At 37.1% G+C, this 61,547-nt stretch overlaps 5 protein-coding genes and 1 long non-coding RNA gene across 7 annotated transcripts; 2 read left to right on the top strand and 4 right to left on the bottom strand.

Annotated features, from left to right (window-relative positions):
- Positions 1 to 2,618: 2,618 nt before the first annotated feature.
- On the bottom strand, positions 2,619 to 11,508 carry LOC113748813 (AT-rich interactive domain-containing protein 5-like). Of its 2 annotated transcripts, none has more exons than XM_027292378.1 (14): positions 10,885 to 11,508; positions 9,214 to 10,251; positions 8,949 to 9,079; positions 8,820 to 8,859; positions 7,853 to 7,905; positions 7,561 to 7,606; positions 7,016 to 7,108; positions 6,068 to 6,190; positions 5,900 to 5,951; positions 5,509 to 5,581; positions 4,580 to 4,646; positions 4,431 to 4,481; positions 4,010 to 4,102; positions 2,619 to 3,127 (listed from the first exon to the last, which is right to left on the bottom strand). In XM_027292378.1, the coding sequence occupies exons 2-14, from the start codon at positions 10,237 to 10,239 to the stop codon at positions 3,023 to 3,025; spliced, it is 1,953 nt and encodes a 650-aa protein (XP_027148179.1). In that variant the 5' UTR covers positions 10,240 to 10,251; positions 10,885 to 11,508; the 3' UTR covers positions 2,619 to 3,022. The 2 variants fall into 2 exon arrangements, with proteins under 2 accessions (XP_027148179.1, XP_027148180.1); XM_027292379.1 differs by having other exon boundaries at positions 9,214 to 10,248.
- An 875-nt stretch (positions 11,509 to 12,383) lies between these two features.
- Positions 12,384 to 20,284, top strand: LOC113748832 (protein PIN-LIKES 3-like). The gene is made up of 11 exons (XM_027292405.1): positions 12,384 to 12,583; positions 13,463 to 13,617; positions 14,857 to 14,936; positions 15,052 to 15,176; positions 15,417 to 15,538; positions 16,055 to 16,291; positions 17,173 to 17,265; positions 17,950 to 18,050; positions 18,946 to 18,998; positions 19,114 to 19,299; positions 19,705 to 20,284. Exons 2-11 carry the CDS (start codon positions 13,483 to 13,485, stop codon positions 19,827 to 19,829), a joined length of 1,257 nt encoding a protein of 418 aa, XP_027148206.1. The 5' UTR covers positions 12,384 to 12,583; positions 13,463 to 13,482; the 3' UTR covers positions 19,830 to 20,284.
- A 2,893-nt stretch (positions 20,285 to 23,177) lies between these two features.
- Positions 23,178 to 30,885, bottom strand: LOC113749321 (pyrophosphate--fructose 6-phosphate 1-phosphotransferase subunit alpha). Its single transcript, XM_027293012.1, has 19 exons — positions 30,572 to 30,885; positions 29,646 to 29,818; positions 29,079 to 29,191; positions 28,711 to 28,785; positions 28,484 to 28,597; positions 28,328 to 28,395; positions 28,028 to 28,111; positions 27,202 to 27,255; positions 26,332 to 26,412; positions 26,126 to 26,219; positions 25,975 to 26,048; positions 25,578 to 25,688; positions 25,442 to 25,486; positions 25,292 to 25,348; positions 24,550 to 24,654; positions 24,247 to 24,363; positions 23,992 to 24,095; positions 23,735 to 23,900; positions 23,178 to 23,609 (listed from the first exon to the last, which is right to left on the bottom strand). The coding sequence occupies exons 1-19, from the start codon at positions 30,665 to 30,667 to the stop codon at positions 23,481 to 23,483; spliced, it is 1,860 nt and encodes a 619-aa protein (XP_027148813.1). The 5' UTR covers positions 30,668 to 30,885; the 3' UTR covers positions 23,178 to 23,480.
- A 4,156-nt stretch (positions 30,886 to 35,041) lies between these two features.
- On the bottom strand, positions 35,042 to 37,758 carry LOC113749736 (bZIP transcription factor 60). Its single transcript, XM_027293563.1, has 3 exons — positions 36,925 to 37,758; positions 36,311 to 36,543; positions 35,042 to 35,677 (listed from the first exon to the last, which is right to left on the bottom strand). Exons 1-3 carry the CDS (start codon positions 37,470 to 37,472, stop codon positions 35,382 to 35,384), a joined length of 1,077 nt encoding a protein of 358 aa, XP_027149364.1. The 5' UTR covers positions 37,473 to 37,758; the 3' UTR covers positions 35,042 to 35,381.
- A 1,756-nt stretch (positions 37,759 to 39,514) lies between these two features.
- Positions 39,515 to 41,888, top strand: LOC113749934. Its single transcript, XR_003464604.1, has 4 exons — positions 39,515 to 39,833; positions 40,075 to 40,126; positions 40,311 to 40,350; positions 41,813 to 41,888. It is a non-coding gene; the product is annotated as an uncharacterized LOC113749934 (long non-coding RNA).
- Positions 41,889 to 54,050: 12,162 nt separating this feature from the next.
- On the bottom strand, positions 54,051 to 57,286 carry LOC113749540 (splicing factor U2af small subunit B-like). Its single transcript, XM_027293312.1, has 2 exons — positions 54,290 to 57,286; positions 54,051 to 54,100 (listed from the first exon to the last, which is right to left on the bottom strand). Exon 1 carries the CDS (start codon positions 57,159 to 57,161, stop codon positions 56,310 to 56,312), a length of 852 nt encoding a protein of 283 aa, XP_027149113.1. The 5' UTR covers positions 57,162 to 57,286; the 3' UTR covers positions 54,051 to 54,100; positions 54,290 to 56,309.
- Between the last annotated feature and the right edge of the window lie 4,261 nt (positions 57,287 to 61,547).

The following is a 61,547-nucleotide window of genomic DNA, read 5'->3' as shown; positions in this document are numbered from 1 at the left end:
ATTTCTGGAAACTCTATTTTTCCTGTCAAAGCCCATTTTGTAATATTTATTGGTAGACATCCTCTATTTTGTCAGGGTCTTGAAGTTTTTTTTTTGATGTTGGTTTTCCATTCAATTTGTTATGCTTACTTGATAAGGTAATAAACTATGGGGTTACTGTGATTATAATGTGTGATAATTTCACTGTTTTGTTTAGCAGACCTATTTGTATGAATAATGTGACCCCATACTTGGAGATTTGAAGACTTATCAAGCTTTTGGCTGATTATAGTTTGTGCCTTCCCTTGACACTCTTGTGGTTTGAGATTGTTTAATATTTCGACAAAATTAATTTGCTGGCATCATTTATTTACTTTGTATCCAGCAGGCTACTACTGAACTTGGATTTGTTATCTGGGAAGATATTGTCTTTAAAATTGAATGAAATGGAAGATATAGCTTCATTAATTTTTTATGTGATTTTCCCTTGATCTAGATGGAGTTTTTAAATTTATCTGAACCTATTGCTTTCTGTGTATAGCATTAAGCTTCTTCTTTTTCTCAGCATGGGTAATGCTGCATTGTCCATGCACAGTGTCATTTTTCTTTCCACGCGTTTGGTAAGTGTGCACGATGTCATTTATTTTTTCCCCCTCTTGGTGAGCGTCCAAAATGCCATTTACCACCTCATGTTGTTTTACAAATACCCAGCAGACAAAGGGTGTTGAGCTTCTTTTGCTTCACAGTTAGTTTAACATCTTATTTGTCCAGTGAATCTATAATCTAATACTTCAGGCCAGCCAACATTCCCAGAAAATTTGCATGCTGAAATTTGTCTCGTTGCAGCATGAACAGATAAATGATATAGTTGCCTCTTATAATTTCTTTTAAGGATCATGTTTCTTCCTGTCTTGCTAATTGCCTGATAAAATAGCAACTCATTCTTCCCCAATCATTTCCTCACAGTTTGCAGGTTTAGGGTTTATTGACATGGGTATATTGACATGCTTACATTTGCCTTTTGAGCGACAAAGCAATTTTACAATGGGATGACTTTGATGCACCCTCGGTCATAAGAACATTGGGACTCGTTTCCGTTGTACTTTTCAAATTTTTTGGCCTCTTTTGTTCACGTAGTACATATGTCATTGACACTCGCCTTGAAAGCTGCCCTGCAACTAATTCTTATTTTCAATGGAAAACTTCGTCATTAGATTCTTTCTATCGGCTGGATGATTACTTCTGCAGTGTTTAGTAGGGCAAAGACGTCTAAGACTCTTTTCTTTCATTTCATTCATTTGTGTTTTTCTTTTAAGCAGGCAGTAGTTAGCCAAATTAATAGAGACATAGCCTTGCGGGTTTCTAACTGCATGGTTTGAAATGGTGGGGCATTAACTTTAGTCCCAACATTCCTCTAGAAGAAGGGTGAGTTTTAGAGTTTAAACACATTTTTATCCCTTAGACATAAAAGCTACAAATTAAGAGTATATACAGAGTTTAAACATAAACCCGTGTGGACAGGAGATTATTTGAAATAATTATAGTAACACTTTTTATGCTGTGTGATGTATGTGAGATAAAAAAGTGATCAAAAAGATAAAAAGGTTAATTGAAAATGCGAGGTAAGAGTTCATATTGTATATTGCTCCTAATCTGGGAAAAATTATGTGCTGGCAGTGAAAACTATGCGGCTATTTTTTGATTGAGGGATTTGGGTGGCTTTGGATTTCAAATTCTCAATCCAAATCCCCCTACTTGCTTGGATGGTTTACGGGAGATTTGAATTTGAATTCCATCATCCCGTGGAAGGAATTTCGATGGGTAAAGTTGGTGAACTTCAAATCCATTCGAGAATTAAGTCTTCAAATTCCTCGATTACATGCACTACGTTACCCATAAACTGTTGCCTGTTGCTTGTGTTGTATTGAAATGAGGATCAATTGACAAAGCATGATGATGCTGGGGGCAGGGATGCAAATGAGTCTAGCACAATTGAATGATTAGTTCGCAAGCTTGCTCAATCAAAGTTCCAAGGTCGAACGCGCGTTGCATTGATCGAGTAGCCTGAGCTGTTTGACGGGTTCGAGTTTGAGTCTATAAAATGTGATGTTCTAAAGCTCACCAAGACAAATGATTGAACGGCGCTCTGCAAATATTGGCTTCTGGTCTTTGGAGAGAAGGGAACGAGAAATCTAAACTACTTTATGAGTTTCTATCCCAACTTTAGCCAGTTGTAAATCCTCTCTATTTCACGACAATACACCTGCAAAGGTGCACGTTCAATAGAAGCAGGGTCTGCTCAATCAATCTACAGCTGAATTGATTAGTCATATGCGTACTCTGATCAGCCTATAAACAACACTAATAACAAAGTTGTGTACATTCACTAAGCAGTAATTTCATATCTATAACATCCGTTTCCACATTAAATTATAAAACGCTCTGAGAATCATTGCGCCAACCTATATTGGCTTTAGCCTAATTGGCCATTTTAGTTGTTTTTTTTTTGGAATTATCGAGACTACCAATATGTCAGGGAGCAAAAGATGGATGATAATAATGAAGATTGCACAACAATAATATTTTCTCTTACCTTCTGCTTATTAACGAACCAGACGAGACAACAAAAGAATAGAGCAGAAGAGAACAAGTATTTTCATTCTGCCTCTGCCTAAAACAAAGAGAGCCAAGTTACTGATGCTAGCGAACCTACCATCACGCTTTCCTGTGTAGTTAATTTGGTCGACATGTTTAACAACGCACATCTTACAGAAAAGCAGGATAAACAAAGATTGATCCTAACCACTGAGCATAAATTTCTGGGTCCTACAACAAAGCCACCTAAAGTATTGGAGTTAAGTGAAAAAAAAAGGGCATCTAACTGTCTTCACTTTTAGGGGGAAAAAATGAAAAGAAAGAGACCACCTAAGCCATCAGCCCATCGGCCATCACAATCTCAATTCACAAGCTTTTGAACTATATGAGCCCAAGCAATTCCTCTTGACTAACTCTAACAATTCGGTTGTTCCAAGAAAACCTCGACTTAGGTATTAGCCTGCTCAAAAGGGACTCGAACATAGAGCCGTCCGTGCAGGCTAACAACAGCAGAAGTCTGGAGTGGATCAATTCTAGCCGGCAAGCTCACCACCTGAAAAGCACAGACACCTCCTAGTGAAACATAAAGCAACAATTTATGCTCAAAATATTAACATCCAGTGACAGTCTCTCTGGTCGATCTCACTCTTTATAAGCCCATGATGTCTAAAATATGTTGGACCAAGAATACCTTAACTGACTATCAAATGCACGAAATGTACATGTCCCTAAAAGAAATAGCACAAAATGTTGATAATGCACAAATTACCACAAGATTCTTCTTAATCTATAAAAGAGTTTCTTAAAAGCAACATAGATCAAAATAGAGTTGATTTTTTGCTACAACAAACAAATACTATCACCTTATAGAAAAATTTATGGAACATCACAAAGAAAATACAAAAAATGGAATTGGAGATTGTGGACCATAATAGTATCAGTTGTAGACAGAATATATTCAACATGTCGTTTGTGCAAACAACTAAGCTCCCCCCACAACTCCAGTGCTAAAATAGTAACTTTTTCCCAAAGAACCGTAATTAGTTAGACATTAGCCACATATATTGCATGTCAGAGACATCCACACTATCCTGCTCTTAAATAGTTAGGTTTAATAAGATTTGGTTTCATTCTCAATAACATCAATTCAGTTCTCATTTGGGAGTTCAAATAACATAATAAGATATTGATTATGGTCGCCACAGAAAACCAAATTTATCTTTTCTCAAATCAAATATTAGTAGTCAAGGAAACCACATATTCATGACCTAACTGGATTTGGAAGTAGCAGGCAAGTTCTATCTACCAAATGACACATAATCACAATGAATAATGAACAAATCTACTGACATAAGCACAAAAAAATGGGTATGTTCAAATCCCTGTACAAGGAAGCATCAGAGGTTTCCAACTTTAATACTTAGAAAAGGCATACCTTCTTGAAGGCCGTAATACCCCATGGATTATCAGGTTGCTCAGGCTGACCAGTAATGACCAGCCGTCCAGCTGGATCAGATTGGACTCGCACCTAATTTTACCAAAATATAAGAGTAGAAGCAAATATAATCGCATCAATCAGTTTCAAATAGGGCAGAAAGAACAAGACCAATAAGCACAACATCACTTTCATACATGAAATACGCCAACCAGAGATCCAATTTCATTTCATATGATACTTCATATTCACTTAAAAAAAGAACCAGGCATGTGAAGATCCAAAAGCAACAAGATTACGAGAATAAGTAGACACCCAACGCATATTGAATTCCATCCAAAACTGGGTAGAACTATTGAAAGCAAGCACAAAAGAACAAACTAAGTTCACAGGTAATAAACTAGGCACTGTAGATACACACCTCTTCACGCAAAAGCCCTGGGACAAGAGCATAAACTTCAAAGCAATCTTTCTGCAAATAGCAAACATCAAATATTTGGTAGAAAAGAGTGGAGGAGAACCTTAACATGGGGGTAATTCACAGTTCAGATGAGTCTGGTATAAACTTACAGTTTCACGAACATTTATCTTCACCCAATCAGCAGGAGGGCCAACATCAACTACTGTTGTGACCAATCTGGCAAGTTGAAGTACTTTAGCATTGCATGAAAAGCTAGAGAGTAACCTAATTAATTATCACAACTATTTAAACAAATAAAAAGGGCTCTTTTATATTGAAATTTTCATAGACCAAAACTCATTCAGGCCACACATGATTATAGCTGCAGTTGACAACAAACTCATTCAGGCATCACAATGAATAAGAAGCAAGCTCATTCAGGCAAAGAAGGCCCATTACCACAGCATGTACTTCTGCCTTGAGGTTTTCATTACTACTTCAAAAGAAGTTTTGACCTATATAGTGTTTTCCCTTTTAATTTTCCAATGAACTAATGTATAAAGTGAATTGAAAACTTTAATTTTCCCATCCTCCCGAAGGCAAAAATCAATTGTGGTCAAGAAAACAACAACACTGAAGTTGCATTAGATAAGGTCAAGCAAGCTTTTCTTAAAAAGCTTCCAGAGTATGATGCTCAAATTATTGTTGTTTGCCTAATATAAGAGCTAAAAAACCTGCCAAGTAAAGATTCTGGAACCAATGGAATGCCGACTACAAAAATAGAACTAGGGTCAGCAGATGAGCTACTTTTGTGGTCATTTTGACTAGCCTCTAAGACAAAATTCACATTAATTTACTATGTATGCAAATGATTAGAACGTGTTTAGGAGGTTAAACTGTTTAAGCCAAGCAACCTTTTAGCCAACAATCACGCCAAGCTGAAAAATTTAAAAGTGCAGGCAACACCGTCAAAGTAACTCAGAGTACAAAGTGGCTTTCATTATCACCTCTCTATCCAAGCTTATGTAATCAATCACTCCAACGAGATTATAACTAAAGACGATAACAGAAAAAAAGAATAAAAAACTTGAGACTTAACTGCCTGTATGTTTCAGTTCTTTGGGCCTTCACAGGAAGCTCCATCTCACTTGTTCTCTTCTGTTTAAGTGAGCCTAAAATCATGCAACAAACTAGGATTAACAGATTACTTTTACACACAAATGTGAACATAAGTGATTGCTTATGTTATATACCAATAACAAATATAATAAGATGTTTTATTTGTAAAGACATCTTACTGCCAGATAGTGCATGAATCATAAAATAACAATGAAAATCCATACAAATTCCACAGCCTATAGGATTCTGTTATCAAAAAACCTAGAAAAACCACATTTCACATGTGAGGACTAGTCACTTTTGTTGTTATAAATCATGCTAAACCTGGACAAAGCTGAAACCAAAAAAGATATTTCCCCTTATTCTCTTACCAATGCTTTTCACTTTGTTTTCACGCTTCTGCATATTGTTGGGACTTTTATCCTAACAAAGCATGGTCCAAAGAAAAGCAAGTCAACACCAAGAGTTAACCAATAAATATGGCATTCATAACAAGTACAAAATCATGAAAAGCATATCAAAGGTTAGAATTTCCAGACCTTTACAATAGGCTCGCCAACCTCACCATATCCAAAAAGTCGTTGAACATGCCAACCTTGCATAGCACGAGCAGCAGCATCTCTTCTTGCCCTACCGGATCCTGAAGCTTGGTAACCATTGCCCTGCACAAGGACTCAGATGAATTTAGTAATATCTTCAGAGGGAGGGAGAGGGCGAAGGTGAGGAGGAGGGCATGGGGAGGGAGAGAAAGAGAGAGATGAAGGGGGGAGGAAGGGAGAGAGAGAGAGAGAGGGACAGGATAAGGAGGAGAGAGAGGGAGGGAGAGAGGTCCCCAAAGTGAATCACACCAAATTCATGTTTCTATCCAAGTCAGTTTGCCAAATTGTTGGAGATAGAGTTTATTCAAAATAATTATGTGAAGACCATCTGGCCAAATATTAGCAAGTTAAACATAATGTTTGAAAAGCTAATTGATATTGCATTTCCTTGACTCCATGTTAATCAGCTTTCAATTTACCAACTGTTATCAGTAATGTTAGGATTTTCAGCATTGCTCATTTCCTATAGCAATATCCATAGTCCATGTTGTCTGCTTGACTGTCAGATATGTGGGCTTAAAAAGTCACAATCAGCAGAAAAGTATTATTCATCTTCAAAACCACCTAGATACCTTAAGTCTCTGCAAAAAAGAGAGGTAGATGTTTTGAAAATTTGGATAAACCTACTTGTCAGGGCTTCAACCCTAAATTACTTTATGTAGTTCATAAATTTGAAACCTAGAAATTTTAAAATATTTATCCAAGAGCAAAAAATGAAGGTTGTATAAATATTACCTTTTAAAGTCAAATCAATTTGCGTATGTTTTATAATGCCAATGCATGTGTGAGTGTTAGAAATGAATAGCAATCTTTGTCAGTCTAATAAAGAGCTAAAGGAAATAATAAACATATATGTAAAAACCAATTATCTTGTGAAAGTAAGCTCACCTCATTGTCAGCACCAGCTGATTCAGGGACAGCAGCAACAGGGAACTGGAGCTCACCACTTTGTATCTTATACCTTTCATATTCTAAAAGAGACTAAATGCAGAAAAAAGAAGAATCAACAAGCTAAGAAAAGTCCAACATTATATCGATCATGTTCTCCCAAAAATCTAAGTTGAGAAATAGCATGCACCATTCTCCACTCCAATTTGTACATGCAAATGTCCTTTATCCAAAATAGCTCAAATAACTATCAATATTCAATTACTTTTCCCCGGACAACAGATAGCTGAACCAGGATTTTATCAATGACCCACTACCAAGTAAACATTGGAGGGACTATCAGTACCATACCAAAAATGCTTGCCATGACATTTCAATCTTGGACAAGAGCTTAAATTGTAGTACAACTATCATATAGTGATGTATGACTACCTGCTTCCTCAGACTTGATTTGTGGCCAAATAATTGTTGCAAAATGGATGAAAGCTACATGAAAATCATGATGTATGTAAGCTAAAAAAGGACTGGAACATGGGGCATAATACCTTCTCATAGAAAATGCGGAATGTCCAGGAAACTGTAGTGCAAGTCCTGAAAGGAATGGAAAACTCCAGTCTCAGATAAATCCAGCTCTATAAAATGAATAGATAAATTCAACAACCAGTTCCTTTACATTTCAAAAATCAGAACTAAATATAATGGAATACATAACTACATCCTGAGATGATACACATTTTGTGACATCTATCAACCAACTACACAGTCAAAGAAGCACAAAAGAACAAAAGGCTATTCTATTCATACATGTATAATTTCAACATAACATATTCAACTCACTTGGGAGGATGAAAGGATTCACCAACTTGCCGCCACAACTTGGATCCAGTGACCTACAGGAGAAGTTCGTTTTGATATGATTGCCAGAAAATTTTCATATAAATTAAAAAAAAAAAGTTCTATCAGCTCTATACCCCATGTCCCAGCATCGTCGATCCTCACCCTCTCCCCCTATTTACCTTAGAACTCTAATTTCTGTAGAATGTTTATTTCTTCACCTATTTCTGATGATTTGACATCAGAATATTCTGGTACAGAATCCTCATAAACATGTGCAAGATTTGGTTGCTGATCCTACTATATCAGCCGTGACAACGCGGTCTCAGTAAAATACCACTTATTCTCCAAATTCTGAGGTCAAATCATCCTCCAGTTTCTTACCTAACTGTTTGTCTCTTCTGTGGGTATCCTCTTTTTCACCTTCCACTACTCTCTTGCTGATGGTCATAAAGGAGAGATGCATGCGTGCGTTTGTGAGAGAGAGAGAGAGGTCTCTGAAGTTCCCTCGGCATTTTCTCTGTCAGCATTCTAATTCTAGATGTTTGAATTCAACCTTAAATTCGGGGAGGTGACAGTTGTTCTTTTTTTTTTTTAATGTAAACTGACCAATATCTTGTTTGGAAGGCGACATTATATATTTACAAAGGGTGAATAGACAATTTTTTGATTTGGCGGGCCAATTACAAATCAAACCAAACCCACATGTAAACATATAACTGATGATGGCCTAATTACTAGCTTCCGCTTTCCTCAATTACCACTAAAGCTGTTTCATCATTAAAATTTCCACGCATAAGAAGCTACTACATACATCATCCATCATCCATACCTTAAAAGCAGGCAAGTAAAGAAATACCTAATTGCCCAGACAATAGAATTCAAGGGCTCTTAAACAAATGCCAATTATTTATCTCTTCCAGCATAGAAACATAACAAAGCAAATTAAATCAGGCAAAAGCACATGTACCAGATCATAGCCGCCCAATCTAATGACAGATCTCCATAACCTAGCAGCCAAAAACATAAATTGTTCATGATATACCAACAATCATACTAGGAAGATAAAATCGCACAATCACAACAAAGGGGAACATACTTGCAAAGGTTAAGAGGCTGCCCATAAAACTTGGGTGGTTTAAAATCCATTCCCCTCTCCCTGTAAAAAGTTTCAAGTTCCTTTACAAATGCCGCTTGTTCCTCTGGCGTTCCATCGTCACCCTCAAGCATCTAGAAATCAGAAAAAGAAAACATAAATTGACACCAAAGTTGACAATAACTTCACTTTCAAATTTGATCCAGTGTAAGACTTGATAGATTTCCATTTAATATCTCTTCTATTTGATATTATCAAAAAAAAAAACCTGGGCATCCTTAGCTACATGTTTCGATGCTTCCCCACTATGACTTCCAGACCTCTTGCTTGAATATTTCATAGGTAAATCAGGCGTAGCTGGCTGACGCTTATTTACAGCTGGAGCGTCACCTGCTTCTGGTTTAGTTATTCTGGTCGCTGTCTTGTCACCCAACTTGACATTGTCATCAGATACTGTAGCCGGAAGGACTGATTTTACGCCGGGTTCTTTGCGTCCATTTAGGGTATCTTCAGTCTCATTCTCAAGAAAATCTTCTGCCGAACCTTTCACCATTTCTTCACCCTCACCCTGCGGAGCCTCATCCGCAGCTTCTTTCTTTTTGGGAGGAACCTCACTCACTGGTAATTGAAAGGGCAGTTGTCCATTCTGGGTATGGTTCTTTGGCTCGTCGGCCTTTTCAAAAACCTTTTGGTCCTCGAAGAGACTGTCAACAGCATCTTCAACCTCATTGCTATTTTCAGGGGAGGTTTCTTCTTTTGCTGCACTCGAAACGACCTTCATTCCGGTTTCAGCAACCAATTGCTCCTCTTCCTCTGCCGCTTCTGCCTTGTTAGTGGCCTCCTTGTTTGGTTCCTCCAATGCACCACTGGGGTTATCTTCGTTAGGTTCCTCTGTCGTATCAACCTCCTTATTATCCTTGTTTGGTTCCTCTGACTGAGCTTTAGCACCATTTGAGCCGTCAACCTCAGAACCGCCGGCAAAACTTCCATCCTCAGCTTCAACTTTGGAAATGTTTAGGTCGCTTCCTTCGGCCTTGATGTTGGTTGGTTGGGCATCGTTGTTTTCACCAACAACATTGGGCTCACCGTGTTCCTCGTGGGCAAGAGGATCAGCTGCAGCTTCAGCGTTTCCCTGTAATTCAGCAGAGGTTTGGTGGGAGGGAAGTTGTTGACCCTGAGGCTTGTTGACATGTGCATCTGGAGTACCAAGTGCATCATCAGATTTGGTTTCGTGACTTAACCCCTCCTGGGGCATTGTTCCTGCATCTTCCATCTCCACATCACTTTTATCCATTTGGGAAGTCTACTGCAAGGGAACAGAACAAACATTTACCACCAATTCCCAGAATTACACGTTAGTAACAACTATCCGGGAGGCATACAACGAAACGAATATCAGATTTTTTTTTCTTTTTTTTTTTTTCGGGTGTGGTAGAAGAAAGATAAGCCTTTTATATATAGCTACCCACAAAGAATTTTTTTTTTTTTTTGGAAAAAAAATATGTTACGGTTTGGGGGAGAACGAATAAGCCATTGAAATCTTTAGAAAGGAGGAATAATAAAAAAAAAAAGAAGAAGAAGAAGACGGAAAAGCTATGAAAAGATGAAACGTCAAAAGGAAAGGAGTAAAAAGCAGACAGAGAAGGCGCACCCCTGCCTGCCTAGAGTAATTAAGCGTAGGAGGACGAAATTAGGGATCGGTTCGTTTGTTGATGACTCCGTCGTATCACGTTACAGAAGGAAAGGGGGGGGGGGTTGGGGGAAGGGAATTAATAAAAGAAAGAAAATTATATATGGAAAAGCAGGATAAGGCAAGGGAAGCATGAAATCATTAAAATGGTATATAAGGACGTAAACGAGAGAGAAGGAATAGCAGTAAAATGGAAATGGAAAAAGAAGAAGAAGAAGAAGAAGCGGGGGAGGAGATAGAGAAACGTACCTTGATTGGGAGCGGGGGACGGTGGCGGGGGCGGCCAGGGTTGGGCGGGGAAGAATTAATTAGGAGGTGGGAAATAGGAAAGCAAGGAGCTTTTGTTTTTGTTTTGGGGAGGGGAGGGTTAATTAGGGTTTGGTGATGAGGGAGGGAGGGAGATAACAATTAACAGTAGAGGGGAGTGGGAAATGTTGTTGTGTAGAGAAGAGAAGGGAGAGGGTATGGTGGTAAATTGAAATTGAAGAAAAGAAGGCGGAGACAGTGCAGAAGCAGAGGAGGCCGGTGAGGAAGGGACACGGAGGAGAGGAGAAGACAGGCAACAAATATTTGGAGATACTCTGTACTATACTATACTACACTACTCTGCTCTGCTCTGCTTGCTTACTTGCTTGCTACATCACCAACGACATATCCAAATCCCTAATACACTAACTACTACCTAACGATCCAAACCCCATTGCCTTGGCCTTGGCCTTGTGTGTGTTGTGCTGCCAATCCAAAAAAATATGTTAATGCTAGTAAGTAGACCTTTTTTCTGAAGAAAAGAAGAGGGGAAGGGGGTCCGATGAGATTAGAGCGAGAGAGAGGGTACTATTATGATCTGATCTGCCACTAATAATTAGTAGTAGTACCATACCATGGGGGGGGGGGACTTGGGTAGCTCTGTCGGAGGAGAGATAGATTTGAGATTAGATAAAGAAGAAGAATCCTAAAAGATAGATACCCACACTGTCAAATTACCATCGTAATGATTGGATATTAGTACTGTATATATATGGTAAGTATTTAATTTGGGTGTGTGCGTACGTGCAAAGGGAGAAAGAATGAAAGAAAGAAAAAGAAGCCCACCAAATTTCGCTCCGGGGTACGTCGCTGTGTGTCTGTGTGTGAGAGAGAGAGAGAGGGAGACAGAGAAAGGTGCGGTGCGGATTCCTAGTTCAAATACTTAGACCGGGTTTACCTCTCTCCCTCTCTCTCTCTCTCTCTCTGAGACAACAACAAATACACACTACTCCAACCAATTCATTCATTCAAAAATAAAAAATCCTCTTAAAAAAAACTGTGTTAGAGACTAATAAATACACAGATCTTATTAGATCAAGAAAATGTTATGATACAACTCTTGAATTTTTTTTGTTACGGATGATATTTGAATCCCCGCTTACAGTCTAAACAGGGTCTTAAAATCCACCTTAGTGACCACTGAGCTAAGCTGATATGAAAATTCAGATTGATGAAAAAATGGACAGTGTAGTCTACTCTTTATCTCTCTTTCTATTCCCAATTTGGATCTTCCACCGGGCTACTACTAGTAGCTGCTACTACCACAGTACTACTCAAAATCAAGAGGAACGGTGGGTGAGCAGAGAGCTGCAATGTGTCTTTGTGCAATACTGACAAGTGTTGGCTTGTCGTGTGCGTGTGCGTGTGCGTGTGACTGTGCCACTTCCACAGGTGCAGGCGCAGGCGCAGGCGCAGGCGATGGATGGATGGATGTTCTCTGCTACCTGAGCGTACCATCAATACAGTAATTATTACGTTACGTGTGCGCGGTGCCTGTGCGGCTTTTGTTGGTGGGTACTTTTTCTTCCGTACTAGAAGTACAACTGTACAAGAAGCACTCGCAGGATTAAAAGAGCGGACTGACTAAAAGAATCAGAGAAATTGTTCTGCCTTCTACAATCCTACTCTCTACTGCTACCAGGTATCCCTCAAATTTCACCTCAAAGTCTTGTTTCTCTGCACATATGATGATAACTCATAACAACACACACATAACACACACCGCCATACACCTCTCTGTTTCTCCGCCTCGTTGATCCATCTCATTTCACACCAATTGATAATTCCGGTTTCTTTCTCTTTTGCATGGTTTTGTATTCTCCTGTTTTTATTCAATCTATCTCAATATCTGAAGCACTGTGTATACCTTTCTTCTCTTTATCGTACTAATTTCCGAGTACATTCGATTCGACGGTATGCCTCTCCTGTCTTTTGTATGATCTACGCCTGTGTCTGTGTCTGTGTGCGGGGTGCTTATTATTTATTCTTGCCCATTCATCATTCAATTTCATCTCTACGGTTTCGAGATTCATCGTGCAATGCATGACTGCCATGCCAACCCACTCTCCCAATCTCAATTTCTTCTTTACTACTACTCTGATTATCAATATCAACCATATGGCAGGGCAGCCTTATTTAATTACTTAACAGCCGAAAAAAAAAAAAAACTTCTTCCATTTTTTCATTGGTTTAGCCCTGTCCTTGTATAAACCATGCTCGTATGCTTTGTGGACTGGATGGTGGATGCAATACGATATCCATGTTCTTTATTGCATCAAGATCAAGCTTGGTCGGGCCAATTTATCATCTGTTCAACTCCTCTACGCGTCATGACCTTCATACTTTTACGTATAGCTTCTCTTCTCCCTAGGATGTTACTTGCTAATTCGGTGATTAACCGGAGCCAGGTTGATGGTTTCGGAACATGTCCATATATGATATATCACTCAGCTTCACAATCTTTCATCTTCCAAACAGGGAGCATTTTCTCGATTTGACAACTTTTGGTTATATTTACCAGTTATAAAAGCAGCCAGCCAGATGGGGCTTTTGGATCTTTTCAGCGCTGCATCCATTCCAGTCCTCAAAGTCCTTTTGGTGACCGCACTTGGTTCGTATCTTGCACTGGATCGAGTCAACATATTAGGGGAGGACGCAAGGAAGCACTTGAATGGTGTAAGCCGCCTACATTCCCCCACATACATCTCGCTCCTTTACCTTGGTTGCTGCAAGAATCGTGTCTCCTCTCCACTCATTCTGATCATGCTCTAACTCATGTCCTTTACTGCTACTTATTATGTGAAGCCAGAAGACAAACATTGTTATTGTTTGTTTTGACTCTCTTTATATGCTATCCCTGAGCGTTAAACATTGCTTCGGCTAACAGTTGGCTTTTCATGCTGCGAGATGTCAAACGCATTAACACCCTTACTGTATATTTCGTCGATTTTCTCTCACTCACATGCGTGCACATGGACATGTATGCTAAGGTTGGTGATGGACGTTATTTAAGATACATCCTTTTGAGCTGTATAACTGGTGAAATTGTTGGACACCTACTGGTAAGCTCTTGTTGGATTCTGATGTTCCAACATCGATTCAATGGAAAGTTTACTGTTATTTAGTTCCCTTAGCTGCTAGTATCCGGAGCATGCAAGATAGTGGTGTTGTATAACTGAGAGTTAATTAAAGGGTCAAGAAGGGAAGGAATTTGGTGTCACATTGCTTTTGCAGGCTTTGGAGTACACTCAGGCTTCGTATATTCTTTTTTTTTCCCTCCCATATCAAAGAATTGATTGAACTGCATTTTTGCGTACAATTATGCTCGTTGTTTTTTATTCAGTTATAAGAAAGGTGTAAATTCTTAACTTGACAAGACCCCGCACTTAGAAAAAAGTAGTCACTGACACTATTCCTTAAGGAGATTGATAGTTTGTGTTTCTACCACACCGCCACAACCAAACTTAATACAAGTACGGATCCGATATACAAAAACCATAAGAAGAGAACTATAAAAAATATACCAAGAACAACTTCAAAATATTCTGTTCCTTGTTTTGGAGTCCTTTCTTTTGAATAATGATAATTTATACGCTCACATACATATATCCTTTCTTGTATCAGTAATAATTATTATTATTATTATGATGAATTATATTTTTGGTCTCCAAATTCCTAGATGTGTAGTGTCCTGTACATGCGAACAAGTCCCGATTTTCTGGACTTGGAACTTTGCTCCATATCTAGTCTTAGAGCCTCCTATAAGGTATAACATTTCATTTTTCCGTTGTTTGCAGCTTCTTTGGTTTGGTGACGATTGTACAGAGTTGAAATCAGTTTACATTTGAAGGTTTTGTTTTGAGGGCGTAAATTATGTGACACCAAATTTACTGGGTTGCTGTTCTCTTTGTGCAGATTGTATTTTATGTCTTCAATCCAGCGATCGTGTCAAGCAACTTAGCAAAGACAATAACATATGATAGCATGGTCAAGTTGTGAGTTCTTACCATGATGCTGACTTCATTCAACATCATTTTTTTTCCCTGTAAAGTTCTTTTTCTTCTCTTCATTTATTCAGAGTTTTAAGTGTGACCCCAGTTAAATGTGCAGGTGGTTCATGCCTTTCAATGTCCTTATTACATTCCTTGTTGGTTCAGTTCTTGGGTGGCTGGTCATTCAAATGACAAGAGCTCCTCGACATCTGCATGGGCTTGTTATTGGATGTTGTGCTGCAGGTAAATTTTGCTGTACATGTATTTTCTTGTTCTGTAGAAATGGGTGTTTTGGAAACATTTGTATGGCTAAAATTTTTCCATAATATATGAGGAAAGAGTACATTCAAGTCCTGCATCATTTTTCTGATCCCTTCATTTGCTGGGGAAAACGTTTCTGTTATTGCTTATTAAGTTTTTCCCTCCTCATTTCATGGCTAATATTGCCGTGAGAATGTTTTCCTTTCTCATGTGTGTGAACAGGAAATTTAGGAAACATGCTTCTCATTATAATTCCAGCAGTTTGTAAAGAGAAAGGAAGCCCTTTTGGAGCTCCTGATGTTTGTCATTCATATGGAATGGCATATGCTTCTCTTTCAATGGCGGTATGTCTCTATCAGTTATTCCAGTTTAAGGGAAGCAGATGGGAACATGACTGGTAGCCATTATCATAGCATATTGTGACCTATTAAAGGAGTGAATATGATAAAGTGGTGTGGTCAGTCTACATCATTCCTAGTAGGGTTGTCTAAAAACATGAATGTGTTTTGCAAACCAAACAATATGCCTTAGAGCTAATTTCAGTTGGAAAACTAACTGGTAAAAAACATTGTATTGACTACATTTGAACCTTTCTAAGAGTACATGGGATTTAAAATTAAATTGTCAAGCATAGATTCATATACTTAAGAGGGATATTATTGCATAAGTTGACTGCTTTTATTACACCTGAATAATGTCTCGTGGTGAAAGGATTTCTTTGAACTGACGACGAAGTAACCAGAAAGGGTGGAGGATCTGAATTGCTGAAAAAGTGCTCAAGTTGTACATTGCGCCTTCTTTTTTTTCCTGCTTTAGGGAAGTCTGGTGAATGTATCCATTGATTTGTCATCATGATTCAGATAGGAGCCATCTTCCTGTGGTCTTACGTCTATAATATCATGCGGATATCCTCGAGCAAGAGCTCAAAGGAGGTAGAAATAAGTGACTCCTCTGTCATTAAGTCACCAAGGGAAAGCTACGTATCACCTCCTGGGAGTTGCACAGACCCATTGCTTCATTCTGATAAATTAGAAGGATTTGAGGACTATCCAGATCAACTTGCTTTACCTTCCTCTAGACTTGAGGACATAGCTCAGGTTAATTTTGCACTTTATGCTTTTTCTGTTGAGTGTTTAACCTGCAAGAAGAAGAAAAAAATTATCTTATCAAACATCTCCCCTGACTCCCCGCCGCGAAACACAATGAAATTCAAAGGAAGGATATCCTTTAAGAAAGGATTTAGATGGATCAAGAAGATACTCGTGTACAAAAACAAGTGCCTTAACCACGCAGATTATATGCATTGAACTGTGTGTCAAAATCTTTCTGCCCCAGAAGATTAAACCAATCTCAATAGTTTCTTTGGGATTCGATGTCTTCTTCCTTAATAAAATTAAAATCTTTTATCACAGATTCCACTTTCTGCTCTCAGCATCTTTGGCCAAATAGCATTGTTTACAATGGAATGAAAGCAAAGACCTTCCTCAATCTTAACAGAAGCAGAGACAGCCTAAAGGAGAAAAGAGCTGTCAGAGCCATAAAACTGTGGACTTTTTCGCATGTTTAATGTAATTTGTGGTACTAGGAAGTTTGGAGTAAATGAATCAAGAATGGATACTTTGATGAATGAGTTCTTGACAGGAATGATGAAAGGCACATCCACAAATTGAGGCATCCTACCATCAGTTTTCTAAGAGACCTTCAATTGATTGCATTGTGAGACATGACATTAGTTTTCACGTACTCCTCTTGTGATGCTTCACCTTGATACACCAAATTGATTGTTCTTTGAGTGATGCTTCATCTTGATACACCAAATAAATTGTTCTACAAACCTGCCTGTGGTATCTTTAGCCAGGCCTTGGTAGGGTAAATGTATAAATGGGCCGCCTCAGCTTCTCCAAAAGCAAGAAAGTGCATCATTACCTTTATATATTGATTACTCAGATAAAACTCTGACAGCTGATATTTTCTGCAGGAATCACTTTGGGATAAGATCAAGCAACACGTGGAAATGGTTGTAAGAAAGGTCAACCTCAAGAGGTTATTTGCACCTTCAACTACTGGAGCAGTATGACTCACTCGTCCTTTTAAAATCGTTTCCTTTTCTTTAGGGAATAGGGTGGAGGTTGGCTTTGGAATGTTCAGTTGAATACATGCACAAGCATGATTCTTTTCATTTAGGATAGAACTCTTTATAAGTTAGATAAAGTATACAAATAATCTGGTTGAAAATGTGTAAAAGATCTTCCTGACCTAGGGGTAATACCTAACTGATAGCGTTGCATCAGTTATCAATATGCCCAAGAGGGTGGAAAAACATGCTGTCTCATAATCTTTAGTCAATGTGCAATGGTACGGAGCATTGTCTTTATAAAGGGTATTTTATCGTTCAAAGATCATATGGTGCATTGTCTTTGTAATGGATATTTTGTCTTTTGGGGGAACATTCACGAAGCAAGTCCTTGCACACCTCTGCTCAAGTATTGAGCTGCAATTTTGTGGAATGGACCCTATACCACTCTCTCTAATTAGATGAAGCCATGTGGGCAAAAGTCATATATGTTTGTTGCATGACAAACATAAAATCTTAGAAAATGAATCACTCGCCAATTGTATGCCTGTAAATACTAAGAGAACAGGTAACACCAGGCTAGTGAATCATGTAAGCCTACTTGTCATTTTTCACACAAATCAAGCTATGATCAGTTTATGGATCCCGAGGCACACAATTCAATACTGACTAAACTTTCAGATTGTTGGTTTTGTAGTTGGACTTGTACCTCAGTTTCGAAGGTTTATTATTGGTGACGCAGCGCCTCTTCGTGTGATCCATGACACTGCACTTTTGCTGGGGTACATTGCCTATCTCCTCAGATGGTTCTTGATTGTTCTTTTTTCAGTCACCATTTAATTATTCACAGTTTTTCCCCACCAATTAATAAGCATCTACATTACCTCATCAAAATCAAGCATCACATGAGAACTTATTTGTGCTATCATTGAAGTTAATTAAAGAAAATTTTCTGGTAGACCACTGAAGCAACTGTCTTTCGTACTAATAAAGGGATTTCAGTGTGAGTCTGCTATTTTCTAAAGTTTTTAATAAACTGGCTTTAGGATTCCATTCATATAATGGTCCCACACGATTATTCTCCCAATAAGAAGTCAGAGAAGTGATGATTCAGACAGATGCACTTCTCGGCCTCAAGAACAAGAATGTCAACACTATCTGCATATTTACAACAAGAGACACAAAAATTCATTTGGCTTGAGAACAAGAATGTTAACAAAGCAGGAAAACTCTTGACCATGTTTTCGGAATTTTGAGTTAGGAGAACAATTTCTGTGTTTGGATAGCAAATTATTTACACTAATTTATCTACTCGCATCACAAACACATTTTTCAATCACGTTTTTATCTCACATACATCATATCGAAAAAGTGCGTCAGTATTTTTTTCAAAAAATTATCCCAAATAATCCCCTTCCCAAACACATATAGGCAAACTTTTGACCATGTCTTCGGAGTTCTGAGTTTGGAAAACTTCAATTGCAAAAATTTTGCCTTTCTGATTTATCAGCTTGCTTTTTATTCAAACTTCTTCTTCCCTCCTCTAAGTTGTTCGAGGGAAATTTAGGCACGGTTTCAGTTGTTCAAGTCCATTTTTGTTCCATATAGCTGTCATTTTAAACTTCCTCCCTTTCCTTCTAAAACTACGTATTCCTCATAAACCTGTTATGACTGCAGGGATGGAGCCATCCCAGCTCTTACATTAATTATGGGAGGGAACCTCTTAAAAGGCACAAGTGTTTTGGACTAGACTCCTACTTTGGCTTCTGATTGATTCAGCTCTTTTTCACATTTCCTCGCAACTATTACTAGAATTTCTGAGTGCATGTTGTTTTTCTTGCTCAGGTTTACAAATTGCAGCAGTTCCCAAGTCTCTTATTGCTGGAATTGTAATTGCACGATACATTGTCTTGCCTATGATAGGCGTTGCTGCTGTGAAAGGTGCACTTCAATTTGGATTGGTGGACAATAATCCACTGTATCAGTTTGTTCTTTTGCTTCAGTATGCGGTTCCACCTGCAATGAACATTGGTATGTTATCCTGAATTCTCACTCTAATCGTAATCTTGACTGGTTCCTGTCGGTTCTGGCCAAAGAACCGTGGTGAATGTAGCATGGTAGTAGAGAATTATTCCATACTATGTTTTCTTTCGCTCGTCTTACAGTTTCAGCTGCATAGTATCGCCAGTCCTTGCAAAAAAAATAAATTAGGAGATCAAAGAAGTTCAAATATGACCTTAAATATCCAAGAAAGAAATCGAATGTAGCAAAGACACCGAATTTAAGTTTTACATTTCTTATGACGGGTTGCGTTGGGCGTGTAAGTTGTAGACTGTGAATAGGATACATAACGAAACTTGAGGGCGTTCTTGAGAGCTACCGGATGCTTTCAAGTGGCACCATTGATCAATGTATTAACAGGATTTTCTTTGGCAGGTACAATAACTCAGCTGTTTGGTGCTGGTGAAAGTGAATGCTCTGTTATTATGCTATGGACTTATGCTTTGGCTTCAGTAGCGCTTACGTTCTGGTCAACTTTCTTCTTGTGGCTGGTGGCTTGATTTCATGTGACTTCTCTCGTGTCTTCGCCGAGGAAGGGAGGAGGATGTTTCAGGCTATTTAGTGACTGCAAAGTTCGATGGAATGACATATGAATCACGTGTACCGCACTGCCTAGCATGCATAGACACACACTCGATTGATCTTTCAAGGACCAAAATAGTGGTGTAGCTAAAACCATTTCGTTTCATTTGGCCTCGATTCCTGCTACAAAATGAGGCTCGGGAAAAGAGTTGGGAGGGGCGTAGTTTCGGCAAGAGCTCCCCTGCTGCTTCAAGAATTGTAGTGTAGCATTTGGGATGAGAACAGCGAAAAAGGTTTTTTTTTATTTTTTATTTTTATAGTAGTGTATCCTTCCTGTTTCTTAGAGCAAGAGTTTCTATGGTCCCGACGCTCGTGAATAAGCAAAAAATAAGTAATCATACTTGGGATGCTTGTAATTTGTTAATTGCGTTAAATTATGTAAATCTATGACTTATCATAGACTACTAGCATTCAAATCTTTAGCAATGACCAAGCAAAATCTTACATCCGTGAAAAGAAAGTACCCCGCAGTTGCATGATATCTATGGTGAAGATAAGATAAAGCAGAAACTTTTGTTTCATAGACCAAAATAAAACAGGAATACTTCACACCCAATACTTATAAGACTAATAAAAATGCGAAGGGAATACAAAATCTGCAGTAAAATTCATAGGAGAACTCTCTTGACTGAGAAATGAGCTGAAACTGCAGCTACAGCCATCACGTTTGCATTTTGCATTTTGGGCTCTCAGATTTAGTCAGTCACCTACTGCGGTGGATGAATCCAGTAACTTCAACTCATTGCAACAAATATATTGCCCTAAAGAGAGGAAACGGGAAGAGCAAAAGGGCCCGTCCCAGCCCCGGTTTTGCAAATCTTTCTAAATCACCATACAAGCCCATGGCCAGTGACGGAGCCAGGATTTTTTTATTTTGGGGGCCAAAATTTTTTCCTAATAAAATTATCTTAATATATTATGTTCAAAATAATTTTCTTCTATTTAAATATGTGACATCTAAAAATATCAAATATTAAATCTAATTATAAAGGTATGTCTATTCATAAATATGCGGTACAATCATAACAAAAATTAACAAAAAAGATAACATTTGATTAAATATCTTATAACATTACAAACCATCCAATTTGCACATTATGAGAAGATGCTCTCCAATATGTCACCTATGCAATATATATATATATATATATATATATATATAACCATGTAATATAAATGTAACTATTTTCAATTGAAAAAAGATAAAAGTTATGTTAACATACTTTGAAATTTCAACATCTTTTCTTTGAAGTAAATTGAGTTCTACGCTCTTTCATAGAACTAAATTCATCTATGATTGAATCACTGCTAAAATTTTTAGCAACTTCCTTTTCTATATACACAGTTAGACAAATCATTCAAGAAATTATCTTCCATCTTGTTTTGGAGCTTTGTCTTGATTATTTTCATAATTGAAAATGCCCGCTCTGTAGTTGCAGTTGATACAGGAAGAGTAAGAACAAGTCTAATCAATCTATCAATAAGAGAATATATCACTGATTTTCTTGTCTTCACCAAGCCTTGACATAACTCATTAATACCAGATAATTCTTGCAATTCAAGATGATTTGGAATGTTGAGCTCAAAATGTTGAAGTTTTATTCTTAGACGTACTAGTTCTTGCTCCATAAAATCATTCGGATAGAACTTCTATGCATACAAATATCATCAATCTTGAACAGCATAAATCCATTTCTAAGATCTAAAGTAGTGCTCAAAACAAGCAATTTCATGGTATGATCATTAAACCTGCTATGTAACTCTTGCAATTAATAATCAATTGTTGCAAGAAATATATCCACTCGATAATAATGCTCCACACTAATCTCATCATGATGATTTCGAGATCTACCACGTCTTGCAATATATTGAGCATTCATACATGGGATATCAATTGGATGTTGCTCACAAAATAATTTAACTTTCACCAAGAAATCATCCCATCCCGAATCTCTAAAATTCTTCAGTAGCATTGTTGTGCTTGAGACAAGATGCATTGCATTCAAAATATCTTGAGATTTACATTGCAATGCTATACAAAGAAGATGAGTAATTTCTATAATGTCTTTCATAAGATGCAAAGTGAAAACAAACTTAAAGGATAACAACTGATTCAAAGCAAAATTTGCATCTCCACATTGAGAGTATGAACCTCCATCTACTGCAATGTTACTTAAAATCACACAAGTAGCATTGAACATTTTCAGTAAACTAGAAATAGAATCCAAATGAGAACCCCAACGAGTATCTCCAACTTGTTTTAAAGTGCCAATTTGATTAAGCCCCCTTTCAGTTTCAAGTTCACCATTAGCAATCTTAGTAGCAACTTCAATTGCTTGAGCCTCCTTTAATTCATCATTACGTTTGCTAGATGCAGTAATAATGTTGATAATGAAAACTAAATTGGAGAAGAATTGGTGAACAGAAGCTACTTCTCTAAAAGCTGCAACATTAGCAAGTTGAAGCCTATGAGCCAAACAATGAATGTAATAGGCATATGGACATTCATGGCAAATTAAAGCTTGCAAGCCATTCCATTCAAAGATGACTAATTCATATATATATATATATATATATATATCAACTCTCATAATATAAACTAAAATTGTAAAAATTTAGGGAGGGTCAATTTTATTTTACACACATATTTACATGTTATGAATTAAAATTCTCAAAACTTAGGGGGGCCATGGCCCCCCTCTGCCCCCCTTGGCTCCATCATTGCCCACGGCATAACGTTCTAACTTCTAACTTCACTACCTCGCCTTTCGTACTTCACCAGCAATTTCCGCTTTTGCTCCTCCAGATCTGTCAATAACGCTCCATACGCTTCACCTCAAAACTTAAATTGTACTTCAAACAACTCCCCTGATGTTTTATCATCATTCATCTTGCTTTTGTTTCTCATCTCCTTTTTTTTTTTTAATTTTTTGACGTATTCAAGATGGGGAAAGAAACAAACTCAGGGTGCATTTGATTCTACAGCACTGGAATTCTTTCGTTTGGAAAATGCATAGAATTAATACAGAATTCATTTGGAATTCCAAATTCTTTGTTTTGGATGAGAGAGGAATTGTTTCCATCTAACATTTGCTTACATAAAAGGGGAAACAAGGACACTGGTTGCATTGCTCCATTCCTCTCGTTACCAATTCCCCCGCCACATATGCAGTTAACCAAGGTCAAAAGCAGCCGATTTAACTAGTCATTGATCTCTTCCAATTCATCCTATAATAAGAGCCATCATGTAAAACAGGCAGCCGTCATTAAAAAAAAAAAAAAACAAATCTTCATTATTGCAGAAACCAAGTCTCGTTTCGCCACATGTTCAGCCAACCACATACTCCAGTCAACTACAGTGTGTTATTCTGTTCCTCAGAGTTGCAAGAATGAAAACCGCAACAAGAAAAAACCAAAACCATCATATTTATCTTCATAATTCGGTTTTCGAGCACCTAATTAAACTATTGACCTCATGCATAAAGTCAAAAAAAAAAAAAAGAAACATCAGGAATCCTGCATTAATGGTTTCACCACAAAATTTCCATTCATCATCAACATGTTAACGTTCAAAAGGGCGTGTTTCCACTGTTTGATGGTGTTGACATCACGGATAGAATGTCCGTCACAGAAGACATGGCACTCAGAGCAGCTTTCAGAACATCTTGTGAGCACCCAGGTTTCACAATAGTGCGCACCTGGAAAAGGAATGACAAGGAGAATAAGATGTGTGGGGAACTAGAGGAATTATAAAATGTAAAAATCCAGCAAAGGATCAAATGCCGTGAACTGTCAAATTTGGATGAAGAGGAAAGTGAACCACCTTATCAAGATATTCTTGCAACCGTTTGATGCGGCCCATATAGTCCTGGTCTTCAACACATAAGGTTACAGACTTTGCATCTGCACCAGGACCATCAAATTGAAGGGGTCCTGGATTTCTGTAGACATCATCCATCAAAAACTTTGTCGCATTTTGTCTCAACAACCTGCACCAAAAGATATGGGTTGATTACTCAGTAAACAAGTCCTCAATTCCACTCCCAACTCCCCCCCCCCCCAAAAAAAAAAAAAACGTACTCGTATGCTTTGCCTTTCAGATCAACAGTAGCAGGATGCAGAGCAGGTTTTCCAAGGGACAGTGTTCCAGGACCACGACCATAGCGCTTAACGGTCATCATAGCCTGGATTCACCAAAAGGAATTTGACAATTCAAAACTTGAAGGACAGGAGAAAAACAGGAACAAACAACAAAAATTACAGATACACCATATCCACAGTGGACATTCTTGACTTTTGGATGAATACAAAGATTTAATGCTACCAGAAACTCACAGTAATTGGAGCGGCGCCACATTTCCACTTGTTTACAGGATTTTTAAGATTAGTTACAGTTGCCATGTAACCATTCAACCCAGCAGCCAGAATATGGTAGCAGATATGACCAAGAACCTGCAAAAGGGTAATGATTTTTTAACACAATACTTTTTTTTTCACCAAGGGCAAGACTCAAATACTGAACTTTTTCTTTTTCTCAAGCGGACAGTAAAAAGATGGGGTTTATGAGGATTAAAGACTTGTCCAAGACAAGGACCCATAACCCCAAGCTACACCCAACGCTTAAGGACTAAAACTTACATAGGCATAATCGCAATCAAACTTTGATGGCAGTGACCCTCGAGCTTGATAACCAAAGAAGTGGCAAATGGCATTAAATTTTTTTCCTTTATAAGTTCCTTCTTTCTGCAAAGATCATGAAATAAGTTAGTGGCCTGGGTTTACTTACTAAAAACCAGAAAGTTCACAAGCAAACAAACATTTGTTTATTTCAGAAGCATATGCAATTCTAACTACGGTCCTGCAACATGTGAATGCATGTTAGTGTGCTTTCTCCTAAAGCTTTATTAATATTTATTCAACTACCACTCGAACATTATGTGCATAACTTTAAACAAGTAATAGCCTAAAATACAAAAATTAAAAAAATAAAAAAAGAACAGATAATTCTGAGACAAAAAGAAAAAGAAAATTACACTATCTGACATGCAGTACTGCAAACCTAAATAATATGTGGCATCTGTCTTAAGCTGCTTTTTACAAGTTTCTAGTCATTTAAGTACTTTTACATAACTTTTTCTTCTTACCACTTAAATAACCATGAACTCGGAAGCAGTGACCAAAACAAGTCAACTGTATAAGACAAACTAATTCCAAAACAGAATATGGTTTCTAAAGAAACTGGTTCTAAAAGAGAAAGTACAACTACTATATCCAGAGATTACTATCACCAGACTTTGAATATTCAAAAAGTGTCTTGAACTGAAAAAAGAAAAGAGGAGGAGAAAGGTTAATGGTTGTCTTTCTCAAGATTAAAGTTTACCAATCGCCTATTGATTTCAGCTTCCACGAGATGCGCAAGAAGTTTCTCTGTCTCAATCTGCAAGTGAAAGAGAATGCAAACTATCATTACCAAAAAATAAAAAAAGTACATATACATCAAGCAGTACCATTAATTGGCAGATTCAATTACCTGGGATAGCTGTGCGGAATCATCAGATTCTGGAAAGAGTAGGAGCTGCAGGATCATAATTTTAAGGAACTGAGCACCATTATGCAAGAAATTTAAAATAGTAAATTATATTAGAGAGATAGGGCAAAAAGGATACCTGTTTCCTTATGAAAGGTGGTAAGAACTCAAATAATGCAGATGCCCAGGGGGTCAGTTGAGAGGAAATGCTATCAGCAGAAACACCTTGTCTAAGCAACCCATGGATTTCCTAGGAGATAAAAGATAATTGTACAGAAGCATTTAGTCAACAGATGAATTATAGCTACAAGACAATCACAAGCATCCAAATAAATCTTCTTGACCACTTTGCTTTTGACAGGGATAAAGAGTGATATATTCCATATTAACGGGGAGAAGGTTATGTAGGATGAAATTTTAGACCAAGAGCCTGAATCTATACCTGTTTTTGACAGGGATAAAGAGTGATATATTCCATATTAACGGGGAGAAGGTTATGTAGGATGAAATTTTAGACCAAGAGCCTGAATCTATACCTGTAATAAAGCATACACTTCAGGAATACTTTCTATAAGCCCCTCTGGCAGCAGAATGACACCATGATATTTATCTGAAACAAAAACACATTATTTGACAATGTCAAGACATCAGCAGTAATGCCGATTATTGCAAACCAAGATTCCAAACCTTGTTCAGCCCTAGCTTGAACAGCATCACAAATTTGTTTTGTGATGTCAAAAAGTGTAAGTTTCGATGCAGCCACTTCCTCACCGAGAATCACCTATTAAGAGCAATCTAAGGCTACTGATCACAATGCAAATAATTGTGTTGAAAAAACAGCGTTCAACATTTAATACAAGTAGAGTAATGGAACATGGTGCATAAAAACTAACCATATTTGGGTGTGACTGAAGAGTGCATTCCAAAGCAACTTGTGATGCCTTTCGGCCCATGAGTCGGATGAAATAATAATACTGTAAAAAAATGCAGAAGGAAAATGTTAAAGTCCTTTATTCACAAATGCATGCTTCCAAAATAAAAACAAAAAGGTTTGTGATGCTGAAGTGGACTCCCGATAAATAAGAGAATTTTTTGACAATGCAAAAATTTCTCGTATTGAATTCAAAGTGCCATGCTATTATTACTTAATATTCATATTTGATAGGACAAAGGCATAGTCTTATTTATTTCTCTCCAATAAAAACCTCATTGGCGCCAAGCCTGAGGGAATGGCAACAAATATAGAAGCTTTTTATTTAAAAAATATGAACAGCTGACACACTAATATGTGCACCAAAATTCTGAATAGCGCTAAAAGTATAGTCATTACTAAAAGCCTGTTTGCGGTTGTGGTGCTTTTGCTAAAAACATGTTTGGTGAGTATCATCCATTGAATTTAGGAGTACAGCTTTTGGCCAATAAAGCGATTTTGGCATAGGATCAAAGTTGGTGATTTTAGAGCAACTTTTGTATTCCAAAATAAATAAATAACTTTAACAATTTTATTATAAATTTGAACTAAATGAAGAGATAAATGTCTTAGAAATTTAAAAATGCACATAATCAAATAGAAAACGTAATCATGCAAATATACACCCAAACGGTATGATTAAGCACTTAATAAGTACTTTGATCAAAAGCTCTACTAATTAAGTGCTTTTTAACAAGCCACCGCAACATCAAACAGGCCCTAAAACAGTTAATCCAACTGCTCAAGGTGAAACCAGAATGAATGCCCAAAAAAGGAGGACAGAGATAATTACCTTCTCAGCAGAGAGTGCATCAGTACAAACATTGCTAATAAGCTGGGAATTAACCTGAAAGGAGTCCCATAAATATGTAGTCAGTTTCTGGCCCATTATTGCCACAAATGTATCTTCACAACTTCTGTACTTAATGCTCTCTTCATCTCTAATAAAAGAATGATAAATGACCAGAAGAACAGTAATCAAGTGTAGTCAATTGAGAATGAGTTCAGAAAAAACACATGAACCAAAGATGTATCTTCAACTGAATCAACTACAAGTGTACAGTGATTATTAACACTCTCAATTGCGCAAATACCTGTTTTCAATCCAAAGCCCCAACGTCCTCTACTATCTTACAAAATAAGTTATACAAACAAAATATCTACTTTTTTTTTTCAACGGTCTTATTTTGTATCTACCATTCAAGATTATAAAAATTAAGCAGCTTTTATACCCCAAAACAAACAATTCTATATCCAGACAATCTTTGACATTTACAATCATCAATTTTCGATTCATGTGGTCTTAAGGAAATGACACCTAGTGTAGTACAATTTATGCCAGGTGATAATCCATGATTGAAATCTTGTTCTGGGAAATATAATGATCCACATTCTAGGGAACAAAGTTACAAACATCAACAAAATTTCTTGCAAGACGAGATAGACCAGGAGAAAAAATATTATACCATAAGCTTATCTACAATGTCGCACTTCCTGAACTCAAAACCAATTTCACAGAAGATTGGGAGGGAAGATGGGGGATTGGGTACCAGAAATAATAAGAGCTGTCAATAAATTCTGAGAGCATCTAACTTCATCCTTCTAAAGAGTACACATACCTTGCATATAGTGTCAAAACCAACATTAGTTTCTACAAATTGGTTCTTGAGATCTCCATTTAGCGTGACTGGGACACCCACAACCTGCAGAAATTTCAGGACAATATATATTATCTAATTATGTTCAGAAAAAACGCCTGCCAGAAGCAATATACATTAAGTTCAGCATTCTGAAGCGATCATTTTACACCCATAACGATCAGAAAATGGTATCAACAATAGGTTAGCTCTGCCAATCACAAATGAATTGGTAATCCAGAAGAAATATTTAGAAAAGGAAATGCTGCTAGGGCACTACACCTTTGTTTGGCATTTTGCTTCTGCAAAAGTTTCTGCAAGCTGAGCAGCATCTGTGTTTGAAGTTACCCCTTGAAGAAACAGAAAATATATACCAGTTAGAGGATTTCAACATAATATCCTGGGCTTGTAAGCCTTTATTGAGAGAAAACCAAATACCTCCAATAACAACAAGGCCGTCCAGCTTTAAAGCTTTGCATGCAGCCATTGCTGCATTCACCTGCTCAGTAGTCCTTATTTGATCTTTTGTCCGTCCAAGTAGATCATAACCGCCTTGAGAGAGTAGCATTCAATAAATGTCCAAAGATCTAAATCCAAGCAAATATAAGGTCGAGATAAAGTTTGAGTCTATGCATCACATCAAAGCCTGATGCTCTAATTTTTACCTTGATTTTTATATGTAGCAAGGATGTCATCGGTAATTTCAAGAGTCTTCTGTGCAAATAGACCTTCAGAACCACCTGGTAATGAAATATGACAGCAGTAACACTTACTGCTTAATGAGAGAAAAAAATATGCATTCGATCTTTAAAAACCTGACTAAAGCAAAAGCAGAAACTGTTTGAACCATCATATCATGTGAAGTTATCACAATAGAGAAGACAGAAAATGAATAATTTGTGAAAACTAAAATAAAAGGGCAAGAACGCTCTTATCATGTAGCCAAAAATATAAGGAAGATTCCATTAGGCAATCCATTCGAATCATAGCAACTCGAGCATGAAAAAATTGGTGAAACCCAATAATCACTTACCCAAAAATCCAAGCAAAGTGCTGTTAGGATTATGAACTTTGAGAGCATCGTGTAGTCCCCAAATGACATTATGTCCACCAGGAGACTGTCTACCGCAGAAAACTAATCCCACCCTGAGGAGTAAAACATCGAACCAGAAAGTGCATAAAAGCTGACCATCCAGATTCAAATTAACATAAAAAGCCTGCATAAACATATAACATCAACATGCACTCATCCATGCTTCTCCCATAAACGCATTACAGATCAAGACAGAAAATTTGCTAAATTTTGTATGAATGTCTGAATGTGCATAGATGCAAGCACAGGAGGGGGGTGAGTAGATGTAGTCATCTGATTAATTCAATTCATATTCAATCATATCCTCCCATCTAATAGCGAGTGAAAGCTGTAAATGAGGGGAGACAGAATGAAGGCATGAGCAGCGCACCACCATCTTCTTCTTCCACTTTGAACATAAAGCTCATGAACGCATCATACAGTGATAACTTTTGAGTGAAAACAGTAAGTTGTGCAGAGAAGCTGAAAGAGGCGAGGCAATGGTGAATGATAAGAAATGCCTATTACCGAATAGGCGGGTGGTCAGTGATGATCTGAGCATCAGGGACCTTGGCAGTAGCCCTGAGAAAGTGAGCCAGAGGCTGACCATAGCTGTGAGGAAAGGAGCGACTGATAGTGTGAGCCCCGTGCGGGTCAGCAGTAGTAGTGCCATCGCCAAACTCCACTCGAACAGTAGTTCCCTGTAGAGAGCAGAAGAAAGTGGAGGAGTCCCCCTCCTAATAAGCGAGCACGTCCTCCTCCTTTTGATACGACCAAATAAATAAATAAAAATCTCCCAACTCCGGGGAAAGAGACAGGTAAAAGACGGAGTGGGTATGTAATAGCAACAACATAATGTACTAAACGTGAGTAAAGTTGAGCATTCATTTCTGGAGCCCACAGTTGTTGGTAAATACAGCGATAAACAACAAGAAACGGGAAAATTTTCTAGAAACTCTTCTGAAGAGAAATATTCACTAACGAAGAAGAAATGTAAAAAAAAAAAAAAGCAAAAAAAAAAAAAGGTTCGAACCAGAAATAGGGGTAACAATTATACTGAGTTACAACATACAGAGAATGAAGCAGCGGCGGTGATAACGAAGTAATGAGAGTCAGATCCGATTTTCCGGAGAAGAGAGCAAAAAAAGCATATAGGGAAGCCCAAACAACCAGAAATGTACTAATTCACAGACAGATAGATAGATATATTAACCCAAAAATAAAAAAAAAACAAGCGCTGAGACTCAAAAATTCAACCAAAACGAAGAAGAGAAAGAAAAGAAGTGGGACGGGAGGCATTATCAGTAGTAATATTATTATTGTTTGTTGCAAGGAAACTTACGGATCCAATGATAGAATTGTCATAATGGTTTCGGAAAGAAGGCAGGATAATTAAGATGCGTAGAGTAGAAAGGAAGAGAAAAAAGAAGAAAGAAATGGAAAGAGGGGACGACCTCAAGGCAGGGAGGGAGCTGTGGCTGGTACTGAGCGCGAAGCTTTTGCAGATCAGAAAGTTCTCTTGCTATTCCGAAGTCCGAATCCATTTTCATTCGATTCGATCTTCTTTTCTTTTCTTCTTTTCTTTTTTTTCCTTTGGCTTTGTTGAATTGTTGGATTTGGACGCCCACCTCCTCTTCTTAAACTCTCGCACGACACAAACAGACTCCAAAATCTCTCTCTCTCTCTTAAACAGGAGGACGCTGCAGCTGCTTTACTCCGCCGGACCCCAAAAGTCCTTTCCCTCTCTCTCGCTAACCTTGTGCTTGCTGTGGTTTTACGCCGCTGATTTGTAGTACTACGACTCTATTTTGTGTTTTAGTTCTGTAATTAATTTACCATATAAACACTCCATTTTGGTTTTATAACTCTACTATTTTACACATGTTAGTATATATCTCTAACTTTTTTTAAATTTTTCTTTTTCAAGTACATACATTACTAGGGATCACTGAATTTTTTAAATAAATTTATTTTTAAAATTAAGTAATAAATTATTAACTTATCACTTAATATGATATACATTTAAATGTATTAGATTTAATACTTAATAATTCGATCAATTCATAGATTCAGGCTTCAAACTTTATTTTTTGAATTTTAATTTTATCAAATGCACCGTTCGTTCGTGATGCCAAGATTATTATTATTAGTTAGAATGTTCTAATCCAACCTCCTCTACTTAAACAAACCATGACGGCACTGCAAACCCGCAAGACATAGCTGCATTGCCCTCCCCTCCCCGCAAAACACCCCAAAAAAATTTAAAAAATAAAATAAAAAAGAAGAAGACATAAATAATGCATTTACCGGGAAGGACACGAAAAACCAAAACTCATAGATTTTTTTTTGATATTTTCTTACTGAAGTAAGAACTTACGTAAATAAACCTAATCCCCACAGTAACTCTAAAAGCCGACACAGATTAAATAAACCAAAACTCATAGATGCCCACACAGAATCACACATGTCGACATAGATCATAGCTGGAAGGTCGGGCTCGGGGGTTGTTGGTTTCCTTGCTCGTAAAACTACAATACTATGAAGTACTACACTACTGTTATCTCTTGCATTTTGTAGAGCATATGCTGCTGTGCACGGATAATTCCATAAATTCAAGGGATAATTTCATAAACCTTCCTGAGGTTTCTGACAATTTTACTAACTTTTCCTGAGCTTTTTAGAATTGCCTGACAAAACTTGGCCCAATTGCTTGCATCACATGGTGCGAAAATACTACTGATAAATGAGACTAAAATCATGCGGTCCTTACATCACATTATATGTCATTAGAAGACTAAAATCTGATAATGAGTCATTAGGATATATTAATTGACACGATGTTATGTGAAACTATGATTAAACAATGATTTTGGAATCTTCGCTCTCTGCCTTAAACTACTTCAAGGCAAATGGTATTTCGGATAATCTTGGATTGCATTTCTACTTATCTAGTGTAAGGCTACTAATATGGTTATGAAATATGAATTAATAATAATGTTATTCCTCTTGGATTGTAGTTCTGGTTTGCTCCTTGTTAACTTACAAGGTTTCATATTTCAATTCTTAACTTACATCATTTAATGGATCTATAATGCCGCAACTTGAGCATATGACAAATAATTTAGTTTCTATATTGCTCGTGGACCTATTCAAATATCTCTTTTTCCACCTTAGTTTCTACAACAAATCACTCTTTTTCGCCTTAAATGTTGATGTTTAAAGCGAAAATGTCTTCCTTCTTCATGGTGGTTCATGTCTTCGTATACTATCGCAATGATATTCAAATATAGCCATTACAAAAGAAAGCAGAAGCCGTTGCTACGGCTTTGAGCGTAAATGGTTGGATGCTACTTCTAACTATTTTTCCTTATTTCACTAATATCACCTCATTTTTTCTAATTTATTTTTTACTTTTATTAGTTTCTGTTATTTCACTAATATAACTTGTACACCTACAAAAGGGGCATTTATGAGAACAAATTCCCTTCTCTCTCTTAAAAACACTTTTTTATGTGCACTTTTCCTAACATGGGCTGATTTTGTTATCAAATCCTAAACTTCAAGGGAAGCTAGTGTAATTCTGAAAACCTTGGGAGGTCAATGAAATTGTCTGAGACATTAGGTGAGGTTTCTAAAATTATCCCTAAATTCAATGGAGCCCACAGCATCACCAAACATCTCACCCTCCAAAAGTCCAAACAAATCAACCAACTACTCCACTATTTTTCCCTTTTAACCCCCCCCCCCCAAACGAAATATAAAATCTCTACCTGCTTTCCATGTTACCGGGTTGTTTGACCACCTCCGTCAGCCCGAGGAGCCCGCCATACCTCCCACCAATTTCTTTATAGGGTAAAATACACTAAACCCCCATGTGGTTTGGGTTATTGTCATAAAATCTACTCATTGTTTAAAAACACACATTGAACCTCCTTACACTATGGACTAATCTGGAATTTGGATGAAAAACATCCAAATTAACGGAGAGTGAGTCACACTCGCCTAATATGTGAGTAAAATTGATCACGTTGATTTTTCTGCATAAAAACTGATTTCTTCTTCCAATTATACCCTCATTCTTTTCTTTCTTTTTTTTTCACTTTCTTTTGCTTTCCTTCTCCCAAAATCAGAAGGTTGCTTTTTATTCTTTTTCCTTTTCTTTCGTTTCATCTCCTTCCTCCTCCTGCAATCAAAACAGAGACAGCAGATGCACAAAAACACCAACCCCCTCACAACCACGACCACTGTCCAATAGTTATCTTCTGTTGCAGCACCAGGGAATTCTTAAGAAAGTTCATGTCAAACTTTGGCTTCTTCTCCAATAGAAATCTCCTTACAGAAACACCTTTAATCTCTTAAGTAATTACCCTTAACCCATTCTTTGGTAACCAGATTTTATGCCATCACCATTGCCATCGTGGTCACCGATTGATACGTAAGGCGGGCAGAAATCCAGATGGATTTGAGATATGAATCAAGGCAGCCTCACAATTTTTCTTTTAATCCATGCAAATATCTGACTTTTTGTGTGTAATTGGTGTCATATAACCATTTTACTGGTCCAAAGGATTGTTTTTATATAGTAATTTGTTGGTTTTGCTTTGTTTTTGGACTGAAATTTATAGTTTTGCCTATCACTGTTCATGCCTATATTTGTTACCCTTTGCTTGTTTTTGGTCAAATCTGATTCATAATCATGATCTACGCTGAAATTGGATTTGAGGGTGTAATTTTTGTTAAATTCTACCACTGGTGGTAGCTACTAGCGGCGCTGCTTCTACTATCGCTGCCACAAGATCTGTACATGATAATAATAGGCAGGGAAGAAAAGAAACTTTGAAAATTTTCACCTTGACTCATAAAGTCTATTTGTAAACCCACAAAGACGATGATGGATGTGGCGGCAGCGGTAGCAAAATAATGAAAGCTGCTTTATCGCCGGAGAAGATGAAGAATGTTTTAAAATTTTAGTTTGGCCCCTTAATTTTTTCCTTAGACAATTCAAGATTCATGAATTTAGATGAAATTTGAGACCCAATGGTGCTGAAGATGATAATGAAGGTAATGACCACGAGAATCATAGTGACGGCGACGATGGCGGTGATGGCAAGGTGACAATTGCTGGACTGAAAAAAGGAAGAAAAGGAGAAGAAAATGGAAGGAAAAGAAAACAGAAAAAGGAAAAAAAAAAGAACAAAAAGAAAGGCGATGGGTTCTGAAATCTGATCATCATCTGGTTGAAGAAGACAACAAATTTTTAGAATTTGTTGAATTAACCCCTGAATTTTACTTTTTTCTTAAATAAAGCAAGAAAATTTTTAAAATCTTACGTAAAACCCGAACTAACTTTTGATATAGTTTGAAAACAAGGTTAATATAGAAATTTTATATTATTTCATCAAATTGGATGATTTCCGTCCGTTGGCCAAATTAATCCAAACCATGAGGGGGCTCTTTGAGAGTTTTTAAACAATGAAGAGATTTTATGACAATAATCCAAACCACAAGAAAATTTAGTGTATTTTACCCTTCTTTCTATCATTTCCCCTTGCACTCCTTGAAAACTAAGGGCTTAATTAGATTTACCGCACTTCAAGGTCCGTCCAAAGTTGTGAACCCCCAAAACCCCCCGCGGGGGTCCACATTCACATCCAAACCACAATCAACAAAATTACCGAGTGCTCCAATCCGCCCGCGTGCTTCCAACCAACCAACCAACGTACCAACCAATCCATCCCCAATTGAACCAAACTTCCCAGTTTCCAGTTTTACCTGTATGCATCCCCGGTGGTCCAATCATTTCAACCACCCCCGGCGCAGCGGAAAAAAAAACCACACCTGCCGTCTCATCACTTATCACTACTATTATCAAAAGAGGGCATCAAAGGTTGAATAGCCAAAACCATGAAACCAACCCCACATTCAACATCAAGTCCAGGGCTGGAACTCTCTTATCTAAAGAGCACATTCCAAATCCCTGCAAAGTGTATTCTATTAGTCCCCTGCTCATAAAAGCCCCGCCCATTAAGCATGAAGAAAACGTTAATATAACAATAGATACAGAAACGGAATTTGTAATTCAATTCTAACATCAAGAAAACCACCAAAAAAAGGGGGGGAAAAAAAGAACCCCCTACTGCAACCTCTTCACAGACACTACTGAAAATTAAGACCACTTCTACTACATTATGTCCCATAAATAGCTGGCTAAATCTTAGCAAAAACAGCTCGTCTTCCCAATCATGCAACTACTTAACGGAGAACTTAACAGAAGGCCAAGAACTGACAGGGTGTCACGGACAAAATGCCGCGAAAAGAAGCTGCCAACCCCAGTTTGAAAGAGCACCTCATCTTTCTTCTTGAACCTCGGCATCTCTTGCTCATCATAAAAGATTTGAACTCCAGCGTTCCATGTATTTTAATTCCTGCCTCTCTTGGAGCCAGGCTTCCCGGAATTTTGCAGCCCACCTTTTTTGCTCCTAGATTTGACAACTGTCTGGGCAGAGTGAGGAGTGCCACGATGCCCAGGAACCAAAGCAGGGAACCCAACAGCAGGGATTCTGCAAAATTAACACATTCTGTCAATTCATTTTATGCATAAATTCTAATTTTCTATTTCGCTTTGGCTTAAAAAAAAATTCCATCCATGATGTATCAAGGACAACAAAACTGTCACACGTGGATTTGGAGTTGAGAGCTACAGCAAATATTCCAAAGCGACCATGAGAATAGACCACCCCAACACCAACAAATCTCAATCTATTACAGTGCCTAAAGCTAAGCATTTTTAAGAAGTTTTACTTTCAAACCACATTATAAATTATCAGTAGGTCTCCACGAGGACTAAAAGAACGTGATAATTGAGGCTACGCCTACATCAATGAAAGGTGCAATTGAATTCAAAGAACTAAAACCGAGTGAATGGCAGGTGATACGAAATGCAGTATCAGAAACCCGGAATACATAAGTTACATATGTAATAAAAAGACTAAATAAGCGAGCTGTTTCAGTGTGGTCGCATTTCTGTTCTCAACTCAACAAAGTCTGGCAGATCACGGGAATTGTTGTTCCTTTTGGACTTTGAAAATTTAAAAACGTAGCAATACAACTATTATTATAACGAAGAATTTTGGAAAAAAGAGGGGGGGGGGGGGGGGTTGTTAAGAGATGACTGAAAAAGATGGTGTACTCACCCAAGATGAGCACAGCAGACTCCTGCTTGGTTGTGGAAGCATCAAAGGCCTGGGTGGTGGTGGTGGTGTTCAAGGAAAGGCGTAGAGCATGATTCTCAGCAAGATAGCACTGAAGCAACATCCCGAGCCTCCTGCACTCTGCTTCATAGTACCTGCTCTTGATCTCGAGATCCTTTATATACATCTTCTTCCTTTCTCGAGAACGGACAGCTGCATCCCTGTTCCTCAATTGCCTACAAAAGAAAGAACCAGATTCAGTAAAACACAAATACTACAACCGTAATAGTACAAGATAGACTGTTCAAAGGTTCAACTAAAAGCACCATAAAGCAGGGGCGTGTGCAAAGATGAGATTTAGGGCCATCACCTTCAACAGAGCAAACTGTACTCCAACTAACCCAAACAAATTCAAATATTTAACAAAATTCGAAGCCTGCTTAATTGTTGGGAGCAAAAACCACAATCCAAATTGCAGTCAAGGTAGATTTAATCATGTGAACGGCGGTAGGTGCAGGGGACCCCGCCCCCCGCCGGGCGGGGGGGGGGGGGTTCCGTTAAATTGGTCGGGTATAATTCCAAGGATGTAGGCAGCAGAGAGGGAAGAGTGAGGGTACCTTTTGCGTTTCTTGGAAATAGGATCGGCATCGTCACCATTGTTATTAAGCTGGCCCGCCTCGCTCCCTTCCTTCTCCTCTTGGTGGGGGTGGGGAATAGCAGCAGGGGGGAGGAGCTCCTGATGACCTATGAGATTGGGGGGTTGTTGGACATCCTTGGCGTCGGAGTCGGAGTTGGAGTTGTGGTTAGAATAGGGGAAGTCGCTTTCGGGAGATGGATTATCGGGGGAGGAGGGATCGGATGGAAGCGGCGAATCGAGGATTATGTCGGACAAAAAACCGAGGGAGGCGGTAAGGCGGTCCTCCTCCCCCTCCTCCTGGGGATACATGTCTATGATGTCGTCTTCATTCAAGAGAAACTGCTCGATCTGGCGGATGTTGGAAAAATCATGATCGTACTGGGCGGCGGCGGCGGGGGACGAAGGGTTTGGATGATGATGATGATGAGGAGGAGTAGCATCCAGCATGGTGTTGCTGTGATCCAAATCATCATCACCGACTAGCACTAGTATATCATCCTCCCCGCCACCACCAAAATCACTCATCATCTCTCAAAAATGATTCAATCATTAACTGATTACGAACAAATAAACAGAAACAATAATATAATAAAACTAATCACCGCTACTCCCCTGCTAAACAGAATCAAATCAAAATAAAATAAAAAGGGCCCTCTTCCAGGGTTAGTTTTGTGCTAGTTGCGGAGGAAGGAGGAAGATAAGTATTCACCTCTCCCCAGAAGGTGAAGAAGCATCGCGTCCGTTTCGCCCAAATTTATTTAATACAGAAAAGTAGTAGCGTACTGGTGGTATAAAACCAGCTGGACTCGGCTATCTGTTCGTTCCTTCGTGCTTAAGCCTTAAGTAGTACATAATGCGTATGGTCCAAGTCCAATGGTAGTACATTAGCAGTGTATTATTCGTATTTATATCCGTCTTTTGGTCAAACGGAGTAGTTTCTTAGCCTTTTCTTCTACCCTTTTTTTTTTTTTTTTTTTGGGGGAGGTTGTGGGGACGGAGGGGGAACTGACTGCATCATCCAACCAATGGGATGGAAGGATCTCATAGTGACTGAGTGATATACTCTTTTATGTAGTTTTGCTTAATAAAAATTAAGAAAAAAAAGGGAAAAAAATCAAACGAAGCCTAATATATTTTGAATTACCCGTATATAATATATATATAATAAATATATGTAATATATATAATTATGCATATTCTAAATTTAAAAAGTTAATAGTTTATAGATTATCGTATAATAATATACAAATATTAAACATATGCATTAAATTATGAACTTAGGCCTAACCCAATAATCTCCGAATCTCTAATAAATTTGTAAGCTGAATGTAAGCCTTATAATAGCGAACCCAAGCTTGAAGCACGAAACCTTCTTTTTGTGAACTGAGTTTGGATTTGACAATAACTGACACACTAGGCGTGATTTGCAACCCTACTCATAAAGTAAAAAAAAAAAAAAAAAAACACTACTCAATAAAAATGTAACTTGGACAGTAGTGTATTATTTAAAATGGGATTAATTATACTTTGCCCCCCTAAATTTGGCCCTTATGGATATTTTATCCTCTGAACTTCAAATATGTACACATTAACTGTTATGCCTAACTTGTTGACAAGGTTGAAATGAAATTATTATATTCTGCATAACCAAAATACCTCCAGCCAATTCTTATGGGTCGGGTTCTCCCTTCATGTTTTCAACATAAGTAGATAACATGGCAACTTCATTCAGCCAAAATCTTCGTCGTCCTCTCACGTGCCGCACATGTGCGTGTGTTCCGAACAAATACCACGACAGCGTTTTGTGTTTTGGTTGCTCTCTCATGATTTGTTTCCTTTCTTTCTTTTTGCGCTAGGGTTCTCTCTCACTCTTTTCTCCTCAGAACGCCGCCACTTCTATTTTGTTTCCTCCTTCTCAGAACATTTTAGCTCTCCTTCATTCTCTTTTCTATTTCTTTGAAAATTTTCATTTTTCTCCTCTGATCTTTTCTTTCTTCTCACCACCAGTCCTTGATCAGATCTTTCCCTCTTCCTCTTGCTCTCAAAATCTTTATTATCTCTCCTTATCCTTTCCTTCCCACTCTATTCTTGAATATTACTTCAACTTTTTATTATTTTTCTTTTTTCTTTCATTTTTTGCGCTTCAAAAACATTTGGAGCTTCGAACCCTGTAAATGAAAGACTGCCGTCTTTGTTTGCTTTTCTGGTTGCAATTGGAGAACTAATGTGGATTTTTTTTTTATTTCTTGACTTTTATTTTCCGGTCTAAGATAGAACCACAAGTGAAGCACTGACTGCTGCTTCCTCTCTATTGTTTCAGGTAGTACCTCAATTCTTCCGCTACTTTCCTTTCATTAGTGATTTATTTTTCTTTCTTCTATCTGGTTACGTCGATGTTTTGTCTTGTTTTTTCTGGAAATGCAGCTAGAGTGTAGATCTATGGTGCTTTCGATTCGTTTCGAAAATAAAAATAGATGGCTAGGGTAAAGAATAGAGACCACACGCTTCTCTCTCTCTTTTCTCTCCTCAGAAGCTCCGCCGCTTTCTTCCTCTCCAAAACATTTCATCTATCATTTCTTCATTCTTTTTCGTTAGTTTTCCTTTCTCCTACACGATCGTAGATGGACTTCCAAAAATACTCATGGACGGTTTGCTCTGTGGTCGTGCGGGTACCGTCTCTTTTGCTGTTGTACTTTCGTATCTCTACGTGCAAGACGGGAAGAAGACAATTTTAGTGCTCTTATATTCTCGAATGTGAAGCTTCCCTTTCGCATCGGATTGACGACTGTTCCGGTCTTATCTCGTCGGGAATTCTGTGTCCCTATGACAACAGGGGTCAATGATTCCGACTCAGTGGACTCTACTTTGATCCAATCCATGGGAAGGAAGGTTTGATCCACTGAACGTATCTCTTTTTTGCCCTTCTTGTATGATACATTCTATATAACGAGCTCCTCCGATCCTTTTTTTTTCACTTAATCCTTTGTACCTGGGCAAAAGAATGCAAATGGATCTGAGCTATTTTATTTCTATTATAAAAAAAAGTGTGTTTATTTTCGTTTCTGTTTTTTTCATTTCTATTTTTTTCTAATTTTTAACCAATATGTCCTCCTTTTTTGGGCCCACTTAGAGATGATCTGAAAGAAAGCTTCAACTCCAGATCTTCAAGCTAAAGTAGTAGAGTGAGGTATCCGTCATTTTCTCTATTTTTTTCTTACTTATTTCATTTCATCGGACTTTTTCTGAATTTTCCTAATTTTTTTAAAAATGGCAATATTGATTTTATTAGAAATGCCTCTACCAAAAATTTTCTGGCTGCTTTTCAAGTTTATTATTGCTAATTAATTTGATTACTGGAATGGACAGGTTGTTGCAGTTAAGCAATTGGATAGAAATGGGCTTCAAGGTAATCGAAAATTTTGTGTTGAGGTTCTTATGTTCAGTTTTTTATGTCTTTCTAACCTTGTAAATTTAATCGATTACTGTGCTGATGGGGACCAGAGGCTACTTGTCTATTAGTTCATGCCCTTGGGATCCTTGGAAGATCATCTTCATGATATCATTTCAGGCATTCTTGTTCATTATCTTGTCAATTGTTTGCGACTTAGTTATTGCATGTTCAACAAGAAGTCCATTCCATTTTAAAATTGAATTTACATGTTTACTGAAATTTATGAACTGCATAAACTTTTTTAAGGAAGACATGATGACAGTGCAAGTTTTGTTTAGAAAGTTAATTGGGTTTTTTCTACTTAAACTAACTTTTATGTTGATTGTTCTTTCTTTACAATGATGCCATTTATAAGGAAAAATAAAATGCAGAAATAATGAAGCCTCAAGGACAGAGCATAGGTTCAAACTTGTTTATTCTAGGTATGGGGGTCAATGTTCGTTCCAGGAAAATGGGAAAGGTGGGGTTGAGGGCATATAAGTGGCATAGTATGGTGAATGGATGGTTTGGTGTTTTGAATAGTGGTGATTGGTATTGTATCATATCATGCCTTTACTCCACATTCTATTGTTTGAGGTTGATGAAGAGCTTGCTTGTTCAAATGGTACTGCCTCAAGTATTAATGCATTTGTTCACTTAGTAAGAGTGGGTTCCTCAGCTGATCACAATGTTAAGGGATCTTGTGCTTTGTGCTTTAATTGCATTCCTGAAACTCTGTCTCTCTCTTTTCCTGCATGTGGTTACATTCAGGCTACGAGAGTTTTGGTTGAATGATTTTAAGCCTTATCACTTCTCCACCCAATGCTGTAAGTGAGGATTAACATTGTCAACAACTATCAATAAGCTGAAAATGTTGAGCACAGGCATGAAATTTATTTGTACCACCAAATGACTTTACATACCTTGCATGTGAAAATGACTCACTGTTGTGATTCTCTCGATTGTAGTTTAATAACTTGACTTCTTTTGTGGAAAGCCAAAACAAAAGTCATGCCATTTGGTTGATTTATGTTTGTTTCAAGAGTTCAGTAGAGCATTCCTTTTTCTTAATCTTTGAATGAATTTTGGGCTGTTGGACTCTTATATCGGTTTTACAATGGGGAAATAAAATTTGCATTTAACAAATCTTAATATGTGCACTTATACTTTGACTAAATATTTCTCTCAATATTAATGTGTGTGCCTATGATTTTTCTCCACAGGTATGGCTGTTATTGCTCATTTAATACTCCTTTGTTGGGTTTACGTTAGAATACTATTCTGGTAGTTATTGCTTAACATCAACGTTGGATAATATGCTAATTTCAATGTCATTCACTACTTCTTTGTTGGGTTTATGTTAGAGTACTGTTCTGGTAGCTATCATACAACATAATCTGTTGCATCATTGTAAACCATTTTAACAATTCTTTTGCAGATTTTCTACCTGATAAAGAACCATTAGATTGGAATACAAGAATAAAGATAGCAGCAGGTGTGGCCAAAGGTTTGGACTCTTATTTTTCGTTTGAGAAAGAGCTGCTAGCACTGAGGCATCTTATGTCCTTTAAGGTACTGCCTTCATTATTTTGTTTTTTTCTCTCCATTTTTGTCTATTTTCCTTCCATGTTTGAACTATTGTGGTGTTGCTACTTTTTATAATTATCAGCTGCTGTTTTTGCTTGTTTCATGGTTGTTTGTTTTGATTTTTCCGCTCTGGAATTTTTTGTTGGTGGTTTGTCCAATGAAATCCTTTCTTTCATGGCATATTTCTCCTCAAAGAAACTTTTTTTTTTGTGTTTCCTTTCTTTTAAGCTTTTCTTTGCCTTGTTTCATGTGCTATTTGGGTTATTTTTTTTAGTTCTAGGATTCCACCCCAAAAAAGGGGAGAGAATAAAGAAGAACCCGTTACTTGAATTTCTTGCTGGAATACATATTTTGTCTTACTGCCTTAAATTTGCACTAAAATGAGGCCCTTGTGAAGCTATGGTAGAAGTTGTGAAGCTTAGGATCTATCCTGTGAAACTTTCCTCTCCTGGAATACATATTAGCTCACAGGTCCCTGAATTTGCCGATCAAAGATCAGATAATGTGTAATTAGCATTGACACCCAAAAGTTTTTACCTCCTTTGATAATCAGAAATTGCATTCTGTAAGCTTTAGAGGTTACAAAGTGTTTTTTGGTTGATTTTGGTGCCCAAAAATTTGCAAGAGACGAGCACAATTAAGGTCCAAAATAACATCAGTTTTGTATTAGGTCCATTAAGTTCTGAGTTTCTCTCACACATTTGTTAACCATTTACAAGTCATGAACTACTGATACATCTTTTGGAAGGCAAATGATGCCCTCCAGCCAAATACTGAAGGGCATCCATGGCATAGCAGCTCTTAATCCGCTTGTTCTGGTTGAAGAGCAGCTACGTTAAACTATTAAACTTCAATTCCGCTGAGCTTGACCAATCCTCCGGTTCAATTTTTATAGTTTTAGACAACCTGCTGCATGTGCCTTCTCTATACTAATCCCAGTTTCCAAGGGTAAGATGGGTAATCGTTTCTGAAGAAGGGGATGTTCTGAGTTAAGCGTAATCGTAGGAGAAGTTATTGCAATGATGCTGTGCCCCTTTAGGTTGGGAACCAAAAATGTGGTATGACAAGGATAAAGAAGTTTTTTTTCTAGATGACAAGCTTTTACCTATTGGCTAGCCACATACACTCTTGCTTTTATCTCTCTTTAATTTCAGGTTATTTACTCTACCTCTTTACATGCTTAACTCCCTACAGGAAAGGATGGGTATATTCTTGCTGTCATTGAATGAGTCCAGAGTTGCATTTCACAATAAATGCTGGTTATTTACTACTTTCTATTTTACAAGCGGACAGCAATTACCCAGTGAGTCCACCATGATATGATCTACGTTCCAATAGGATACACATTGTCGAACAGGAATGTTTAAGATGAATGTCCTGAGAGGAGGTTCTCTTCATGGAGCAGGAGTTTTCCTGGGAGATCACACAAGGGAACCTATGAAACAGAGCTTGCACTTGCAGAGCACCAGGAAAAGTATATGGCATTGATGGTGAAAAGGCTTGCCCTACCTCATTCCTTTACAAATGATCATAAAGACAGTAGCTAGCCCTGCAGAAGCCTTTATTGGTTGTGTCATGCTATTGTATACTGTAATTCCGTTTTTGGCTTGTATCTATACCAATGGCATTTTTCTTTTGTTTATTCTGGAGGGTGTGAGAGCATACTCCTTGTGTGTAAATAGTTGACAAATTGGCAGCCATTCTAAAGCTGATAGCTGTTTGCACATTCTTTGTTCAGGGGAAGTTACCGAGTATGCAATGCAGAAGACTCCATGAAACAAGAACTCCATTTATTCCAGAGTTAGGGTTTTAGCTTCAGAATTTTTCTTTAGTCAGTTTATGTAAACTAAAAGTGTACCACTGCATGGTGATTATTGATTTTTATATTGTTAGGAGAAATTTGTATCCATCCTTCGTGATTTTCCTGTTTTTGATATATTTGAGTTCTCATATGAATCAGGAATATTTGGGATATGGTCTACTTTCTGTGTTAAAAGCCCAAAAATTATATTAATATAAATGTTTTCACTATTTTGAGAGCATGACAATACCAAAATCCAACCCTAATGATGTTTATAAGTTTAAGTAGCTGCATCTGTAGGAAATTGATGGATCTCGTAACTAAACCATGGCGCAACCTCTCCTTGACATAGCAAGTGTAGATGTCAATTTGGACAATATTCTCTAATATTCTGGTTCTTTGTTGAGAATAACGCTTACTATTTTTTACATGGTTACATCGTTATATTAAAGTGTGCTCTAATTTTGTAATTAAATTTCATCAGAAATAAACGAATTCTATTAATGGATCCATTATGGATTAAGTACAAATCATTTTGCTAAATTGGGCATGTTCACCTCTTTTTCCACCGCGCACAGCGCGGTTTATGCCTCCTAGTAGAATAAGAAAGCACGGATCACAAGAATCTCTCCACTTGAGTAGAATCGTACGAGTGTTAGCAATTTATGAAAATATCCAACATTAGAAGTTGGATTCCCCTCTTCATTGGGGTACAATAGTATAAGTGTTAGACGTTTGTAAAATACATTGTTGCATATCTACAAAAGTCTACAAAATATGCACTAGTACAACCTTTGCTTAAATAGACTTTTCCTTTCATCTTTATTATTTTCTCTTTTTTCATAATAGACTAGACTAGAATAATATAGTAGATTATTTGGGATAAGTTTTTTTAAAAATATCGCAGCACTTTTTTGATGTGATATATATGAAATAAAAAGTAGTTAAAAATATATTAATGATGCAAACAAATTAACGTGTGTAAATAAACTGCTATCCAAACACACTAATAAGTATGGTTATTTGTAAAACTGAAATAAAAATTGCACTCTTAGCATGCTATTTGTGATGATCCCACCTCTCCGTAAGGTTAACCCAAGGATTTGGCGGACCGTCTGTCCAATTCTCATCAGGACTCACTCACTTACATTTTTGAAATAGTCTTTCATGCCTCTAGATTAACATATAAGTTCCATTCATCTAAGAATTTCAACTTAATTTACAACCAAAAAATGAAACATAGGATTTCATTACCAAATATCCCAAATACATTTCATCTACAAAAATACAAGTACATGAAAATTATACACACTATTTCACACTTACTTGCTCTGGCCTCCACTCTTGTAAGGAAAACAAAAACTAAATGAATAAGCTAAAAATCCAGCGAGTTTCCCAAACAAGCGGTCAGGTAGATAAAACATGGAAGTATTACATTTAACAATTTACACACTTTGCACAATACTAAACAGTCAATCGAGAAACAAACATTCAATCATTAAGGATACGTGCTCAATTGGAGCCATTCATTCAGTCATTCAGTCGCCGTTCATTTCCCTTATACCTCCGACATTTAAAACATTTAAAAGTGAAAACTCTTTCAATGTTTATTTCATTCATTTATTTCAATCATTGCATTGCATTCACTGTCCAGTTCTCCATCCGATTTCGTGGTCATACTCGAATATACCAAATACTGTTTTCGGGTCACCAGCCGCCCGACTGAATCGCTTCTGTCTCAAGTCGACTGAAAACGAACGGCAACGGCCCAATTCAACCAAAGACTTACATTCATGCATAAATAATATTCAATCATTTGATCATTGAAAATTCACATTCACTTAAGTCGAGTGCGATAAAGTACACACTCGTTCATTGAAAATCCTTTTAACAATCATTAAAAAATATTTAACATTCAATCAAACATTCACAACGTTCCACATAGTCATTGGAAGCACAACGTGTAACGAACAATTACCAATCAATAGCAATTTTTCATTTCAACCCTGATTCGTCCTCCTGAACTCTCTCGAATTTTGTGATCATATATTATATTAAAAAACTAGCAAAACCAAATCAAATTACATGAAGAAAATAAGATTTCAAAACTTCATTTAGAAAATATATCAATTTATAAGTTTTATACCCATATAATTTATCAAAAATATAATATTTTCTTATTCAAATCAAGGAAAAACCTCATGTGCATACTAAATCAATGTTTCAAGAGTCATTTGGAGTACACGAGCATTGATTATAGTCAAACGTTTGAGGAAATTAGAATAAAACTTTCAAAGTGCAAAGTTGAAAATTGTCCAACTAGAAAATGATTTGAAAAAACTCATTTCTTTTTACTTAAATCTCTTGTCTTGGCCCAAAACTAATACACATGCAAAGAAATAGATTATATCAAGTGTTTTGAGTAAAATCATATACAAGAGAAAAATAAAAATACTCTAAATTCAGACCTCAGCTCTCGCTTGCTAATATCAAAGGAAGATCATATAAATATAATTTATATAAATAAACCTCATGGGTTAATAACCTTATGCACAATACATGCATGCTCCTTTTTGTTTTTGAAAAGAAAATGAGTAGAATATTTTAATTTTAAAACTTGGCATATGCAACCAAACATCATGTGTAAAATGGTCATCACGTTTACCATGCACAATGTATGAATGTTGGCAAAAATTCAACTCATATACCACCACTAGAGTGGATTCAAATATCCCTTAACAATCTAAATCCAAATCATCCAACAATCATATTCCCACTTTCACTTCCACTCACTTATCTACAAGAAAATAAATGGATAGCATTTTTTATATTTTTTCTTACATTTTTCCTCCAATTTTAAAGCTAATTTTCATAGCCAAACAGCCCAAACAAATCCACAAGTGATAAGATACAAGAGATTCTTATTTTAAGGCACAAAATGAACTAAATTAGGCATGTACCAAGCATGTCTTTAACATATGTCTAACTTGAAAATTTAAATCCTAAACTGAAATTTAACACCAAAAGTTAGAAATCCTTCAAGTGAAACAAAAAATACATGTACAAATTAGAAAATCCTCATGGCAGCCCAAAATTTCATAACAAGTTGAAAAATAATAATTCAAGATTGGAAATTTCGAATAAAAGCTGAAAATTAACCACTAAAGTTGGAAATTGTACATAGAAGCTAGAAAACCTCATCTCAAAGCTAAAAAGTTCATCCAACTTCATATCAAAACCAAATCATTCATATCAAGGCTAACTAACACATTCCAAAACTGAAAATTGCAAAACACTAAGAAAAATCATGAATCTTTCATAAAATCCATCATAATCAAATCATATGTTGTTTAAATGGCAAAATAAGAAGGAAAAGAGAGGTTCTTAGTATAATACGTCAAGATCCCAAGATAAGTTGCAAGACAAGAGTTTTCTTCCTCAATTGACTCTACCAAAAGCTTCCCTCCAAATTTAACTCAAGATTAATCGGTATGGATTAGAATTCGTGTTTGAATTTCTCATGAATTGAACAAGAAATCAATGATAGAAGTTGGTTTCTTTTCTCTCACTTTCTCTCTCAATATTTTGGCCAAAGCAAGAAAGAAGATGAAGGAATTTTGGTGTTAATTTTGGAGATAAATACAAGTTTTTTTAAGTCAAAGTTTTAGTCAAGACTTGATGGATAATCCACAAGTGGCGAAACAAGAGTAATACCTATCTCTTTGTCTCTTGCTTGTCTCTAATCTCCAAGATAACTAGAGTTTCTCTAATACACTTTTAACACTTCTAATCACATAATTTCTCTAGTACCACACTCGCTCTCGTCTACCAAATTTAATGCACACTTCTTACTAGTCAGTCATACTACCTTAATACTCTACAAAACTTAACATGCACTAAAATATAAAGAAAAATGAAAAATCTCGACTCAACCAATAAAATCACCGTGATATTAAGGCCAGCAAAATAAAATAAAAATATATAAATTAATTTTTTTAAAATAAAAGAAATTATAAAATAATTTTTTCGGGTCCTCACACTATTACCTTGTGCTTGGATTCATGAATAGAGGTAAATTCAAATCGAGTTGATTGAGTGGTACTACACTCGAGCACTACTTGAGCTTGTTAGCTTGACTAGCTCATATTTGTAAAAGGTCGAACTCAACATGTTTGGGCTTGTGAAAACTCGAGCTTATTCGAGTTTGAACTCGAGATTGAGCTTGATTTTCCAAAACTCAGTTTTCAAATTTTCTCAAGTAAACTCAAATATTAAATTCATAACCAATTTTTAGAATTTCCAACAAAATTTAACATGAGTCTGAAAATCCAAATCCAACTAAATAGAAATCAACAATTTGTAGCTTTCTGATCTTATAAATGCCCGATGAAACAAGAAAATATTACATGAAAAGGCGGCCTTTTAACCTTAAAACTACAAAAAGAAAAAGAAAAATTCCAAGGATAAAAAAAACTCAGCAACAATTGTCAAAGAGCAAAGAATATTTATTTTATCCCTCGATTTCCCAACCTACCTAACAAAAAATTGGTATGGAAAGATATGATAATGAAAAAGAGATGAGTAGAGAAATGAACGCTATTTTTTTTCAATTTCTATCATTTAGGCCTAAAAGAGACGTGCAAAGAAAAGAGGGAAAGACATAGGTGTTCGTACCTAAGAGAGAAAAAGAGAACACAAATGAAAAAAGGTAACAAAAGGGATTGTTTTAGTTTGAGTGCAATGTTTACCAATTCGCCCACAGAAATAATTATTTTAAAGCATGACATTGTAGTGATTATTTTAACAGTCTAAATATGTAATTTAATAATAATATATACATTAAGAAATAAACTAGTATTTGATTAGGCTCGTCAAATATTCGAACATAGCATCCTACTATTAGAACTTGGCTCGTTCAAGTAATCAAGTAAGTTTGAACTCGACTAGAACTCGATTAATACCTAATCAAGTCCAAAATTTGACTAAATCACTCACAAGAGTAGCTGGTGAGCAACATGAGCACCTCAATTGGATTGTACACCTATTCATAAAGATGCCATTCATTTTCTTCTTTTTTGTGAGGAAGGATAGAGTGCCTCCCCTTCCCCCCCCCCCAATTTTTCTTTTCTTTAACACGATTAGTATTATGAACGAGTACAGGAATTGAAAATTATTTTACTTCGCTTAAATCAAAAACTTTCCTTGGCATGTTTTTATTATTTCCCTTAGCGATGCTTGTCCAATAGCTAGTTTGGATGGAAAGATTTGAACTAAAAAGACAAGAAAGAAAGGCAAAGTTGACTTGTCAGATTTTTGGAAGATTTTCAAGAGACAGAAAAGAAAGAAAGGGAACAAATTTAAAAGGATAAAACTTGTGCTACAGTTTAAAAACTTTTCCGACCAAATTCGAGCAGAATATGAAGGAAACTTCTTCAAAGCCTACTAATACTGTTTAAATGCTCATCTTGCCCTTAAAAAACTATGGCATGAATTTCTATTGGCTTATATATTCAAAATCATTCCATTTCTTTTCAAAACTTTAAAACAACATTAGAATCACTTCTTTTCTTTTCTCTTATAACTTAAGTTTTCTGCTCCTTTCCTTTCTGTTCTAGACTCACAAACTAGCTGTTGGTCTCCCTATTGGAATGGAATCTCTATCGTCGGTACACAAATATAGATTTTACCTTTGTCTTTTTTTTCCCCAACAAACATTTTTGGAAGCTTGAAGCAAGACATTACATAAGTAGGAATAGCCTGGGCTACTGCCTTGATTAACACATCGTTCCCGGCCTGTGTCAAAGTTTTTTCCTTCCACCCTTTAAGTTTTTTCCAAACTCTTTCTTTAACAAAACCAAAAATTTCAGATTTGGACCTACCAACCATATATGGTAAACCCAAGTAAAGCCCTTTTCCATCATCATCTTGTACACCTAGCAGATCACCAATTCGTCTTTGTATATCTTCGGGAGTTCCTCTATTCAACCATTTTCCTTCTTCTTGTTGCTGGATATCTCGTTCATACACATCTTCTCTTTGTTTCCCGGGTCTCTAGTGAGTTACAGACAGAGTTCGAAAAGGTCAAATCTTTGATAATTCCATCATCTATGATTGAGTTGCGAAAACTTCTGGATAGGTATCCTACATCTGAACCAAATTCTTTCTGGTTAAAGAATATATTTCTAGCTGCTCTGGAACAATTAGGAGATTCTCTAGAAGAAATACGGGGTTCTGCTTCTGGCGGCAACATGCTTGGTCCCGCTTATGGGGTCAAATCAATAGGTTCTAAGAAAAAATTTACTTAAGGCATATTGCTACTGCAATATAGCCGGGACTTTTGAAAATTCACCTTTTGTCCTAATGCTTTCCTATAAATTTGCAATACTTCCATGATAGCTTGGACACTCCATTCATCTGCTTTAGCAAAGAACAAACTATTATCTGCGAACAAAAGATAAGTAATTGAAGGGCCTGTTCTTCCATTTGGATCCCACTCCATAAGCCCTGCCTCTCCTGCTTTCGGATAAGTGACGAGAGCCCTTCTGCACACAAAATAAAAACGTAAGGCGAGAGAGGATCGCCCTGCCGCAATCCTCTCCTCGACTCAAAGAAATCCGTATTACCACCATTGATGATAATTGAGTAAGAAACAGAGCATACACACTCCATGATTAAATGGCACCAATGTTGAGGAAAACCGGTAGCATGTAACATATATTCAAGAAACTTCCATTCAACACGATCATACGCTTTACTCATATCAAGTTTTAGTGCCAGAAAACTATCTTGTCTCTCGCGCCTATGCTCCAGCCAGTGGAACATCTCAATAGCTGACATCACATTATCCGTAATCAATCATCCTTTAACAAAGACATTTTGATTGTCACTGATAATATATGGCATCACATGCTTCAAGCGATTAGTCAAGGTTTTTGTAATCAACTTATAAGCCACATTGCATAAACTAATGGGGTGGTAGTCAGATATCATAGCAGGGCTTTTCATTTTGGGTATTAGCACTATATTAGTTAAATTCAATTTACCGAGTTTTGCGCCACCATTAAGAATTGAGAGAGCCATGTCCTTCATCTCTTTCCCAACAATTCCTCAATATCTCTGGTAAAAACCAGCATGAAGACCATCAGGCCCTGGAGCTTTCCATGGGTACATTTGTGCCAACGCATCAATGATCTCTTAGTCTGAAAACTCCTTCATGAGCTCCAATTTCATCTCCTCGTCTAATTTTTTATCAATGATATTTGCATATAACTCCACTTCCACACCTTCTGAGGAGAAAAGTTTGTGATAATACTCCAAAATATGTTGCTCAATTTGTTCGTCAGTGCTTATCCAATCCCCTCTTTCTAGCCCAAGACTCTCGATAGTATTTCGCAATCTCCGCTGGCTAGCTTTGTGATGGAAATAAAAGGTGTTTCAGTCGCCTTCTTGTAGCCAAGAGACTCTTAAGCGTTGCTTCCAATAGAGTTCTTCCTGCTCCAGCAGTGAGTCAAGCTCCTTTTTAATAGCGAGCTCTTCTGTTAGATGATGTGAGGAGTTAAATTGTATGGTTTCCAGCTTGTCAAAAAGTTTTTTAATCCGCCCCTTTAAATGTCCAAGTTTTCGTCTTCCCCATGACTGTAAAGCAGTCAGAGCCTGCTGTGCACAGGAAACCAGTGATGCAACCGGGTCTCCTGCACCAACCCCATGCTAATTATCAGCCAATATTCTTTCACACTCCTCATCCCCTTCACACTGCTCAAATTTGTGGGTCTTACCCCTTCTCTTCTTATTGTTGAAGGCATTTAAGGTATGTTTAATAGAGATGCAGATTGGAGCATGGTCCGACCAAGAAGAGGATAGATGTCGTACCATGCTCGCTGGGAAGAGCGAACTCCACTCAGGGGATGCTACTGCCCTGCCCAATCTTTCACAAATCCGACGAGTAGGACTCCTGCCTCTAGCCCACGTGTATCGAGAACCTCTGAAACCTAGATCATAAAAGCTGGCGCCCCCGAGTGCCTCCCGAAAAGCATCCATCTGGGTTTGGGTTCTGATTGTACCCCCACATTTTTCTTCAGAGGATAGGATCTCGTTAAAATCGCCTACACATAACCATGGTAGTGAATATAAACTGGCCAGCCTTCTCAATAGTTGTCGTGAGTGCTTCCGTTGACTTAATTTCGGAGGGCCATAAAAGCCAGTGAATCGCCAATGCTGCCCCATCACCGAGTCTTTGATCACAGCGTCAATGTGACCAACCGAGTAGCTAACTATTGAAAGCTCGACTCCCACTCTCCATAATAATGCAAGACCCCCACCTCTGTTTCGGCAGTCTATAGAGAACCCATTCTCAAAGCCTACTCTTCTTCTAACGACATCCATTTCCCCTGTTAGAAGTTTCGTTTCCGAGAGAAAAACCAAACTGGGAGCTTGATCCCTCAAAAGTTTATTGAGGGCACGAATAGCACAAGGGTTCCCAAGCCCCCGGCAATTCCAAACCATAGCGATCATTGGCCTCAGAGCAACACTGCCGTTTGAAATGCATTAGCGTCCGAACCGTTCTGCAACCTTGCTCTCTTTCCATCCCTCCCTTCGTGCATGAAAGCACATTCCTCCTATAAATGCCTTTTCTCCTATCTACGGACATCTTTCATAGCCGTTAAAGCTAGTTCTGAAGTATCTGCTGTTGGGCCATGCTCATGACCACTCATAAGAGATCCACTGGGTCGGGAAATAGGTGTAAGATCGGCCCCACTTAGCCTTCCTTCTTTAACATCCACTGGGCCTTCGATGGTAAGGTCGTTCCCTCTGCTACTGGGCCTCCAAGTTGGCCCACTCCTGGTTCATCCAGTTGGTCCGTTGTATGATAATTTTTGTTGTGACACTGTATCTGTTTGCCAGCTGTACTCCAACTTGGCTGCTCTGCACCGAAGTCCCTATCCTGCATGCATCGACAAGTGGTTGGGAGCTGATTGACATCCTTCTCATGTGGTCTCGAGCCCCGCCCTGCACTTGTGGGGATGAAGCACCTTGATCGTCTCTTCCACCTTCTTCCAGAACCATGGAGATCGATGAGGTTGCTGGCATTTCATCCTCACACAATATCTTCTGCTAAATCAACTTGGCGATGATGGTATCCGTTATCAGCCAAAACCCGTAATGAGAATCGTGAGTGGAAGTGCTGTTAACATTCAGAGACTTGGCACAGGACTTTGCTAAGTGCCCCATGACACCACATTGGTAACAGAACGTTGGCAAGGGATTTTACCTTTGTCAGTCACATTAAATTTTAGTCGTCCGATCCCCGCAAAGGTTTTCGTACGCCAAAGACATAATATTCTCTTATTCCCGGCATGCCTTTTGGTCCTAATGCCCATCCATCGTTTTAATTGTCTTTACTCATCCAATCCAAAACAGCAACATCGAACAGTAAGCGACAAAGTTTGCAGAATGACCATGTCCCCATTTCCACATCCACCATGATGAGGGCAAAAGGTATTTGCCCTCGTTTTTTTTTTAAAAAAACCAACAAGTAAACGGAAAAAATACATAAAAAAGATTTTAATTTTGTTTCAATGAATCATAAGAACGATCAAAGGCACACATTGATTGTCTCCAGACAATAAAACAGGATCCATAGACTAGATGATCTAAACGTCACCGTTGCTGCTACTGGAGAATGATAAACTAATCCACGTCCCAGCTGAAGCCGAAGAGCTCATAACAGATGCAGAATTGATTGTCCAACAGACACCAGGTACGTTCGCAATTATGCGCAAACAAACAATATCATACGGATGTATTGTCTGGCTTTATTATATGTTCAAGTAACTCCAACATAGACCTCGTAGCCTAACTCAAAATCTCCACCAATATATGATAGACCAGACATGTTATCCAATAGACTAAAGACGAAATGGGCACTTTGCATCCAGGATTTTACTCCCCCTAACTGTTCATTATTCCGTAAGTTCACAAACAGTGGGGATTCAGCTGTAATGTGAAAATATTCACCTTACTGTTTCCTAAAACAAGTTCAAAAATTAAATTTTTTGCTACTTATCCAATACACGAAACCATTATCTGATATCAGCTGGTCCGCTTGGCCTCAAAACTGCCCCTAAAAGGATAGAGCAGACCTTATGAGAAAGCATTCGAGAGAGAAGAAAGGGAGAGGGGGGGGGGGGGGAATTAATAAAGAAAACATAACTCACAGTGAAGAATGATATGATGCTCATACAATCTCCACGTCAATGTCCAAAAGATAACCACATAAGTTTGTTTTTCAACAACTAACCCATGGTATATGTCTCTGTGAGGCTTGTTTCTTCAACCCAGCTAGTGAGGCAGGATCATGGCCATAAAAACAACCAAAAAATCATAAAGTAGTTTTTAAAAGATTTCTTTTTCTCCATTTCCTCCTTGGCAAGAGAAGAAAAACAAAAGGTGGCAGGGGCAAGACAGAGAGGGCAGGATAGAAACCAGTATTGAGGCCAACAAATAATGATAAATACAAAATTAATATACCTTCTGTGATACATGCTTCTATATTGAGAATTTGACACACATAATTGGCAACCAATTCTCAGATATCTGCTTTTCATTGTTTGGATCCGTCATCTCAGCAATCACGCTGAACACATAAAACGACGCCATTACAAGCCAACAATGTGATCAAAGGGTTCCAAATTAATCCCCTCCAGAAATATCTTTTCCATACTATCCCCCTTGAATGCTGTAATGGATCAATCCACCCCCTATGGTATTGAGTTTTTTCTGATCAAGTACATTCGGCATAACATGCTCAATTTCCCACTAAATTGCCAGTGTAAGATGCACATGTTACCCTGAAAAGCCTAATTTACCCCCCAAAAGAAGCCAACTCAACTCCATTCCTAACAATGCCCCAGAGTCTAAAGAATGTACAACCAAAAATAAAAAGACAAAAAAGAACAGGACTACGTAGGCCAAACCCAATTTCTAGGGTTTTATTCTTATGTTATTTCTGGAAAAAAAAGAGAACATAATATGGATTCTTTCTTGCAGCTTATCCCACTTTTTTGGGGATAATTAGTCTTTTCACAATAGCATTTGTCCATCTCAAATTAAACATTTAGAGAAATATTGGGCCAGCTATGCTGATTGTACTTGATAAAGAAAAATTAAATACCACAAGGTGGGAATTGATGAAATTCAACATTAAGGGGCAAAGTGAGGAAAATGTATTTTTGGAGGGGTGTCTCCGAATTATCACATCTACAAATTTGGAATGCACTAGAAAGAATAGAGAGCAACAAAGACTTAGAAGCACTATCAAATGGAACAAAATAAATAAGTATCAAACCTTCATCACCAGGACAGCAAAAATGACTCTCTTTTCATAGTAATACTAGGTCTAAATCTCCCCCTCCCCCCTTCAGAAAGCAGCAATAGATCCAAAGTCCACAAGCCAAAAGAGCAAGATAAAGAAAATTTAAAATGGGTGAAACGGAAGGACTAAACAACCCATTTTAAGTGGCTCCATACGACATTAAAGCAGTACTAATCTATACTTTCACAACATTCTTCATGTAAGTTCAGGTGATAGACAAGATGTCATTCAAATTTCAGCATCTAATTTTCACTCAATTATCCTTCCAAATTGTTGTCAACTGTCAAGCTTAATTATCCAGTTATCAAAACTAATGACATAGAAACCTGGAAAAGAGAGGTTGCAATTCCACCAATCATGAGTCACAAGAAGCCAATATTTAGCAACAAGCAACCAAGATTTCAACATCAATTGTCTAACAAACAGGTAGAACTCTGACACCTTACCTATGAAATAGTGCTAAACACTTAGATATTATGCCACCCAATATTTCATCTGTAATTCATTTTGCAACATCATAATCTATTATCCTCCCCTACAATGACCCTCAAATGTGAAGCTTAGTGACCTAAAGCAATCATCTCAATCTCAAAAGTCAAGCAAATATAGCACGAACTTATCACAGAATGCAAATTTCCAATATCAAACCCTTCCCAAGAGTGCCAAAAGTTAAAGCATTTAAATTTACTCTAACCTATCCTACAATATTAAGTTAAGATGATCTAATTGAAAACCAAACAGGAACTGAAATGAAGCCACACGCAAGATGAGGAATGTGACAGCAACAGTGCGCTTTGTTTCTAAAGAGAGGACTCGAAGCAAAGGCAATGGAAAGAGATATGGGTACATGGCAACGTGATATCACAAGAATCCACATGTTAACGAAATGCAAAGCAAAAGACTAGGCATCAACTACAACTACTAGTTTAAAAACAGAAAAGCATGTCAGACCCTATATCGGCTAAACTCATTGCCATCTCACTTCCGAAGGAAAAGGAAATAAATAAAATGACAAATAAGATCAGAGTAGATTAATCAACCGGGAAGGATAGCATCCAAGCCTATAATGAATACCAAAACAACAAGAGAAACAGGCAAAGCTAGCTCCAGAGAAGGATAGAAGGATGGAACATCAAATCAGCGAAAAACAACCTAATAATCAGATGAGCGTGCCTCCTAATTCTCCTCCCTCTCTCGGTTCCACTGCTCAATCCTAGCTCTTCGCTCCTCGCTCCCTTCCCTCACAGGACTTTTGCTCCGCCTGGGACTCGTTGGATGTCTCCTCCTTCCTCCGCTGCTGTCGCTCTCATGCCTGGCGTGCCGGTCTCCTCCGCTCCTCCTACCACTTGCACGAAAATCCCTTTCACCGCCACGGCTCCTATCGTAGTCCCTTTCCCTCCGGTGATGGTGGTGCGGATGGGGACTGGCACTTCTACTGCGACTCCTGCTCCTCCGGTACCTACGATACCTCCCAAAGAGCTTCCTCCTGAGGTCCCTCCCAATCATCTTGACGTGCATAAAATTGCAATATCCGCCACGGTTGCAACTGTTCTCCTCGAACTGGCGGCAGGTGGCCTCGCGGAAGTCGGTGACGGGGGAGAAGTCGGCAATGATGGGGCGGCCGGAGTAGAAGCGGCCCTGCAAAGCCTGGAGGGCGGCGGCAGCATGGTCCTCCTCCTTGAACTGGACGTAGACGTTGCCGATCATGTGGTCGGCAAGGTTGTCGCAGACGTTGAGGCTCTCGATCTCGCCGAACTTGCCGAGTTCCTCGAAAATGTCCTCGTAGAAGTCCTCGAAATGCTCCTGAATCTTGCGGGGATCAATGGGCTCGCCCTGGGGGTCGACTCCGGGGGTGATCATGTCGGGGCGCTGGTACATGTTGGACAGCAAAAGGGTGGGGGAGATGGTAGGACGGTTATGGAGGCGGGAGCAGCGGTCGCCGTGGCGGCAAGCGCCGATCTTGAAGTAGAAAGGGCAGTTGACACGGTCCTTCTCGGTGCCGAAGATGGAAGCTAAGTGCTCCGCCATGGGATGAATGGATGGACGTGGGAAGCAGAGAACTGATTTTAACTTGCAGGGTCTTAGGGTTATAAAAATCTGAACACGAAATAGCTCGACTAGCTCTGCTAGGCATGCGAAGTTGTGGGGGGGGGGGGGGGAGAATGGAGGGAGAGCCCTCCTCAACTAATTGTTTACTTACTCTTCTGTGGATTAAGAATTTAAGATACTTGGGGGTGTTGTGTTCTGTTCTGTTCTGGGGGTGAATCGGATCAGTCCATGCAGTGCCGGACAGCAGGATAAGTTTCGCTTCTACGCCGGGAAGGGACTCTAAATCAGCGGTGGAACTTGTGTGCTCGCTCACTTCAGTAATAATTTAGGGTTTAAAGACCCCCAATTGTGCTTTACAAAATCAATGGGCCACTCGGTAATCGATCTCTCTGTCTCTTACCAGTTACCAATATGAATACCAATGGGGGCGAAAAAAAAGAGGAGAGAGAAAAGAGATCGATCTCTCTCGCTCTGTCTCGACGGATATGGATTCAAGCTCCCCTCCCCTCCCCTCCCTCGCCGGTCGCCACTGAAGGGTCAAACATCTACGTGTACGTGCGCAATCAGGAATCCAAACCAGTTATAAATGCACACTCAGGTTGGGCGTGCGACAAAGAAATGCATAATGTCCATATTTATATTTATAGCGATTGAGTTTTATATGAATTTTTTATTATTAATCCAATCTGTGATCTTTTAAATTGGTTTGACTAATTAATGCTTTTTTGTTATGTTGGCAGTTAGTTATATTGAAAAATATGTTTAAGTAGTAAATTAAAAATGGCGTATAGATAGTTATATTGATAATGCGCGTTTGGATGGTTAATATAATTATTAAAATTAACTTGTATGAAGATAAATATGAAAGTACAAAAAGTAATAGCAAAATATTTACGTCAAACCACTCAAACCTCCTTCCCTCTCTTTATATGTAGTCTAGATGATACTCCTCCTACGCTCCAAAAAATTGCAAGAAATCACACACATTTTGCAGTTTGACATTTTGAGGTCCATCTTTTGAAAAAAAAATCATCCATTAGCGAGCTTGTGGGCTTTAGCTACTATGTTCCAAAAATCATCCGTTTGGATTAGTTGTTTTTGGGGTTGTTTTTCAAAAACTATATGAAAAAGTTTTACTGTAGATTTTTTTGGATTATTTTTAGAGGTATTTTGGAAACATATTTTTGAGTATTTTTAGAATATTATAATTTTTATATTTTTATATAAATATGCATTTATGCATTTATAATCATTTATATTTACAAATGTATAGATGTATATTATTATAAATGAATAAATTATAAATGAATATTATATAAATGTATAAATTATAAATTATAATTTTATAATTTTATATAAATATGCATTTATGCATTTATAATACATTTATAGATATTTATAAATAAATATATTTATATATACATATAAAAATATATAAATGTATTATATTATATATAATACATAATATAAATATATTTATAAATGTATAACTGTATATTATTATAAATGTATAAATGAATATTATAAATATATTATAAATTATAAGTGTATATTATTATAAATTTATAAATTATAAATGAATATTATAAATGTATAAATTAATATATTATAAATATATATTAATATTATGTAGAAATGTATTTATATAATTAATATAAATGTATATTTGTATTGATATTATGTATAAATGTAAAATTAATATTATGTATAATAATATAAATGTATAAATGTATTAATATATATAATACATAATATAAATGTATATTTAAATGTATAAGTGTATATTATTAAAAATGTATAAATTATAAATGAATATTATATAAATGTATAAATTAATAAATTATAAATATATATTAATATTATGTAGAAATGTATTAATATAATTCATATAAATGTATACATGTATTAATATTATGTATAAATGTAAAATTAATATTATGTATATTAATATAAATGTATAAATGTATTATATTATATATTATACATAATATAAATGTATATTATAAATAAACATAAATATTTATATATTATGTATAAATGTATAATATATTATACATTATATTATATATAATTTATATAACATATAATATTTATGTAAATATATTATAAATATATATAAATATATTATAAATAAAATAAAATATTTATAATATGTATGTATAAATATATAATATTAGAAATGTATAATATATATAATATTATACATAATTGAAATAAATATATTTATATTAATATAATATATATATAATATACATAATTGAAATATACATATTAAAATATATTAAAATATAATTGAAATATACATATTAAAATACATAATTAAAATATATAAATTGAAATATACTTATTAAAATATACAAATTAAATATACATAATTGAAATATATTTGGAGTTGTTTTTGATATATTATTTGGATATGGGTGTTTTTGAAGTTATTTTTGAAATACACATTACTGTAGCATTTGGAATGTGAAAAGCAGTTTTTCAAAAACATGTGCAAAAACACTCAATCCAAACGCAGCTAATGTCTTTTGTTGCATTTTGTTGCAAAGGGGATAAATGAAGGTTGGAGGTGGGAGTCGATCATCTTGTAACGCAAATCTTGTATATCCAACAAGGTCTTGCACAAGGACCAGTATAACAGAAGAAGAGAAGAACATCTAGTAAGTTGGCACAAACCACCAACCAAAGGGTTGGTCCAAAATGAATGTAGATGGGGCTGCGAGCGAGAGTCCGGGAGTAGCTGAATGTGGAGGATTAATTAGAGATACGACAGGCTGCCAGTAAAGGGGTTTCTCGATTAATTTGGATTCTACAACTGATGTGGTAGCAGAACTTCAGGCAATTTTAATAGGGTTAAAGTTAGCATGGAATAAAGGGATACGCAAGCTTATATAGTTGAAACAGATGCTAAAACAAGCATGGAATTGATACGAAGAGGTACGCAAGAGAGAGCCCACACTTCAATCTCACTTTACAAATTAGGAATCAGCTCCGGAAGTAATGAAATTGTAAGTGGCAACATCAGCGGGGAGAGGGTAACAAATGTGCAGATCACTTAGGGGAATTCGGTCGTGGGGTGAATTTAGTTGCTTCTTACTTAACATTGTTGGCAAAAGAAAATTGATCAGTGGCGAGATGTAAAAACAGAGTGAGTGGGTTAGTCCCCTTGTTCCCCATCCCGAGTCCCACATCATTTGTGAGTGGTGTGTGTGAGTTGTAGTTAAATTCCATAGGGGTGCCAAAAGTCAGCTAGCCTTTTGGTATTCCCTCGTGAGGTGAATTTAGTTGCTTCTTGCTTAACATTGTTGGCAAAAGGCATCACTGAGCCAAGACTAGTCCAAGTGTAATGCGTCTCTACTCTTCCATACGGCAATAATACCATTTCTTTACTTTAGACTCCCCTTCCCCTAGAATAGGGAAGGGATAGATTAGGTTATAAAAAATACAAAATGTCATCCAAGATGGTTTTTAGTTTTTACCGCCGGAGGAGACTTGGTCATTTATAATTTGCATAAATCACGGGAGAAGGCTGATGCGAAAAGTATGAAGAGTCGCCATGCATGCCTAGAGATGTTAACAAATTGGTAGCTTCGTAAATAAAGCACGACTGGTGTTGTCTATTGTACTACACTAATCGAGTTTGAATCATGAACAATGACTGACATTAAATTGATTGATTAAATTCGGTACGTAGTTATCTATATTCCTTTTATTTGTGCTTAGAGCATCCACAATGCTATTACACTTTGTGGAGTGTAATTCACATGCCACGTCAGCATTCCACTTTCTCCTCTTTTATTACACTTTCACTCACAATGGATTACACTCCACAAGGTGTAATAATATGGGTCCACAATTAATCAAATATTTATTTTAATAATGCATAACTCATATCCCATAAATAAATAAAGTAATTTTTAAAACTAATTTTGTTATTTTTAAAAAATAAAGTACTAACTTTCGTTAAATTTTGTACATTTTGAATTTTTTTATTTTGTAAAAATGATATTATTAATTTTTAAGTTTGAATAATATATCTTTTTCTATATTTCAAAAATAATATATTGTTATTTTTTAAAAAATAATTATGTAGGAAATTAAACAAATATTTGATACTTCAAATGCCATAGGGCCCACCTTCAATGAATTACACGCATCATATCCATGATGCGTGTAATCTCCATGACACTGCTCCAATGGGAAGCCGTGTCATGGAGCGGTGTAATGGCTCCCCATTACACCCGCGTTGTGGTTGCTCTTAGTTTGATCAATATTAAAAAAAAAAAAAAACACAAAGAACTTAAAATGTCAAGTTTGAACACCGATTTTAGAAAGAATTTTGAGCATTACAAGAACACATCA

The sequence above is a fragment of the Coffea eugenioides genome, chromosome 10 (assembly GCF_003713205.1).
Source record: "Coffea eugenioides isolate CCC68of chromosome 10, Ceug_1.0, whole genome shotgun sequence".
NCBI classification, from domain to species: Eukaryota; Viridiplantae; Streptophyta; class Magnoliopsida; order Gentianales; family Rubiaceae; genus Coffea; species Coffea eugenioides.
Note: the sequence above shows the minus strand (reverse complement) of the source record. Positions and strands in the feature narration are given on the sequence as shown.

Excerpts from the sequence above, each read along its gene's own strand:
- LOC113748813 (XM_027292378.1), bottom strand. The coding sequence starts at position 10,239 with ATGGATAAAAGTGATGTGGAGATGGAAGATGCAGGAACAATGCCCCAG. Across the intron at positions 4,103-4,430 it reads CAGGGCTTTTGCGTGAAGAG|GTGCGAGTCCAATCTGATCC; the intron begins GTGTGTATCTAC and ends TGGTAAAATTAG. Across the intron at positions 3,128-4,009 it reads GTATTACGGCCTTCAAGAAG|GTGGTGAGCTTGCCGGCTAG; the intron begins GTATGCCTTTTC and ends TGTGCTTTTCAG.
- LOC113748832 (XM_027292405.1), top strand. The coding sequence starts at position 13,483 with ATGGGGCTTTTGGATCTTTTCAGCGCTGCATCCATTCCAGTCCTCAAA. Across the intron at positions 15,177-15,416 it reads TATTGGATGTTGTGCTGCAG|GAAATTTAGGAAACATGCTT; the intron begins GTAAATTTTGCT and ends GTGTGTGAACAG. Across the intron at positions 17,266-17,949 it reads CACCTTCAACTACTGGAGCA|ATTGTTGGTTTTGTAGTTGG; the intron begins GTATGACTCACT and ends CTAAACTTTCAG.
- LOC113749321 (XM_027293012.1), bottom strand. The coding sequence starts at position 30,667 with ATGAAAATGGATTCGGACTTCGGAATAGCAAGAGAACTTTCTGATCTG. Across the intron at positions 26,220-26,331 it reads TTCAGTCACACCCAAATATG|GTGATTCTCGGTGAGGAAGT; the intron begins GTTAGTTTTTAT and ends TGCTCTTAATAG. Across the intron at positions 23,901-23,991 it reads CTGAAAGGCAAAGCATACGA|GTTGTTGAGACAAAATGCGA; the intron begins GTACGTTTTTTT and ends CTTTTGGTGCAG.
- LOC113749736 (XM_027293563.1), bottom strand. The coding sequence starts at position 37,472 with ATGATGAGTGATTTTGGTGGTGGCGGGGAGGATGATATACTAGTGCTA. Across the intron at positions 36,544-36,924 it reads ATTTCCAAGAAACGCAAAAG|GCAATTGAGGAACAGGGATG; the intron begins GTACCCTCACTC and ends TTTCTTTTGTAG. Across the intron at positions 35,678-36,310 it reads GTCTGCTGTGCTCATCTTGG|AATCCCTGCTGTTGGGTTCC; the intron begins GTGAGTACACCA and ends TTAATTTTGCAG.
- LOC113749540 (XM_027293312.1), bottom strand. The coding sequence starts at position 57,161 with ATGGCGGAGCACTTAGCTTCCATCTTCGGCACCGAGAAGGACCGTGTC.